Here is a 72,089-nt window from a genome sequence, read left to right on the forward strand (position 1 = left end):
TTATTCCCTCGCTTAAGTTGATCACACAGTTCCCGAAACAACGAACTCGAATTGTAACCTAGAAGGATTAGTATTTCCCGAAAGCTTGCACTAGAATGTGATTCATCCAAGGATACTACTTTTAAACTATCTTTACGATTTTACTAGTTTGGGGCAAAATACAAAAATATTGACGGATAGTTTGATTTTTTTAACGATATTTTTAAACTCTTATTGGACCGAAAATCAACCCTTTAGAAAAAAAACCCATTTAATTTTGTACATTTTTATTGAACAGTATGTTTTACCATTGTCAAAAAGGAGATGGCGTCGTACACAATTGCAGTTCGAGTGGATGGAATGTACAATATTGGAGAACTCTACTAAACAGATACCACAGATACCACACTAGTGTAAATCACACAGTGATCGAGATAACATACACACGTATGGGGTCTAGAACTCTAGACTAGACTGTAGGCTACATGGTACAGTACCAAATATATCTTTGACAGTACTAAGCGTGCGTACAGATGCATGGCAACTTTCTTGAATTATCAAGTGTAACGCGCATACCTCACCGTATTCATCCTGGCGTTTTCGTCCGCTTGGATTCGATTTTATAGACTAAATGCATACTCGTTGGTTTGAACGGCTCGATCTTTGCGGAATATTGGAAATAATTGATATATTATCAATATTGAAGTTGATGAGTTCATTCGTGAATCGTGTGGCCTAACCTTTGTAACTTAGGTCTGCAATAGCCTATGTGTTCAATCCGGCCGGTGTTTTGTTGACTAACATACAACTGAGTGTAAGCTCGAACCAATAACGTCAATCTAAGTTAGGCTAAGCCAAACCTCAACGACAAATGCTTCCAAGTAGGCTACCTTTAAACTGTGCTCGACAAGACGACGTTTGTGCCGTTGTGAAGAAATTCTGTTTGAGTGACGACACAGTTAACCAGTTTTTTAGTATTTCTGCGAACATTACTTTCTGCATGCAAAAGCCGATGTGCTGAGCAGTTGGTGAATGCTGACGTTGAGAAGTGTTAACCTACATTTCTTGAAAACTTTGACTGCCTCACAATGCCTGCAAAAGCAGAAGATATTTTGAAAGGCTTCAAGCTGTATCCTTTTGTACATTTGCCTGTATAGTGTTGTAGGCCTAGCCTAGGCCTATGTGTTTTGCCTGTCAAACGTTAGGCTTTTCATATAGCATGGTGGGCTCATAATTGATGCACTTAAGGATTTGATTGACGATGTCTGTCAACTAAAAATCCAAATCACTCAACTGCATGCATTTTTCATATGTGTAGTTCCTCAGTAATGTAATGATCTCAAAAATGTTATTGGTCTGTGCCTATGCAACGTACAATTGAGAAGCATTTGACCACAAAATGTTTGCTGTGCCAAGTTCTTTCATACCTCTAAATTGACACATTTGTCGATAAGCTAACTGTAGTGTAGGCCTAATTATACATCCATTGACTTTGGATTCTGTTTGCTATGCTCTGAACCTCTAAGCTCAGACAGGTCAGGTCCCAGAGAGTAGTGGTATTATATTGAGGTAATTTTGATTATTTACAGGGAGTAAGATTTCCAAATGTCAAAAAAAAAACGTGCAAAACTGAGAGGAGGGTATTAAAAGCTTATAAAAACCACAATTCGATCAGCATATACCTGAAATGTATTCAAACCCATGAAATATGTAACTCTGCTGGACAGCTAAAAGGTTAGGTTGCCTGCTGTATCAGTGCTAGTAATATTTGAAGGTGCGTCAATTACGAAGGTGCGTCAATTATGAAGCCTTTGCTATACTATAGACATAACTCAACGTAGACTAGGCTAGACTAGATCAAAGCCACAGATGCTCTCAGCATTTTCCACACTTCAATTATAAAATACCCTGCTTTTCAGAAGGTTTCATTTTCCAGTGGAGGCACTGGCAAGTTGTTTTACTTTGCCGCTGTGACTCATTATCCAGTAAAAACTAATTCTTTTCCTATTAATAGTGATAAAAGTTGTTTAACTTCTCCACTGTGACTCCTTCTTCAACTTTAGCAAAAAATATATTGTTAGGAAAATGTGTCAAAGCATTTATGAAGTACTATCTTGAAATGTCTTCTTCCCAATTGGTAAAGCAGGTTTGGCAGTTATTACATGTATATACATTATTAACCAACATTGATTGCTAATGATGTATTATCAAACGAGAATTCTAGGACACCATGAAAGCGTTGTGAAGGGAACTAATCACCTTCTAAAATCTCACGTTGCCCTATCACATATTGGAAAGCTCTAATTGACCACAATGCTAATAACGTCACACTTTTTAATTAAAATAATGCTGAACTTAAAGCTCTAAATATCTGCACATGGGTTAGCTTAATATAGCTTAGGGCCTGCCATAATGCCAATTACTAATGATTGTCTGAGATGACCAAACGTCTGTTTGGACAACCACATTCAGCGTGACAGGTCGTCCTGCGGACATCTAGTTCTTTAGGTCATATTTATTGGGACAACCAAATTTGCTGTTGTGACAACCGAAGAGTAAGACATGGTTGCTTAGGGCCAACTAAGAAATCGTAAAAAAATTGTCTTTCATCACCAAAAGAATTTTGTAATTCCATGCCATTTGGAAATACTGGATTATCAGGATTCAAAACCGGCCATTCTGTTTATATTTTGTATCTACTTTATAGTATTGTGCGTGGTTTGTCGCTACAACTCAGTACTTCAAATTCCATATATAAAAAAGTGTACATTAATATAACATGTTTTGTTGTCACAACTGTAAAGCACCCTTTAGACAGTGTGTTAACATTGTTAGAGGGAGCTTCTACTCCTCAAGTATTCCCAGACATTGAGGAAGATCTGGTAAATGATTACAGTTAAGTGTTTCATTAACCTTTGAGGAGGAAGTCAAATAAGAGCTTGACCAGATATCTGTAGCTGACCATGTCATATCAATAGCTGGAGTGCAGCATTCATTTCAAAGATATATGTCAATGGTTGCACTAACTGGCATGTTATTTGAACTATTTAGATTTTGCACAATTGCGAACCTTGAATTAACATTGGGAACAAGTTTGACATACAGTATGTTGGATTTGCAATAAATTCTTCACAATGTACCAGGTCAATAAACATCTTGACTGATCAAAGTAAATACATGTTAAAAGTGACCATTGAATGCTTTTCCATAATTCTCTATGCTCAACATCAGTAACTGGATGAACCTGAGAGATGCAGAGACTGGCAGAATTCTATGGCAAGCTACAGAAGATTTGTAAGTATTAACAACTCATTAGCATTAACCAAATGTGTTACTGAATCAGTATCAGTGTCTTCATGTCCCTATGGACACATTATTTTAAGGTTCCACCGTACAGTATATATATACTTCAACCATAGAGTGTGTGACTATTACTGTAGAAGCACAAGAATTGTTGGTGTTTTATAGATAGTCTTGCCTCACAACCATCTGTATTGAGATAACACAAATCCCAAGTTTGATGAAAATGAAATGGTACAACATTTTCCAAGAGTAGTATACAGTAGTAGGAATGTAGTTACAGCAGATGGAGACTGTATACAGCCATTTACAATTTCAAGCTTTCCTGACAGGGGGCACAAAACCTAAATAAGAGCAAGTTGAACCAACAATTTATGCTACCTTATATCTCAGTATACAAAACTCTTCTTTTCAACTTATATCAAATATTTTACAAATACTTGTCCGGACATTTGATTTTGCTGTTTTGGTTAGCCTGCCATATTAATGATTGGAAATGAACATTAAATAGTTGTGACTGAGTCAATTTTGGTAACTTTTCTTTTTTTACAGTTAGCATTTCAAATTCATCAAGTTTGTAGCCATCGTATCAAGTACTGGTTTCTTTGGGTTGTGCATCAATTGGCCTGATGCTTGACTTGCTATTTGCCAGAATTATACAATCAATCATGTTTTATGTACAGTACAGTCTGTAGTACAGATAACCTTAACTCAAAAATAGTTTGGATGAGCAGTGAACACTCACAACAGTGCTGCATAGTATTGTGCATCACTAGCTCTGTAGACTATTCATTACAGTAAATATCTGTATAATCCTCTCTGTACACAAAGATACCTGCATGCTGCTTGTTGGCATGGAGCATGTTTGACTAAACCTATATAGGACTCAAAAGTTTGCTCTTTATATATTGACTTTGTAAAGGAGAGTAACATCTGTACCACAACCTTGGTTCTATAGATTTACCTGGTCAGCAAGCCATGTACTGTACTGTAGAACACACGATCCAGAAGGAAATAAAGTTCAGGAGAATTCTGTATATAGATTCTTTGTGTAGTGTTTTCTTGAATCATTACCTGAAAGTGCCTTGTAGGATCATGCCGAGTGTAGTAGCAGACCTGTACAGTACAGTCTACTCACTCTCTACTGTACAGAAAACATATGCAGTACACATATGCAGTACACATATGTAGCCAGTAGGGTTGTTTTCTGAAAGTGTCTGATAATATTAAGGGTAGCAGCAGGATTATGTACCTGTTCTGTGTACTTTGCAGCAGTGGGGATCATTTAAGATCTTGTTTGAATATGGTTTACTGTAGCATAAGTTGAGGTTGAAGGATAAGTTGAGGTTGAAGGATGAGGTTGAAGCATAAATCTTCAGGAAGAAGTTGCATGTTTACTGACAAGTGAAAGAAAGGTTTCTTAGTGTAGGCAGTACTCCGATGTAGCTTACTTTTACCATTAGCCCTGCATCGGGTCTAGTCCATGAATATGAAAATGTTTGCAAGTAACGTGGATGTTTATGTTTAACTTATAAAGCGCACAATATCTACAAAGAGAAAGTGCATTCAGCGGATGATGAAACTTGCAAAACTTTAACAAATATAAGCAACTTACAAGTTGTAGCCAATACTGATGATATGTAAGTTTTTGTGCTTAGGCAATATCTTAAAGAAGACACAAACCTACCTATCATCTTTGGTTTAAATGGCGCAGATCTTATGAAGAACAACTCTCCCCAAAAAGCTAAGAAAATTCTCACTCTGTTTGGGAGATACCGCAGCTTATAAGGTGTATGCTGCCACACACAAGGCTGAAGACTTGATCAATTGGAAATATTGCATGATCCAGCCACTGGTCATATATACAGTACAGGTATGCTTCAATTCCCTATGTATTTCTGCATTAAAATGTATATTTCTGTCATGGAGATGGGTTTTGCACATGCTGATTCTAAAATGTCGAACCTTTTAAACATGTCCAAAGCGATGGCACTGGTTTCAGTCTCAACACAGTCAACATTCTACTTAGAAAATAAGAAAAGTGTAGCGAGTAACATGTTTGGGATCCTAGTGGCACTATAACATCAATTATTTATAAAATGACAGCTCCCAGACACAAGTTTCACAGTCTGAAAACAGACCAACACTTTTCTAAGCTGTTTGGGGGAGGGGGGGGCGAAGAATCTTCATAAAGCTCTTTGTCATTTAAACCAAAGATTATGGTTGAGATTATGTTTCCTTTAATGTACGTTAATTGATCCTACAGTATTTACTGTACATACTACAGTATGCAATGGTTGTAACCTTGTTTACGCAATGCTAATAAATCCCTATAGGACAGCATGAAGAAGGTTAGTACAGAATGCCTGTTCTATTGGTGAATCTTACTTAATATTCAACCAATTTATGCTTGACCTTTGACCAGGAAAGTTTATAAGTAGTGATTGATCTAAGATTGTAAATGAACTTTCACATGCTTATTCCACATGGCACCACTCTGACATGTGCAGAGTAGTAGTTCAAGCTACCATTGTTCCCAGCAGGTATCGCTGACAGATATCAACAGGTACTGTATGTACCATATTAGCTCATGTGGAACATCATGGGCATGGTAACAGTACAGAAAATGCTAAATCCCAATAATTTATTTGTGGGAATTTTCATTTTATTACAGGGCTTGAAATGTACAGTTTAACATACCTTTTCGATGGTAAAGGGGCCCTATGACATTTTACTAGGAAACAACAGAACTAGAGCCAATTGGCAGATCAAGTAAATTTGACAAAAAGGAATATATAGTCTACTAGCATTTAGCCTTCCAAATTTTTGTTTTTTGTATTTAAAAATCATGAAAGAAAATATTCCTGTTAGAATACATGTTTAGGAGAGTTTGCAATGGACCATTCATACAGACACATGTTAATGGAAGTAGAACATTTGAGCAGATTGATATGGATTTTGTCACTATGCCACCAACAGAAGATGTGACCTAGTTATCCTCAGTCTGTAGGTAAAATCAGTGGTGGAGCGTCCATACATCCGCCCCCCCCCCCCCCCTGACGGACTCAAATGGACTGCTGGCGCCCTTTTAAGCTTTTTACCGCTTTTTACTTATTCGCGATTATTGAATTTTGTAATGCGCTCTCATCTATCTTTTGACATTTGTCACATTTGTTGGTGTAATTTTCTGACAAAATGCTCTAAAAGCTATTTATTCTTTGTTTATCAATTAGCAAGGCCCAGAAAGGGTCATTTCCAGCGATCTAGGGAGTATCTTTACTCAAAAAATTTCTGTACGCTCCGCACCAACCTGTGGTGGCGCTCTACTTAGACAGTGTCGAAAGCGCCCCTACAGACCATTCTCGCCCCCCTGACCAATACCCCTAGCTCCGCGACTGGGTAAAATACTGTAGGTAAAACAGTAGTAGAAGTTTCTTTCTAAACAATGAAACCTCAACACAGTTTACTTATTTTGAAAATGTTTCATACCAGCTGGAGTCTAGAAGACACAATGTACTATACTAAAGGTGTTCATACTGCTGGTTAAGAATTAATTATTAAATCAGATTGTCAGAAAGGAGGCGTGTTACTGGAGTATCATATACTTAAAAAATGGGGGTTCACAAAACAATAGTACTACTGTAACTGTAAGTGAATGAAGTAAATATTCCTACTACATACATACCCATTGCAGCTGTTCTAGGAGCATTATTAAAGTCTCAATACGTGTTTGCTGATGAATTTCGGAAAACAAACTTCCGAAGCAGATTCAATGTTTCTTATTCTAAATGCACTCTGACCAGGTGGGTTTAATGGAGAAAAGCTGTCGCAATCGAAAGAAAGAAATTTCTTTTCTGTTGCCCTCTGGCGCGAATGATTTTCCATAAAATCACTGCGACTGCCCATATCAGCATGTTCATTACACAAATGTAACCTATCTATACTCGTATCGTCCACTTTTTTACCCAATTTCACGGAGGAAACTTCTGAAAACACCTGTTATTCCATGCAATGGAAAGAAATGACACAATTTCGCAAGCTACATCGGTAAGGCTGAAAGAAAGATACTATTCAAGAGAATTGACCTAACATAGGCTAACCACGAAAGTGAAGGTAAGCCTAGCCTAACAGTCGTGAACAAAACAGAGAGATTTGATTGGCGCATGATCTGTTGGGCAGGGCTTGCAAATTTTGATTGAAGTTTGTAGAATCTACAGACTCGTAAGAAAATCTGGCAACTTTTATTCAGCTCAAAATGTTTAATGATAGATAACTCAATAAAAATATTGATTATTAATATGAAAATTGCATAGAATGGTGTTATTTTCACTGAGCTGTTAGGGCAGTAAGTTGGAAAGTCATTGAGACTTTAAAGACCACCTTCAGCGAAAGTGAGTATTTTGATGTATCAAAGTTTTTGAAAAGTTTTGAAGTTTTGTTTGGAGTATATATTGGAAAGAAATCAGTGTATAACCAGGCGCGTATCCAGGGGGAGCATTGGCAGCGCGCGCCTCGGGTAAGCAAAAGAGGAGAGAAAAGAACAGAGAGAAGAAAAAAGGGAAAAAAGAGGTGGGAAAAAAGGAAGAAGGAAGGGAAAAGAAAAAGAAGCAGAGAGAAAATGGAGAAAGGGAGGGAGTAGAAGATAAACGCAAAGACACCGGGAAGAGACAGAGGAACAGTGACATAATTACAGCACTGATCCCTTTTATATACACAGGGTAGCCAGTCACTGATCGAGGATTTCGGAAGGGGCGTGCATATCATGGGCGGGTGGGGGGGCGGGGGCGGATGCACCCATCACTTCTTGAGATTGTTCCCATCTGCATGAAAACGTGCGCCCCACAACCCTAAGTCCCACCCCTCTAATCGCTTACCAATGAGTATCGAAACTTAATGACTTAATGCAATACACCACTTCATCGATAACAAGTGATCAGGTTGTGTGTTAGTGACATCTAGAGGTCGCGTACTGACCTACATGGAGTGTGACCACTCCCGATTTCCCAAGATCAGGCACCGAAAAATCCCAAGGACACTGTACTGTATGGATATCTAGCAATATCTAGCGATATCTAGGGATGAAAATCTCAAGATCTTCCCTAAACTGAAGGCAGATAGAAAATCGAAGCCTTCAGTTGAAAGTGTAATGAACTTGAAACTGCGTTTTTAGAAATAAAAAGAAATGTGGGGCATTGCACAATAAACAGATAAAAGTGATTTATTTCAGTCTCATTTCAATTATTCAAATTTGTAAAGCAAACAGCAGATATCACATCATATCAGTGAGCATGAAAATGGCGCACCAGGATGAACAGCCTCCAAACTGTCTATGTGTGTAGTCATAGGAGCCCAATTTGATTTGGGGGGGGGCGGGGGCTGTAACGACTTGCGCACGTTCAACATGTTAATATAAGTATCATATAGGCATGCAACGGTTATTATGTCGCATGCCATCGTGTACCGTACAGTCCGTGAAAGTTGTGGAGTATACCGCCGGATGCTAATGTAAACAACGAAATGTTTTATGTAGATGGAGAAAAAGCATGGAGGTCCAATTATGTCAAAACTCTCTTTTACAATCCGTAATGGCGAATAAGTCGGGCATGCTTAGAACTTTTTTTAATTACCGAGGAGATTTTGATTTCCTTTAGCTACATCATTGCAATTTATTTTTCTTTCAGTAGGTGCCCGAAAAAGTCTCAGCATATTGACCAAATTTTCACAAACAAATTAGGTTGGGGGGGGGGCTGCAGCCCCCTCGCCTCCTACCCCTATGTGTGTAGTGTTCGGTTTCGGAATTATCTGGTATTTTTTCACTTCCTTCAACAAAGTTTCATAGTAGCCGTTAAAAGAGGTTTTAATATTTGTACACTACACCAATAAATTAACTGTGTCTGAATTTTCGAAAATTCCCTCACCAACATTCTTCATCATACTTCCCTCTACTTGTGCAATTTTGACCGGTCTGTTAGGGGTTAAAGGAGGTTTTTCTATATTGGTTGTCCATAGATGAAATTTTGTGCAACATTATGGGTATGTTTGGAAGTGAATTTATTCACTAGAAATGTGAATTTTTATATTCTGAACAAATAATGGGCTTAAAAACCTTGAAATGTGGGCCTGACGGGTGTCATGGGCGGCGACGTAGAATCACCTACAAAAGCAATGATCCAGAGGAGATGCGACGAGGTCGAACATGATGTGTGACTGGTGACAATCTTCAAAAAGGTTATGGATGAAAAAACAACTATTGGGAAATACTTGGTTCTCAGGCAAAAGTGTACATATGGTTGGTCATTATCAAGCCCGAGAAGTGCCATTTCCGGTGATCTGGGGGGGGGGTCAAAAACAGATTTTTTTTTTTTTACTGTGCCAACCAATGGTGGCGCTCCACTTGATAGTCATTCGTGCGCCCCCCCCGGGTAGAAATTCCCGGATCAGCGCCTGATAACATAAATTTAAATTCCGTGATTGTAAGAGTTGGTGCTGTGTTGATGTTAGTGGCCTAAAAAACCTACAGTAGACAGTAATGGAAATTGTAGAGAGTTTTTGCAAGCATTGTATCAGGGAATATCCACAGTGCAGTACATACAGTAGGCCTATACTGTACGGTAGGATTTATCTTGATGCATACTGGTCACCTATTGTACTCTTCACAGTATATGTGAAGTATTTATATTGCCTTTGATAGAGAGCTAAAAAATACTGTAATCATCCATCATAGTTGTAAGGAAATATAGGCATATGTAGAGAATTTAGCAGAGATTTACAAAGAATAGAAGAAAGTGCATTAATAAGGCACATTACCTACAGTATATTTTAACCAGCTATGCAGTTTTTTAACAGTCAATTTTGGACCAACTTTTCTTCTCCTGTGGTAGCAACCTGTGGTTCTAACTCTGTCTCTAAACCCAATCTCCCAAAGCCAGGAACTCCACAAGGAGTGCTTAACTCCTTTGTTTGAACCCTCTTTGTAAACAATCACACTGGTTTAAATCAATTGATGTTTTAAAATAACAGATTCAATAAAATAAATAAATACATTCACAAAGAAACAATGCAAACCTTGCTAAATTGAAAGCATTCTATGTAGACAACAATACTGCTAATTCATGCAACAATAGTTGTTTTGATGATTAGTAGGTCAAAATTAAGTTTTGTTGACAGTGAAAGATGTTTATTTTCATTAATCCAGTACTGGGTATCATGTAGGTACGTATTGCAAAAATATATTAGTAATTTGTATACATAATAAACATAACATGGGATAAAAAAAATAAAAGCATCAATTGACTTATCATTCATCTTATTTAAAAAAAACTTCATTCAAAAAGCCCATTTTTTTCACTATTAAAGAAAATGAATTGGCAATCCTGACTGTCAATGTCCTTGTGTGGAATAGATGATGATATAGCTACAGTACAATGCACAGCCTCTGTAATTATGGTTTTCATCTGAACTGCTCTAAATAAAACCTTTAAGCTGTACAGACTGTATGTCTGCAAGGCTTTGTTACCTCACTGAAGATTTATCTGATCCACTGCAGCAACCAATTACAACGGTCAATAGAAATACTTAAGGAAAAAAGAATACTTAGTTGGCATGGTGATCAGTGTATAATGAAGGCAAATTAGTAAAAGATACATCGATATAAAATATATTAACAGAATGGTTAATAAAGTGAACGTCTGTTTCCAGGAAAATAAGAAGATGGTTTATAAATGTATTAATGGTGTAGAGCACACCTCTTTGCTTAACATACAGTATATCAAAACAGCCAAATTCAAATGGTTTTAATGCAAGTTATGAACAATAAATAGGATGTTATTTAGACTCTGCTCAGCGATGCAAATGAGTCTCCCTACATAAAATTGGGAAAATGCTACGTCTGTAATATTTTCCTCCCCTTTCTACATTCCCTTCACAGGCTCTGGACAGAAGATCTCATTAGTCACACACGTCTTATCTTAAACCTATATATTTCTACTACCTATCTGGTAGTAATTTTAATAGCCAATCAGACCTCTCCTTAATAGACATGGCATGAATATTCAGATGGACCATTTGTTTGAAACAAACTTCACTCAGTTCCCAGTGACATCGATATTACTGAGAGTTCTGTTCAGTTGGAATAGTCCACTCAGCTACAACCTTCATCTTCAAGACGAAAAGTTTCTAATCCGACCTCTCACATCCCTTGTACAGAGCTGTATCTCTGCCCTGGCATACATATTGCATAATTATACGTGGACATTTTGTACATTATACTTACACAGAACATAATGTACAGCACGAATGAAACTTTTGAAATATGACTTTGTTTCCGTTTCTGCAATGGAACTTACCATTCGTAGGTGAGCACAAGATATCTATGTGAACTATTTTGATTTAAACACAGTTACTGGCACCTTAATGTTTAATAACATTTTTTTTTTAATTTTTAATTTTGTAACAACATTATAGCAGATAACCCTTAAAATTGAAAGTATTGGTTCGACCGATTATATGATAATTGGTTTTACCGATTACCGATCAGTTCCTGTGACAATCAGCCGATTATTTCATCATTTTCGTGGAACTGGCCTTAAGTATGATTTAGTGTTATGCATGATTACCAATTTCTAGCCCAATACAATCAAAGACATATACGACAACTTAACGTTTCACAGTAAAGGTTAATGGAGTAAGTTAACACTGTGATACATACATGGGGGCGCTGTACGTTTATAACGAGGTATTGCAATCTCGCCACAACACAATGACAGTGCTGTACAGAATACAGAATGGGAAAAATAGTAGCCATTGGCTACGAAATGAAAAAAGAAGAATTTAGGAACAGCTTAAACAACTGGTATTATAACCATTATCAGTGTTCGAACTCCAACTTAAATAAAGTGAAAAGTATATTGCATGGAAATAAAATATTTGTTATTTCGTAAGGTGATATCGAAATATATAATCTGATATGAAAAAAAAAGTGTAAAAAGTTAGTTGGCCAGACGTTTCGATCCTAGCAGGATCGAAACGTCAGGCCAACTTACTTTTACACATATTCTTACACAGACTCTTTAGTGGATAAGCAGTTTGCTAACAGTTTTATTTTATTAAGAAAAATAAAACAATCCCAAACGTTTGCTTCAAGTTTTCAATGATTACCATCTGCAAGTTAAACTTTCGATCGAACGTTGTTTCAAACGATCATACACAGTAAGTCAATGGCGCTTCTCCATTGACTTAAAGCAGCTTATTGCGTCCTTTTCTATGGTTTTTCTCAACCTCACTAATTCTACAATACCATAATGACATACATAACTAGCTTTTCTATTCAAATCTTACTTCAAATGGTGGCATAAAAGTCGAAAAATTTACACATTTCAACTTTGTGTTTCTTGAAGATATTTTCCGTTGGGATCCAAATAAACATATAACATAATAAAATAATAAACATAATATGCTACGAACGTCATTGGCCAATACGTAATACAACACCATGCTTGATTGTGTAGATTGTGATTGTGTCTATGGGAGTTGTACCAGGAAGCTGTTAGAGTCCAAGTTGTACCAAGTTACCAACTCGACATTTTGAATCTATTTTTAGCAAAGGATCATAACTTAACCTACAACTCTGATTGGTTGAATTCAAACTATTGGGTTGGGGGAACTATATGCGATTATTATTAAATGTGTAATTTTGTCCGTGGACACTTTTCTCATTATCTGCAAATATCCTTAATTATTTGCCAATTAACGCTTTTGGCAGGGAAAAAACTTGGCTTATATCTTAGTTTGCTGTTTTGTGATTGATATGTAAAAAATTGATGGACTTGTCAAAAAAGTGGAAAACTACATGTGGGAGAAATCACACACTAAAGTCCCATTGACTTTGTCGCTGGAAATCAGACTTGCTTTTAGTAGGTTGTGGTAAGGAGTTAAGTTACTGTAAGGAGTTGTTTTAGCACGTATGGTACATGCGATCAGGGAAAAAAGTTGCTTCGGGTTTTTCGCAAAAATATGCGTAAGAATGTTTGCCTAATCACAAAATACTGTAATGCAGTAGAACAAGGACAATCGCCAAACATGTTTAGGGATTTTTAGGAGTATTTGGCGACTTGATTCCTCATTTTATGCCATTTGTAAAATGTTGGGCGCATTGTCAAACCGAACAGTTATGAAGCTCAACCGTTCTTCAGCCAGACTAGCCTAATGTACGTAAAACTCACAATGAACAAACCCTAATGTTATTGTTTCACTTACCAGTTTTCACCTACGGTAAAACGCCCAAATTGGTTCAAATGTATATTGATTTGGCTTTTATATTTAGTCGAGACAATTAATCTTTCTTATCATTCGTTACACATGATACCAGGAGGTTTTGTTAGATGCAAGAAGCAAAGTGAAAAAAAAAAATTACGTCGTCCTCCTAAGCTTATCGCTGGTATACTGTATGATGTTAACTGCCAAAACTGGATAGTATATCGAGAGCATTAGTACAATCTCGCGTGAAGAACTTGCGATACAATTACACAGTAGATTAGCGCACCTTAAATAGCGTTGAATCGAATGATCTACATTCTTTTCCCGCTGTGGTTGTGGTGAATCAAAAGCGCGGAAAAATACAATCCTTTATGTGGAACGTAATAATCGGTTCCAAATAATCGGTAGCACGATGGATTTTGCTGATGTCGATTATTTACCGATTGTCTGATAATCGGCCCAACGCCGATTGTGTAACCGATAATTGGTCAAACACTAATATTCACCTTCCATATGTTTTTGAATAATCGGTATGACATAACTGGTATTCCACGTAATTTTATCGATTCCGATTATGCAATAATCAGCCTGATTCCGATTATCGTTTGAACACTTATTTACAAGGTCTGTGTCATCGGAATGGAGACTTTCATAATGTATGCTTTTATTAGTTTTGTAGTGCTGTGTACCCTTCAACTTGGGTAGAATGATTGAATGAACAAATGAATGAAATAATTGAGTTGAGAAGCAGAATGAAAACCTGATTGCTGCTTTAAATTATGAAGTTTTACAGTACAAATTGGTTTATTTATTTGAATAACAGGTATGGTCACAATTATATATCAAAGTATGTTAATATAATCAAGATTTGAGAACACACCTTGCCTAATGCATAGTATTGAAGGGTGCATTGGAGCCTTTGTGCCATCCTCTTCTTTCAAGCAGCTCATTGTGTTTGTACAATCATTTTACCAAATCCACCAAGTATTACTCAAACTTGACACCCTTGCTTGTTTTTCTAAATAATAAAACAAATAGTTTATGCATTTGACTTATTCATTCTTTCAGTTGCCTAGACATTTTCTTTTTACTAGTAAACATATTCAAAAGCAATGTTTCAAAAGTTTCTTTGTTATTTGAATTGAAATTTTACTAGTCATGCTTATGTTTAACATGCAGTCATTATGGAAGTTTAGGATTTACTTAGACAAATAGCATACATGTTATATAACATATATGATAACCAGCTGAAAGAGCTGCTAATTGGTGAGCTATAAATTTGCCTTTCTACAGATCAGTTCCAGGGAAGGAACACGAAGCAAGAGTACCAAAGCGTTTACTGAAGTGCAAGTCTGTTTCGAGAGAAATCAATTTTTCATCGTTGGAACAAATGAACCAGTTCAGATTGGAACAAAAGGTGCTTCTCAAAGGAAGATGTCTAGAAGGTACTTCTAAGTTATCATTTTAAGGCTGCAGTTTACATTTGGGTGTAACTTTTGTCCAACCCATTTAGTAATAAAATATCATTGGATAGTCTTTGCAATTAATAAAAAGACCAGTACAGTCACAGACACTTGACTGTTCCCTACTATTAAGTAACCATTTGCAGTAATACAGTGTAGAAGATTTTGTGTCTCACAAATGTAATTTAATGCTTGCATTCTCGTTTTCATTCGCAAGCTCTTCAGATTGATACCAGGCCTCGACAATAATGAATTTTAAAGCACTCGCCATTAGGCGGCGTGAATAAATATTGACTCTCCAAAAACGCAAAATTGACTCTCCACTGTTACTGTTTTAAGGCTCCATACTTGTAGCAAAATACCAAACTAGTCTATACCATCAATACTTTAAAACTAAAGTAATAGTACTGTACCTCACTGCAACCGTGAGCCACTACTCCTTTAGCAACTTTGTATATTTTTGCAAGTTTGTATTCTTGTCGTTTTCACTGCAAAATGGTGTGCCAAAAACTTCAATGTTACTCCACGACACTGCCTAAATTAAAGCGATCTTTAACACAGTGAAAATCTAAGGTTGACAAAGCATTTAACTTCCACTTGCAACCTGTTTCAAATCAAAATCTGAATGCTCTTTGTAAAACTCACAGCAGGGAAGGACAGCAAACTTGTCTTAAAAACTCCTTATAATATTTGGTGAAGCTTAGCTGATGGCATATAGAAAATGCCTCAAAAGGTAATCATTTATTCAAGAGGTGTTTAGCCACCTCAAATGTATTGGTATTCTGACATGAAACAATGTTTTCCTCATGGTTTTGTGTAAACGAACTTACTATCCTACAGTTGTTAGGTTATGGCACAGTGAACCCTAACCAACTCAGAAGCTTGATGCTTTGTGCAGCGAAAATGTTTTGAAAATGATAAATAATCGTGTATTGTGGATTTCATTTTCTGCATATCAGCTGTAAATTGGTCTTGTGTCATAAGCTTGGTTATAATAGTGCTCCAAATACTTAATACTCCAAATACTAATACTTATACTCCAAATACTTAATAGTGCTCCAAAAACTCCAAATACAGTGGTTGCAACTGGTAAAATGTTTCATGCATTGCAGTAATTTATTGCTCTAGTTATTTTAAGTTCAGAGGGGAATTTCCACTTGTTTATTGTTTAAGTCTACTCCGAGGGCCACTAGTACCATACTGACTGTTTAGGGCTTGCCTGAGCATAACCAAGAGTGTCATGATATTGATGTTCAATAAACTTTTTGTAATTGTTTAGAAAGGAACAAATGAACATAGCATGTTAAAGAATGCTTTTAAAGCACACTACACACTTCATAAGTTAGTAAGTCAACCCATTCCCCATAAATACCAATGGTAGAATTAAAATGTTTTCCCTGCATGTTCACAAATGGAGAGAATGCTCCACTAAGTCTGTGAGCCACCACCGTACTAGAAAACTTGCTGTCTACTGCATATTGTACATACAGATAGCGAACCATTTTACACAGTTAATTCCCATTGAGATTTGCCTTTGACAAAAATCAGCTCACAACTCAAACATGCTTGAAGTTTTCCAAAGGTACTGCTTTTATGATATTGTGAAATGTTTATAAAGATAGTCATGGTATCATTTGGGATTGACTAGCCCATGAGTCAATTTGAACTAGCCAATGGCGAATTGGTGAGAGTATTTGTCGAGGCGTGATTGATACCCATTTCATTACTTTGGTGGACTTAAGAATGCTGCTTGTCCCTTAAACTACAAGGCCCTTTTAGGTTTTGGTTTTTTGGAAAACTATGGAGTCACTCTTACTGACCTTGCGGAAATTGTGAGGAGGACCACGGATTGCAAAGTCGGCAATGACGATAACGCGGATCACAAAGTTGGTAATTGACAAGTCCTTTGGCCAGAAGGAACATTAAAATTGTATTTGGTCTATTAATTTGGTACTATAAACGTTGATAATATTATGTCATTAACATGTCTTTAAATGTTAAAAATATGTTGTGTTTAATACAGAAATTGTTATACCCCTACACAATAGTCCAAGTAAATGACTCTTCAAATGTAGGTTAGTCCATTATGTTAATAGGGATAACGTAAATTGGCTATATAGATAAAACAAAAAGGAAAATATATCTGTAGCATAAATAAACTGCTGGTACTGCAGATGACGTACTGTATAAGGAACACATTTATTTATTTATTTATTCTGAAATAAAGTTCTCATTTGACTACTCAAAAATGTATATTACATGACAACCTTAGGCATAACGAGAGTAACACATGTGACAAATCTTAGGCGGTACAGGTAGTACCCTTGCAACGTCATCTGCGAATGAATCAGGTCACATATCTGGAGTCTATGCATGCTTTAGTTCTTCAATACCACCTTAATTACAACTTCAGGAAACATGTCATACTTGTAGTTTTGAGTAAGCTTTCATTCGCAACTTTCATGTTAAAGACAAGTTTGTCAATCAATATATGTTATATCAAAGGGAGTGCTTTTACATTAACCTGGTTTAACCTGGTTGTTTCTAACAATGTACAAATAACTTTCAAAGGACGTCTGAAGAGAAATGTTTCCAGAGTATGGGGAAGGTAACTGTGTTTCTGACACATTTGACTATCAATCACTAATAGTTGTGTGATTGATTTAAGTGATCATATAAGAGACAGTAAAGAGATGAACATCTGGACATAAATGCAGATGATGCAATCATCCAACATTAACACATCAATCATAAATATTCTGGTATATTGAACAACTGTTACTGCTCTGATGTATTTTATAATTAATGTAAATATCTGTGGTTAAGATGCTGCTGTCATGATTTTTGATACAGGACAAAAATGTTATAAACTTTTGTATCACAAGTTTGTATAAAACATGTGATAAAAAAAACCTGGAATAGAACAGCAATATATATCAAACTTAAACTAGGTTAATCTGATAAACATACAGCCTGTATGACTTTGAATTTGTAGGTAGACCGCATTCTAGTTAAATTAATTTAAATAAATAGTGCAAGTAAAAAGGGATTTTTTGCTGTAATTGCAAAGGAAGAAATATTGAATTGACTTACAACCTTCACATGTACAATGGGTATTTCAAGTACTATCAAAATATGTGGATGCCATGGTAACTGAGGTCTAAGGTAAACGAAAGGTAAAATTAAGTCAGTTGTTTTTTGGATATAACCATTGAATGGACTTGCAACTTTAACAAGTATAATGGGTAATAAAGTACTATTTAAACTATGTGGTTACAATGGTAACAGACTAACAGAAGTAACCAAGTGGTTACCATGGTAATAATGGTTAAAGGTCAAAGTTCAGTGGTAACATTATGCAAAAGCACTTGTTGCTGTAATTCTAAGGGGAGGCATTTAACGGACTGGCATGCTTCAAAGGTGTAATGGGCATGTCAAGTTCTATCAAAATGTAACTGAGGTCAAAGGGCATCTCCAAGGGAAAGAAACATTGAATTGACTTTCAACCTCAGAACAAAGTTATAATCCAAGAAAGTGTCTTATTAGTGCGTAATACTCTAGATTAATATCAATATATACATAACATGTTTAATACAGCAGGTCAGCTTCACTTTCGACCAGAAATCAAATAATTTAGTGCTAAGGAGCCACATAGCAAATCTGTGGCAATACTAAAAGAGAAGTACTGTGTACAGTAGCTCTTATGACACTAGATTTCTGAACTCTTTACCTCTTTAATACACTCAACCCATGCATTGTCTTCACAACATGATTTCTTACATTACATTTAGTATATACTTCAGGTCAGAGCTCAATGGTTGAAGCGAAAGTGACTTTGGGGAGTTTTGTCTATGAACTGGTGCGACAAAAATCCACTGTTTCTCTGTTACTGCTATGCTTAGATCAATAGGACCAATCAGCATACCTGTAGATAAACATTTATTGCTTCTAAACCGCTTGTAACTTTATATTATGGTAACTGAAAATATAATTTTTATAAAATATAATCATGTTTTGTTTGTCGTTGAAAAGGTTCAAAGGTTGAAGGTTTAAACTACTTCCATACAGAGTTAAAAAATATAGCAACACATTACATCTATAAAGCTTACACTATTCAAAAAGAATCTCAAAAGGAGGTACTGTAGATACCATTGCCATAATCCCCCTAAAACCATGGAGGGCACAAAGTTGATCTTGCTGGCCACAGTGAAAATGTTGGTTCCCAACACCTAAGCATGAACCTGCTTCTGTGACAAAAATGTAAATATTACATTATATGGAAATTATAAAAAATTAGAATGTGAACTACATATTGTCCAATTGTTGGAATATTGTTGGTAAAATCTTTAACGTTCACTTTGTATTCTTTTTTGTATCTTCATGGTGGAAGTAAACAGTATTGTTACTTTCATCATTTGCAGTATTATGTAATGTTGCAAATGTCATCATTATAGCTCAACATCATATAACAAATACTACCTCTATGACAGGAAAAAGCAAACGTCTTCTTCAGTCTAGCATTTGATTTCTACAGTATATATATTCATACATGATATAGTGCAATCATTCTGAGCTGATCATCCCTGCGTTATGAGTGAATGATGATAGTTGGGGTTTCTCCTCCTTTAATGAATGTTCAGCAGGAGTCATGATGTAAACATTACCATTTTATCATCTCTCTGGACTCCTTTTTCTTTCTTTGACAGAATGGTACTTTGACTTTGGATTTGTGATTCCCAACTCTACCAACACCTGGCAGTCTCTAATAGAAGCTGCACCGGAGGGACAAATGATGCCTGCAAGTCTTTTAAGGTTGGTCACTAACAGCTGCTTTCTAATAAGTCAAACATGATATCAGTTTGTGCATACCTTTTCTCTAGTTTTAGTGACATTTTTAATATGGTAGATTGTGCCTGTGAGAGCTAGTTATGTTTGGTGGTGAATATTCAGATCAAATTCTCCAATACCTCTCCCAAGATCCATCCCAGTCCATCCCCTGATCTCTTTCTTACATTGTTACATTGATTAAATATAGTAATTCAATATTATACGGACGGGTTTTATATATTTTTTTTCAATTTAATAAGGAAACGTTCGGGAATTGTTAGTCAGTAGGATGGATCAGTGTTTTAGGGGTTAGGTTTGATAGGTTTTTATGAAGACCGATTCCCCTGTGTTTGTATAATAATATAACTTCCATTGTATGCGTAAACGCCTAAAGTAGTGTAATCCTCCCATTATACCCGAAGTAACTGCTCAGACGATATTGAGCGGACCTCACTTTTTTATTTACCTATTACGAAGTAACCTAACCCAAAATAAATCAAATTGAACTAGTGGAATAGAAAAAGTAATATTATTCTGACTGAATATTAGTGAAAATACGGTTGGGCGAAATGACCAACACGGTTGGGCGAAATGACCATGCTGGTTGGGCGAAATGACTATGATGGTTAGGCGAAATGACCATGCTGGTTGGGCGAAATGACCAGGCTGGTTGGGCGAAATGACCAGGCTGGTTGGGCGAAATGGCAGTTGGGCGAAATGGTTGTTGGGCGAAGTGACTAGAAAGCGCCTGAACAACTGTACTACCCATACAGTATATTACAGTACCTTCTGTCTGCAATCATGAGGGTAACTCGGGGACATTAATATCATCTGGACATTCCCAAGGGAAGTACCTTTTGGACACTTTCTAAACCAATGAATGTTATATTTCACTATGCAAGATCTATACCTTTGATTCACTACTGCATTTGTTCTAGAACTATCCGAAAAGTGAACTTGTCACGCGAGTCACGTTTTCTTGTCATGCGAGTCACAATACATCTTCATCATTATTTTCATGCATTACAACATTTTTTCAAAGTTGCATAGCAATTGAGGTAGAGGTGTTTTTCAACTTCGGTATGATTATAAAAAGTGATTGGAAAAATTTTAATAGGACATAAGAAATCGAACATTTGTGTGTGCATTCTGATTTTTGCTAATAGTAACTGTCACGCGAGTCACGTTTAGTTTTTTGCCAATTTCACCCCCAATAATAAATAAATGTTTTTCATCTACTGTTGTAAACATTAAGGCGTACCTTCACTGACTACATGAATGCTTTCCTCCCAGGTAATTTCTTTATTTGTTTTATAATGATATCAAATAGAGAGGAATTTTAGTAAAAATGTCACGCGAGTCACCATGGAATTGACCTACTAAGAAGAGAAAAGAATTTGATTTGTGTTAAGAGATGTTAAGAACATTGCTAAATAACAAGTAAACACAAACACTGCCTTTAAATTGCATATGTACAGTAGCTTGACAATACGAAACACTTTGTTTAATTTCACACATAACCATTGGACGGACACAGAATTATGTGTGAATTTCAAAAATAACTTATGGAGTCATTGGTTTAAATGTGTATACTAGCAGTCTCCAGGTTGCTAGGTCATTATACGGCCGTTACTAACCGTGAGTTAATTGGGTTATGTAATAGTGCGCAACGGCAAGATAGGCTTGCATAGCCCCAGTGAAATTTGATACGAATTACAACCCATTTTGTTCGGTGGATTGTGGATTAGTTAGTTAATAATATTGCAAGTTACGATAAAGACGACTTAAAAACACATTCAACTTTCACTCACGTAAATATCACGAGAATTGGCAACTCGTAGTAGGTGAAATCTCTGTAAGAAACTCACGTGTGATGTCCAAATGAAAATCGACACAAACTTATTAAAACGGTACTTAAAATCGTTCCCAAAAGTATCTTTTCCAACCTTTCTAAAATTTTTCCATTCTGCACAAGTTGAACATATGTATCAACTACAAAATACGTAAGTCTCGGAAAGAAAGTATAACGCAAACGAACACGATACAGTTTCTTCTATCACTAAGGGTAAATGAACTGTGAAAAAATGCACCGGGCTATATCGGTTCCGCGAAATGACGTAATCTCGTACGGGGTTGATGTATTATACTAATCATGGGAATCAAAACCTACCAAAATGGAATTTGTGTAACGATTGTGATTAAATTTAATTATTAAAAATATTGTTTGGGAAGATTTATGGTTCGTTTTTACATGTTTACATTTTTCTTAGCACAAATGCTGACTGAATAAAATCTGCAACGTATAAATGACTACCGGACTTTGACATTTTGTACTAAAGTGATCCCTAAACAAGTAAACAACACTGACACAGTTGAAGTGAATACATGATTATTGTAACATTCTAGCGAAATATTTACCCATTCTGTCTGGGTGGTGCCAAGTACTCAGGAAGGTGTAGCCCCAATAATTTGGATTTTTATCTTTACATATATGGAACTTTTTGGGAAAATCGATCTCGGCCTACCCCCAATCATCATCCTACGCTGATACAAGAACTCGGAGACAAGGGTGGTGCCAGCATGGGGTTAGGCCCTCACCCCCTGCTCCGTTGGAGAGTTCTAGCCCCCGTTGGAGATATTTTTTGAAATATTTAAGGGGAAAGGTATAAAAAAAATGTTAATACTAATACAAATTTTGTGCAATTTAGCCCCCTGTCTGAGAGTCAAACCCCCATGGGGAAATCATGGCACCACCCCTGCTTTAAAATAAGGTTGTTGTGGGCCGCAGTAGGTGATACTGGTCCATGTCGCATCTTATTCATACTTGGGTGGTTTTTATGGCAGAGCTTGGATTTTGTTGATAGGGGATCATGAAGCAGGCTTGTCTCATGGGGGGGGGGGATAATATCATAATAAATGGAAACAAACATTTTCGGGGGTAGCAGGGTGGTTGTACAGCACGGTAAAAATTCTTGTGATAGGGTGGGACCAATTCCATTCACTTTCCAGCTGGCATGTTCGGAAAAATACTGTTCCCCTTATTTGTGGAGAAAATTTATGATCCCCAACCCCCTCTCCACTTCATTAAGGCTGCCCACTTTGTGAAGAGGATAACAGCCCTGGTGTAGAGAGGCATTTGTTAATAACTTCTAGTCTTATAGATGGATATTTGTGCACATGGTGACCAGTGCCACATTGGGGGGGGGGGGCACATGCCATCCAAATCCTAACAATTCCAAAATGCTTACCAGGGAAAAACTTTGTCTGCAGTTTCACCATAGACGACACAATTCTATAAACTATTTCATTGACGCACCCCCCCCCCCACCAGATTTTCAAAAAAAAATCCTAATTTTTGGAAACCAATATTCTAAAGGGGAAGAAAGGTCACTACATTAAAATGGTTAACAAGGGGCCAGTCCACCTCCTTATCGACGACGGCCCAGGGTGCATGCCACATGATGATTTCACAAAATTTGGCTTAAAATAAAACAATTTCACAAGCTGCAAGGGGGTGGTCGCCCCTCCACCTCCTTCTGGATTCACCATTGATTTTTTATCCTAATATAAATAGATTTAATATAAAAAGAGATAAGACTAAAATGTAAAATAACCTCTTTTCTTTCATATATTGTATGCTTCTTTCATAAATCTTTCCTTTCAACTGTTGTGCTCTTTCTTTGTACCTGTGCTGTATACTTAACAATTAACGACAAAGATAAATATTTCTTTTATGAATAAAAATACTTGCACGTAATAAAACCCATAAAGTTGTATACACATGCATTGTCAAAACAAAGGAAAACGCTAGTTGCAAGTTACTGTACTCAAAACGACCTATCCATCAAGTTTCCTGGGCCCTCCCCAAAATTCACAAAATATTAATGAAATAACAGACAACAAAGCAGTTCAATCAATAATGGTCATCAAAATGTTTGTGTGAAGATAAGAGACTACAGCCTAGTTAAAAACCCTGAAACATCTTAATATTTGATTCTGCACTGCATTTTAGGGAAAATAAATCACTTTTATTCTTAATTGTATTTCGTGACGAATATTACAACATCCAGTCTCCGTTTAGGTGTTGAGCAACTTGCAACTAGAAATAATGTTCTTGTAGATTCAATCCTGCTGAATTTCCATAAAGTTTGAAGAGTCCAGTGCTTATCCTCACGACTCGCAGTTTCCTTGAAGAAAGCAGATCAGAATACAGGATGGGATGCAAGTCCACCACAGACTAACAACACGGCACGCTGGTATTAATTTGCAGCAAAGTCATCTGGAGCAATCAGAAATGTGGTGTCTCGCTTACCCAATACATGCTACATACAAACTTGCACTTTTACATTCTTGTGAAAGTCATATTTGTTCAAGGTTTTGTTGCTCCTTTGTAATTCTGTCTGGAATGCTGCATGATACAGTTTGCTGTGGGGAGAAAAGAAATTCTTCTATAACAACTGTCTTTTTCTAATAACTGGAAAGCGAACACAATTCAACACATGACATAAATACAGCTATCCGTGATTCCTGCTATTCCACAAAATACAGTACTCAAATAGTGATTTTTTATTCCTGGCCAATTTATATAATTTTGGTATGCCATTTACACAAAATTATACAGTATTTCACTTTTTTGAGTTAGAAGTAATGATTTTAGCAGGGGGAATTTTTGCTAACAGCATTTGAAAAAAACTTTCAAAAGATAGCCTGAAGAAGATTAAGAATTAACAAAGGTTTATCACTAATAATTAACCAAATTCACAAAAAAAAACAAAAATCAGCAAATTGATATGAACGCATTACATGCATGCCATGAAATTTTGAGTGTTTGACACATACTTCCAGAGCTAAATTGAAACTTGAATAATAATTACATGAATTAAGAATAATTTGTTAATATAAAAAACTAAGAAAACTCTAAACAGGAAAAAAACTTCTATGCTATACCTTAAAATTACATCTTTAGTGGAAAAATTGTGATTCTTAAATTTCTTTTGTTACAGGATTATAATGCAATCGATCGAAGCAGCACTCATCCTCTTATTTAGGGAATTAATGCTTGATTTGTGAAGGAACAGTGATTTTTTAAACATCGCTGTAACCGGCTTGTTTAGCTAAAAACTGCATTTTTAGATATGGGGCCACTTTTTTGTCAAAAAGAAAAAAAAAATTAATGTAATCAGTTCTTTGATTTACTGTGACTCTGTTTCCATACATCTGACCATCACGAGAGTTGCAACACATTGAAACAGTGAGGATACTTAAAAAACTTCATTTAAAAAAACAATTGAACAGGGCTTCGCCGTATGCAGGACTTTAAAGTAAAGTGCCCGCTGAAACTTTCAAAAGGTAACATAATTTTCACTAAATCTGGCCTAAATATTAGCATGTTGGTGTAAATATCATAAGGTGTGTGTCGGAATAGGAAGATTATTTCCCTGGAATGAGCTTCCCAGACAACAACATAAACTTCCATAGCCTATACTAGGTCTAGGTTCGAATTTATTCATTAAAGTTCATAATAAAGCTTTAAAACAATTTGTCATCGTTTGTATTTTGTATTTTAGTAGGAAGAATATGGATGCTGAATGACTGATATTTATAGTGTAAGAGAGAAAAAGTAATGGGGCTTTCAGAAAATCTGAATTAGGCATTGATTGGGTTTAACCAGTTATAACTTAGTCCCATCTCATAAGTAAATGCCTAATGGGCCTTAGGCCTATAATATTCATGAAGATTGAACAGTAAACAGTTAAGTTCCTACTGAAATATATTGAGATATGTTTCTCCGAAGACGCCCAGCCTGAAGAGAAAGTTAAACCACACCTGACCCAAATTCAATCACACCCTAGCGAATCCAATCAAACCCTACCAAAAATAAGACTGAATATATTTCCCTTCAATAAACAATACGATAAATGTTCAATTTTTATCACTCAGTAGACTTCGTAAAGTTCAATGGTGTAGGCGTACTATGGACTAGGGTAACGCTACTTTCACTGACATTATCATTGCGTAGCCTATACTGCAGTGCAACACATAATTTTCGCGCAACTGCCAGCTCAGTTTCCGAGTCTTTTGTTGCTGAATTCGGCAACAAAATCATAATATTGTACGTCAAAATTACCTCCGACATTGTAGTTAATGCATTTAGATGTCACTTACCTTCAATTAAGCGAAGATATTGCGGAGTAAACGCTTCATTTTCAACATTTTCGGTCCATGAACAGACTTGCGGTGGGAAGTTTATTTGTTGTCCCAGATTCGCAAATGAGGCTGTGTCACATATTTACATATGGGGTCAAAATTTACATATGACGTCATGTCGTTTTTCTAGTTCCAGATGCCAGCACCAATCCGAAACGGAGCAAGATTTCAAATATGAATAATATTCAAACTAAATAGGGAAAGGGGCTGAACTTTCTGAAGAAGATTGAATAGACCTTCATTTACATATACAAGCCAGAAAAATGATTGACAGAAGTACCCAACATATCGGGATACAGCTTTTTTTGAGCAAGGTTTTTTGGGGTAACGATTTTTAGTCTCTTAATATCTCAAAAACTACTGAACCGATTATGAAAATCTTTCGGAATCTGCATTATGGTTATGTTTTAAGATATCACCGAAAGTTTCAGTCAAATCGAATAATATTTCGCCGAGTTACGGCAGTTTAAAAATTTGGTCACCACGTGTAAAATTTTGAGTAATGGAAATCGGGGATGTGTATCGTTCAAAATGAATCCCGGAAAGCGTCGGAGTTAATTGCGTAGCAACCTGGAGACTGCTAGTATACCCATTCACAGGGAAATTCGTTAGAAAGCCTTACATTAACAAGAGATTTAATTGCCAGGCCATGCCCCTCATAAATGTGCATGACATTAATTGCATCACACATCAGCATGTGTAGCTAGGCTACCTACCAATATCACCATATCAAGTTTTTTTGGAGAAATTCAACCTTTTGATTGCCAAGTTATTGCAGTATAAAGATTGTTACCCTTTGACCTCATTAAATTACTATGATGTAGGTATTAAAATTAATATTGTTCATCTATAGGCCACCAAACCACTATGTATGGTAATAACAATACTGTAGCTCTCTTGTCAAGTTATGGTGCATGCAAACTTGTTACATAAATTAAGCCCTCCTCCTCATCAATATGCATGAGGTGAAATTCACATCAGCAAGATGGGCTACCTACCAATCTAACCATACCAAGTTTGAAAAAATCTAACATGTGCTTGAGAAGTCATTATAATTTGATGTTTGACCCTCTGACCTCATTAATATTCATGAATGAGCACCAAATTCAATCGGGTTCAACTTCTTATATTATGGGCCACCCACTCACCAACTTGACCAAGTATGCTATTGATCAATCAGTCCCTTGTCGAGTTATCGTTCATACAAACCAAAAAACTCAGTCCCGCCTCTCCATTAATATGCATGAAATCAATTACAACATGCATCAGCATGTATAAATGGTCTACCAATATCACAACACCAAATTTGAAGGAATTCACACTTGTAGTTGCCAAGTTATTGCAATTTGAAGATTTTGACATTCGACCCTGTGACCTCATTAATATTCATGAATGAGCACGAATTCATCACTGCCAACTTCTCCTTCACGGCTTCCACTACCTTCTTTCTCATCCCTCACATTATGTTTCTTTACAATGCAATGGGACTACTAATTTACTACCCCAAACTTGCAAACTGAGTAGGCCTAGGAATACAACTACAAAAAATCGCAAAACTGGTACTACAAGTGCAAATGCATGTAGGGCAGCCATTTGCAAAAACTATATTTTAGTCATAAACCTCGCTCACAATGTGTAATTAAACATAGGAGACGCGTTAATTTTTCATCTGAATACTAGACATGGTCCAACGATCTAATTTGATGCAGTGGTTTCAAGTTTACATTTGTTACTCGCACTGCCCGATATTGCGCAATGTCTGTCCCCTCGCACGTTATCCTAGCGTTATCTGTCCCCTAACATAACGTGCGCTAGGCCGATTACGATGTAATGGCCTACATCTAACCTTTGACACTATTATGTGTGGTATGTCAACGACGATAAGTAAGATGCTAAACAAATATAAAAATAAGCTGATTCGTACTAGTTTCTTGTTTTGAGCTTAAGATTTGTAAGATATAGTATTTCGCACGTAACACTTTTGCACACGTAACACATGGGACAGAATTTCTTCACCGTATCATATAGTAACGAAAGTGTTGGTTTAGAAAGTTACCGCTGGTGTTTACCAACAGCGCGAAATCTGAGGCAGATTGTGGAGGGTGCACTGAACAAAATAATTTCCATACAATGTTTATATCTGTGACGATGTATTATGTCGCACGTAACGGAAGTTTGGACGGACATAACGTGTGATTTGTAAAACACTACACAATTACGGGAGATTAGGTTTGATCGGGGATATTTTATTGTTATTATGTAAGATACACTTGAGCAATGTTTACACAACAAAACCGTAATTTTTTTTAATCGTGTTGACAAGAAATAAGGCATACATTATTTGGCATATTAAAATTGTCACTTATTGAAATACATCCACAAAGTACAAAATACCAATAAAGACAAAGAGACACCACTTATTTTATACATAATTCTTATCTTCATTGAATGAGCAAAAATTTATTTCAGTTGCTCTTCATTCTCACATGGTACATACCAATTATTTAAGCAACACCTATTTGTGGGAGTTGAGTCCGTCCATTTTTGTACACAAAAAAAACTTTCATCATTATTTTTCAAAAGAAAAATTGAACAAAATAAAAAATATTATCTTTTTTATTTTAAATGCATGTGTTGTTCAAATTAATGACAAAGACTTGTAGTTATTTAGAACACACAGCAGTACAGTGTACTTCAAACTGACTATGCTGGTTTGGACCATCAAACTATGAAATTTGCCCTAATGTAGAGTTTCAAACAATTCCAAAGAACATCGGCAAAAATACCTAAGAAGATAGCTTGGCTTCTGTAGCATCAGGGCTCTACTATTATGCATATACAGTAGCTAGAGTCAGTACCTCACTGCAACTTTGGGCCGCTACTCGATTACCTGTAGCCCAATTTCATACATTTTCTAGATTTTTATTTTGCCTTTTGGCTGCAGATTGACAAAGCATCTATCTTCCACTCACTTCTTGTTGAGTAAAACTATACAACAACAACAACAAAAGTGATAATAGCAAACTTGTCTCAAAACTCCTTAAATTGTTGTATAGTTGCAAATTATCACACATGGCATGTTGAAAATGCCTCAAGAAATAATTCAATTGTCTATTCGCCAAAGCTAAAATTCTACTCGCCAATGGCAAGTTGGCGACCATATTTGTTGAGGCCTGATTGGAACCTAAATCAACTAAAGCAAGTCAAGTTTCAGGCAACAAAGTCAATGGGATTTTAATGTGTGATTTCCCTTGCATACAGTTAGCTTAGTTGAGAAGTCCCATTGACTTACTGTGTTTAAGTAAAAACAACAATCTCAACGACATTTATGTCTGTACTGTATGTAATATATGATAGATACCTGTGTCCGCCAAAAATGAGAAAGTGCCAAAAAATGATGAATCAAGCTATTGCAATGCGAATTATGAATCAACAAAATCTCCTCGAGATCTTGGGTAACTCAAGATAGTGTTACTTTAAGTGTACTACTCGCAATGTACAGGGCACCGATGGCAAAACATGGAGGGCATGACCGCAAACTTTTGCCTTCAGCAAGGAGTATTTTTTAGGGGCACCTCAGCAAACAGCAAAGGCACAACCGGTATTTGCCACCGGTGCTGTCGGTTATGTTGAGCACTGCTTGTAGTTTCTCTTCTTTGCTCTCATAGCCAGGATTTGTTATTCCTTGTATTTTAAATCTGCATCACTGTATGCTTCATATCTTTGTTTTTATTGATCTGTTTATGTATCTTTGTTTGATCTTTTCATGTATTGATCTACACACATTGACAAAGTTGATCATTTAAAGTGCACCAGCCTTGTTGCTAGAAGGAATGAAGAATTATCAGCAAAATGTCACTTTTCCCCGCGAGAATGCTTTTCTCTGTTTTATAGTACTTGTTTTTGCTGGTTAAGTTGAAACTCGCAATTAGTGTACATTAGAAGTCTGGATTTTGTCATGATTGCATTCCTCCTTTGTGGGTTTGTTTTTCAGTGCCAAGGGATTGGTTGGTGTTGAAGACCAAGTAGTATTCAGCTATTAGAGCATAATTGGTGGAAGGATTGTAAAGGCAGGTCTTATCTTTGCTGCCAGATTAAAAGATCTGCTTGCAGGGTCTTAATATTACAACATTTCAAAATATAATATCAATAGTTCATATTGAAATGTCAACTTAGATGTCAATTCTAAGAAATTATCTGCACATATCTTGAAGCTCTTTAATTGAGGATATGAGGCTGTGTTAGTTTATGGTTCATGTGAACTTTAATTATGAATTCAAATGTGCAGGATTTTTTCTTTGTGTTGGGTTTGTAACAATCCATACTGATTTACAGTAACATTTTTATAACTATATATAGCCAACACTGAAACTTGTTTTCTACGGTAATACTGTAACAAATTGATAGCATCACTTCAATAATTTGCAATGGTTTTTCCCTTTGATGTTAAATTGAAGATGATATGACATTAGTTTAAGACTGACTATTACAGCTATTTTTAGTTAAGAGTTCATTTCGCTTGCCTGTTGTTCAAGTGCACTGGCATTTGATGTTGTTCTTTTGAGGGTTGCTGTGCAACAATATCTCTAAACTGGTCATTTCTATGCTAAATGCATAAAAATGTAGACATTTTGAATGTAACAATAGTGCAATAAAAAAAATTTAAAAAATTCAATAATATCAACAACAATGCTTTCTAGGTTTTGAAAGCTTTAAACTAAAACAGAAGTCCAACTTTGCAAGCTGATTTAAGTGCCACTTGTAGATTTACACTTCTTTTTAAGGAGTAATTTGAACAGCATTGATTTTTATCTGCATTGCATATCTATTTATCCTTATATTTGAATGTTTCACGAAAGACTTTAGGTATGTAGGTCAATCTATAATGTAATGTATAGATGAGACCATTCTTTCATAGCCAAACAAGTATGTCATAGTATCATACATATTAAGTATGTCTTAGTTACCACAAATTATCGTGTAATTGCTTTAGAACTGAAACTTTTGGCATTTTGCAGAATTTGTTAATATCGCCTATGGGAGTTCACAACAGTAGAATAAAACATACGGTAGAATAAATTGCAGAGTGCTTGATACAGAGTATTGGGAATAAGAGGACATCCTCAATCACCTAAGGTCACATGTTAAAATCTCATGAACACATATCTCAAAAACTATTTTGAAATGAATGTTTCAAGTATCTCATTCAAGTATGTAGATGTTCTACTATGATAAGTTTTAAGCAAGGTACTGACCTTGTGTCAAATCTACTGTTACTGCCAATTTTTGTTTCTCTCCACCACTCACTGTCCAGCCATTTGGTGACTTCTTTCCAAGCAGTTTCCCTTCCTTTTTGTTCTTTTTCAGCGGCCATGTGGTCGTAGAAACCAAGTTCTTTGATGACAACCTGCTGGTGAGTACATCTCGGGTCAGACTCTTCTACGTCTAGCGAATCCATTGTTCTGAACTCAATTTGCCTTCAGAGATTTGTACTCTCGAGCGAGACTCTCTTCGTCACATTGCTCAACTCTTCGTGGTACCATGTGATTTGGTCGTCCTGACACTCCGAGGAACTTAATTTTTTTCTGGAGTTTTTCCTCTCATTTTTTTAAATATTTTCCTTTTGATATTAGTATTCAATTAACACCTTGAACTTACATGTATTGGACATTTTGTTAAGTAATTAATTAAAATAAATAATTTGTATATTAATAATGTTTAGGGGATTCCCTGTAGAGGGAACCAGAGTTGTCAGAAGTAGTAGTGAGTTGGGTTTAGGTTTGCATCAAGTTTAGAAACTCTTGAGTGAAATACCCCATGCATTGCCATGCTACAGTATATCTGCATATAAATAGAAGAGTTATTAACACCAGGGTTTATACAATACAGCTGGCTATAAAATCAAATGCATTCGGTGAAATCATATGGTAAGTTGCTAACATGAAGTTATGTCTTTGAAGATATCGCTAAAGATGGGTCTTGTAACAATAATGTCCTTATGGTATATCTATGAAAAGTTGTTCATGGCTCATGATATACCACAGATTGCACTTAGTTTATACAAGTCTTGATATAAGTATTGTTTCTCTTTGTTAGATCTTTTCCAACTTGAGAGAGGGGGAGGGGGTGGGGAGCTTGGGGGTGGCAGCTTGGTGAATGATTTTGCTATTTTCCTCGTACCATAAGACTTAACATTCTCTGCTTCGTTTAGTCATTCCTCATAACTCTCGTTCTGTTATGAGCAATATTTTGTATCTTAACTTCAGCATATAACTTTATCAGTTATGATTGATTTTTTTTTTCTAATTGGACAGATGAGCTTTGAAAATGAAAATATAGCTTCTCCACTCTATTACTGAGATCACTATGTATGTGAAATCATCAACCTGTTATTTCATAATGTTCCATAATGTTTATATCTGGCAGTTAGTTCTTACAACTCTCCGACAAAATGGATGTTGTGTTTATAAAGTCTAAGAAGACTATTCCTAATAGCATGTTATGTGTTGGTACTTCATGTAATACTTCTCCGCAGCATTCTACTTTGTTTAACAGAAACAGTAAATACCACCCTGTTCATATTGTTGGCTGTTATATGTAGAAACAATTAACACCACCCTATCCAAACTGTCGGTTGTTATATGTAGACACAATTAACACCACCTTATTCATACTGTTGGCTGTTATATATAGAAACAATTAGCACCATCCTATTCATACAGTTGGCTGTTATATGTAGAAACAATTAACACCATCATATTCATACTGTTCGCTGTTATATACATGTAGACACAATTAACAGCATCCTATTGGCTGTTATATACATGTAGAAACAATTAGCACGATACTATTCATACTGTTGGCTGTTATATACATGTAGAAACAATTAGCACCACCCTATTCATACTGTTAGCTATTATATGTAGAAACAATTAATACCATACTATTCATACTGTTGGCTGTTATCTGTAGAAACAATTAACACCACCCTATTCATACTGTTGGCTGTTATATACATGTAGAAACAATTAACACCACCCTATTCATACTGTTGGCTGTTTTTGGTAGAAACAATTAATACCATCCTATTCATACTGTTGGCTGTTATCTGTAGAAACAATTAACACCATCCTATTCATACTGTTGGCTGTTAGATGTACTCCTGCCAGTGGACATATTGTACTGATTACTCCATCAGTTAACAAGCACTGTTTTATGTTCAACACTGCTTAGCCTCAACCCAACTTCAATAGAGAGTGTAAGGATCATAGTTGTATGAGATTGGCTATCATCAAGTAATGTACCTTTGGGAATCTATTTGTTATCCAGTATTATAAGTTGATGTAAGGAGATTGATGAAGCCTTCTCATGTGTTGTCCTCTTCATCCTCATTTCTTAAGAGATGAAAATTGTTATCCTGATCTAAGCTATTAGTGTCAAGTGTTCTAGATACCACTTTATGAATTGCCAAAGGGGGTGGGGGGGGTGGGGGCGGGGAACAGTTGTTGATGAATTCACCTGTTTTTGTCATATCCTGTTTGCAATGGATGGATTATCTTTTCAGTATTCATTTTTCAACCTATATTTTTGATAAATGAAAGAAACAAGCATTTATTTTGTAAGTGCATTAGGTGATAATTTCCTTGAAAGTTTGTAGGACGATTTCAAAGTTTAGTACTTCTATCACCCTCACTCCTCACACCTTCTATCATCCTCAGCTCAGTGGTTAACACCGGTGCCTTTCAATCATAAGGTCCCCGGTTCGAGCCACTCCCAGATTAATGTATGTCGTCCAGTACAGAGTTGTTGAAAATTAACAATTCATAATCATGGACGTTAAATATGAATGTAAGAGACTGACTTCGGTCAGCTTGCGGCTTTGATAAGCCAATGAGGCTTCTTCGCGAGTTCCTGCTTGCAGGAGGATCTGGAATACATACATACATTACACTCAGTGATAATCATAGATCATATCTACGAACAAGATATCAGATGTATAACCTCCTGACTTGCTAAGGCTTTTAAACTCTAATAAAATTCAAACTTTCGTTAAAGAGTAGAAGAAGTCAGCAGTTTTTACCTGTCTGGTATCGAAAGTGACTGTCAATAGTAACCTAATATTAAAGGCTTAGTCCACACCTATGGTGGCATTAATACTGTATCTGAGCTTTAGAAAATATACCTGTACCTAAAAACATGCATTATATTTCAAATGTTAAAAATGTGTTGTCAAGTGCCGTGGGTATTATTGTGTACATTGAAATAATTTGATGTGCGGTATATTATTGTGCTGTACTTTAGATGTACTATTTGAATTGAAATATTATCTTAAAATGTTATAATGTGCAGGTTTTATTGTGCAGCACAATAGTTTGAGCTATTGGTTGCTGCTCACATTGAAATGTTTTAATGTGCAGCACAATAGTTTGTGCTATTGGTTGCTTGGCTCACATTGAAATGTTTTAATGTGCAGCACAATAGTTTGTGCTATTGGTTGCTTGGCTCATATTGAAATTTTTTAATGTGCAGCACAATTGTTTGTGCGATTAGCTGCTTGGCTCACATTGAAATGTTTTAATGTGCAGCACAATGGTTTGTGCTATTAGTTGCTTGGCTCACATTGAAATGTTTTATTGTGCAGCACAATAGTTTGTGCTATTGGTTGCTTGGCTCACATTGAAATGTTTTAATGTGCAGCACAATAGTTTGTGCTATTGGTTGCTTGGCTCACATTGAAAAGATTTAATGTGCAGCACAATAGTTTGTGCTATTAGTTGCTTCACTCACATTGAAATGTTGTAATCTGCATTTTGTTGCTGTTGGCTAAATTTTACACCTTGAAATAATCTCCTGTGCATTACAGTATATAGTGTTTGTAGTTTACTATTTGCATTCATATCCTACCAACAAATTGATATCTTCACCTTCTGACTGGGATACACTCTTCCTTCATTTTGCCCTTCTGCAATTTCATAAAATAAGTTTTCATCAGGTACAAGAAGAAAAAAAGTTCATAAAGTGTGACTGTATTAAGAAAGCACTTAGCTTATTGTATTTCTGTACTCCCTTGAATCTAACATAGTGAACAGATTCATTTGCTCAAATGAATTGACCTAGCAGTGTGTCGTCATACAGACACTCCATTGATATCCATGGGAAATGCGTCTGCACAGAGTACTGCCTTTGATGCTGCTGTGTTTAGTCTTAGAGAAAGAATCATGGTCTGCTCCAAAGATCAAATAATGAAAAAATGAAACAAAAACTCATGTAATTCCTCCTGTTCTAATCATCATTGAATTGAACAATGAAGACAGGAACACATTAAATAGAAATGAAAAGAACAGGATGGGTTTAATTGAAAGCAAGAGAAACCTACTGAATTATGACCACTGAATGTCAAGGATGTTTATAATTATCACATTGTTTATCTATAAGTGACTATGCTTTGAAGTTCTGGAGTACTTATGACATTTCCCAAGGCTTTTCATATCAAATTTACATGAAATAAATGTTTATTTGTATTGCAATGCTGATTTGATGAATAAATGAATAGAATTATATCCAATGTACATGCTTTGTGACAGGGTGTATTCCCTCTGAAATGTTAGTAAAAAAAGAGAGATGATTATAGTTGTTGATGAGATGTTAGCAACAGATGAATGCTGGAGGCTGGACTAGACCACCTCAGTCTGAATGATGCAGCATAATTTAAAGATGCCAAGTCATTCTAATGTTTTAAGACCAGGTGCCCTCGATAATGAATCTTACACTTTAAGAACTTTGCTAATTTGCTGATTCTCATGACAATTATCAGAAGTTGTTCAGACTGAGTGGACGATTGCAGCAGATTATTTACATCATATAATGTTACTTTTATTCTGATTGTTATTAGTGTTTGGTTGAGTAAGAGATGGCAAACATTCAATATCTTGAAAGCTACGTATATCTGCGTCTTTATTGGCTGACAATTTAATTGTCGTGTTTACGTGTTCCAATCATTGTTAGACTGTTTAGAATTGCTTCAGTCTACTTTCAGACAATTAAATATTAAGGACATTGTAACATGCCTGTTGACTTAACAAAATAGAACAGCCACACTAAGTCAAGTTATAATAATTTATTAGTGTTGAAAGGCTTGTTATGATTAGATTGATGATGGTATTCTCATAACATACATACAGGCTCCTTGAAAGTCATCTAGTAACTTACTTTGTTTATCCTCAAAATATATTATTTACCAGTCTGCTGATTTGTTTATTTTTAAAAATTCCAAAAGAATATAAACAACTGAAACTGGGTGAAGAGTTAAGTAGGGCATGTGTTTGCTACTGAATATGATTAGCTTGTCTAACATAAGCAGTTAATACTCAAGTCATCAAACTATAATGTACAATACAGTATATGGGTATGGATGTCTCATAGGCAGTTGTCAGTTTATACTGTACTGTTCAAGTCATCAAACTATTATGTACAATATATGGATAAGGATGTCTCATAGGCAGTTGTCAGTTAATACTGAAGTAATACTGAAAATACATATCAGTCATTGTCTTTAGTAGTGATTGTTTCATTATCAAAGATGTACAGTGCAGCAGGGTTGTTTTTGCTTCCAAATCCGGGTAGAGAATACGGTGAAGAAGTATTATATAAATTAAAACAAAAATTGCTTTGAAGAAAAAATGTGTAGTGGTTATTCTCTTTTATTTATCTTAATTCCTCTTTGGATAATTTATTTAATGGCATATTTATAAGATTCATTTTGGCTACTACCTACCTTGCAATCATTTTGTCATGTATTCAGATTAGCATAAGCTTCTGTTGGTACTTTGTGATGGTTTAAACCTTGATAAATATCCCGCCCATTTTCATCCTGTTTAATATCCTTTATAGTTTGTATGTATTATTTTTTTTAATTCATTCAATTGTAATGTATTGTAGTTCAGTTTCTTCAAACCATTTATTCTTCCTATCATCTACAAGATGGTGATGAATCCTCTCTATCAGTTGGTTAATTTTGCTGGAATTGCCCCTTTAATTTTAACCTTCATTTAGTATGGAGCATTTTCCTCCTATATTTCTGTTTGATATCTTTTAATAATTACAATTTAAGATAATTGTTTGTTCAATCCATCACATTTGCTCCACTTACACAGAGAGGTTTGTCTTCTGTGAGTGAATTGTGTATCAATGCTGAATACTCAATCAATTGAACAATGTTATGTTACATTATCAACAATTTTTCATATTTTAATGACGATACCAAGTTACTAGTTTTGAGTCAGTTTGAGGGTAAGAATTAAAATTAGGAACCTACTCAAGTATAGTATGTATCAGGAGTTCCTATGCAGATAGTTTGAAAATTAAGCCCCAGACAGTTTTCTAAAAGGCACTGTGTTTCTGTTCAGGCTTATGGTAGAGTATTAATTGAGACTTGGCCAAGGTAAAAATCTTCACCAAAGAGACTGTTACTGTATGCAATGAAAACAAGTATGACCAAGAGTTTTTTTTTTCTATTAATAGCTAAGCTCATTGCGCAGGTGTGACTGTTTACATTGCATACATATCTATTTGACAATCCAAAACTGTATTCATATCTCAGGTTTTATTAAGCCTAATAATGAGGTTACTCTAAGAGAAGGTGCATACCTTTGAAGGGGAGATTATTTCCTTTGAAAGAATATTGTATATCATCTCTTCATAACTTGTTGTAAATAGTTATCAGAAGGGACTTAGAAATCTAGTTAGAAGGGATAAATACATATCTAGTTAGAGAGTAGATAAATACATATCTGTTAGAAGGGATAAATACGTATCTTGTTAGAGAGTAGATAAATACATATCTAGTTAGAGAGTAGATAAATACATATCTGTTAGAAGGGATAAATACATATCTAGTTAGAGAGTAGATAAATACATATCTAGTTAGAGAGTAGATAAATACATATGTAGTTAAAAGGGATAAATACATATCTAGTTAGAGAGGGGCATAAATACATATCTAGTTAGAGAGGGGGATAAACACATATCAAGTTAGAAGGGATAAATACATATCTAGAGAGGGGATAAAATACCTATCGATGGTTCAAATATATTCATGGAATGTGATGTAACATTGATAAATGTATGACTAACTTCATTATAATACTAGGAGAGAAGCAACTTCAATATGCTTACATTATCTACTCTTGATGTCAAGCAGCTGTTACGGTACAACAGTTTACCACTGTAGTCACATCTTAACAATATAATTACTGTTACATAGCAAAGAACTGTCCATTGTGGCATGAATTGATGAATTGGAACTGTTTCTATAATGAACATGTCAGATATTGAAATTACTAAAGGGTCAACACACTAGAAAATTGCACAACATGGTAGGTGAGGTCATGTTTGGGATTCATCAGGTGAATGTAGGAACCAAACCAATGGATGTTTGTGTCAAAGACCTTACTTACAGTAGGTATATACTGCAAGTACAGTATGTATATTAACATAAGAGTATACTATCTGGATGATGACCATGCTCAATACTGTTCAGTCAAGAGTATGATGTATTGTCTAGATCTTACCTTGGTTTGAGACTTTCACACATCTGACAATACATCATACATATGACTCTGATGAAGAGATAGAGTGTATGGTTGCTATACTTACCATCTAGGTACCATGCTCAATACTGTTCAGTCAAGAGTCATATATATGATGTATTGTCTAGATCTTACCTTGGTTTGAGACTTTCACACATCTGACAATACATCATACATATGACTCTGATGAAGATATAGAGTGTATGGTTGCTATACTTACCATCTAGGTACCATGCTCAATACTGTTCAGTCAAGAGTATGATGTATTGTCTAGATCTTACCTTGGTTTGAGACTTTCACACATCTGACAATACATCATACATATGACTCTGATGAAGAGATAGAGTGTATGGTTGCTATACTTACCATCTAGGTACCATGCTCAATACTGTTCAGTCAAGAGTATGATGTATTGTCTAGATCTTACCTTGGTTTGAGACTTTCACACATCTGACAATACATCATACATATGACTCTGATGAAGAGATAGAGTGTATGGTTGCTATACTTACCATCTAGGTACCATGCTCAATACTGTTCAGTCAAGAGTATGATGTATTGTCTAGATCTTACCTTGGTTTGAGACTTTCACACATCTGACAATACATCATACATATGACTCTGATGAAGAGATAGAGTGTATGGTTGCTATACTTACCATCTAGGTACCATGCTCAATACTGTTCAGTCAAGAGTATGATGTATTGTCTAGATCTTACCTTGGTTTGAGACTTTCACACATCTGACAATACATCATATATATGACTCTGATGAAGAGATGGAGTGTATGGGTGCTATACTTACCATCTAGCTCTGCCATAATTCAACATGCATGTGTAATAGATCTCTCAATGTATCACCTAGAGGTCCAATCACCATCTAAATATTTATTTCATCTTTCAGAGGTCTAAGATACTCAGGTTATGAATTTGTAAAGATGTATTTGTTGTTTTTTCTTGAGTAACATACCATGGGGGAGCTGATCAAGAGTAAACTCAGGGTATGATTCAGCCTTGTGCCTGATATATCTTAATGCTAACGAAAGACCATATCTGCTAATGTTCAATATTCATGAGGTTACTACTATGTAGTTGATAAATCTAATCCTTGACCCCCCCCCCACCCTCAGGATGATGCGATTATGCTTTTATACAAGTTTTGGTTTCTGAGACGTATCAGCATTGACACTCAATTTGAGTGGAAATACAATTCTTCTCTTGGAACCGGTGTTTACCACTTTAAAAAGCAAATGACAGGTAAAACAATGTCACTTCCATCATGTGATCTACTCTACATGTAAATGTAAGGCCCTGCATCTGTTTGGTACATAGACCTTAATGCCACTTTGCAAAAATAATAAGAATTTTTTTTTCTCTTGTAAATTTGTTTACTTTTTTAAGTTTAAAGGCTACATATATTTTAATAGCTTTGTAATATATTCAGCATTAACTCAGTCAAACGTATTCAACATGGATGAGTGGGGATATGATCGATTTTAGCTCTTCATACAAACTGACATCTCGATTGAAGTAGCTCTTTACAAGTTTTTCGTTTGAGTCAGGGAAACAAGACATATAAGAGACAGAGATGCTGCAGCAATAGCCAGGAGATAAAAGCAGACTGTATTTTTATTTTATGGAATTACAAAGGGAATTTTGAGGCACTTTCCAGGGTAGAATGGAAGCCTGATTAAAATTTTAATCAACCAGAAATATAATTTTGTCCTTTTTTTTCTTTCGAGCATCTTCATGGCTGTAAAAAGTTTGGTTGGTGAATAGGAAGGGTCAAATAGGCTGCCTCCATAGCTCCAGCAGCAGTTTGAAGAAATTAGTGAACTTGACAAAATATGTGATCGTTCATATAATTAATCAAGGCTGGTGCACTTAGCAGGCTTAACTTGATGTATTCAGTGAAGTGTTATTACAACCTAACAATATTCTTCATGTTGATGATTTGTTTGGCCTTGTTAGTGTTTGGTAACAACCATTTTGAGATGATGAGTATTAAGCTGGAAGTCAAAATATATTTTGGGGAAAGTAGTAGATAAATAACAAGGAATGAATAACAGGTACAATTGTAACACTCGGCTAAATTGAACAGGTTTAGCTTTGATCTTTTGATGGTCTGAGGTATGTAGTTGTGTTTTTCAGAGAATGTGATTCAGAGTGGTCAGTCTCTGAAGGATATAAGGCTTTGTAATTGTGTCATCCATTATCAGGAGTCCATCTTTTTTATCTGTTAGAATACACCACTGAATGTATTGTTATGTGGTTGTCTTGAATTTACATGGAAACATTCTCTGAAGCATTACTTGATAAGTTATTGGTATTATTCATACCATGTTTGTAACATCCACACCAAGAGTTGAACAGAGTTAGTTATACTGTTATCCATATATTGGCATTGGTGTAATGTACCATTGGTTTCTCATGCAGTTTTTCGAGTTATCTCACACTGTGAATGGGGTTGCCTATCTCCAATCTATGAATGATGAGAAACAAAACCATTCTTATTGAGTAAAATGAATACAGTCAAATTATCAAGGCACCTTTGTATTGTCACCAGTTAAAACTGCTGTTGGCTTTGGTGGTTCCTACTGTAAAGTTCTCTGAAGACTCATTCAATGTAGGGTGCATACAAGTCCTTAAAACATGAATTCATTAATATTAAACCACTCAAGGTGTATTGTATCAATAATACTGATGATGGTGAGTTTGATCTGATGTTAGCAATATTTATTTGGACAAGCCTGTCCTGTAAGGTGATTCCTTCATTTCTTTTAATATTTATGCTGAAGGAATTGAAAACATAATATCTATCAAGTCTTTCATAGAGAAACAAAGAACAGTTGATCTAAGTATAATATCTGTGTTTCTGATTGTAACAAATGTCTAGTGAAAAGTTTGGTATGTTTAAGAATAGGTCATTGTAAAGCATTTGATGTAAGAATAAGTTAGTTATCAGTCCCTTGTATGTTAAACACTGTCAGTCAATACTGAGAATTGATCTTATGGGGTTTGTTAATGGTTTCTGCTGCGGGGGTATAATGTGATCTTTGTATTAATGTTTTGTTGGTAAACATCATGCACAACATAACTGATAACCTTGTAGGTTCATTCATGTTGCATGTGTCCTCACAGTGATTATGCAAACTAAGCTCCTCAATTTATTCTGCCTAAAGTTACTTTCTTGAATATTCTTTATTATACATCAATAAATGTGGCTATTGGCTTCTTGTCATTCCTTTTCTGTTGAAGTGTTTTTGTTGTTTGTTTATGTTTATTTGTTGTGTTTACCGGGCTCCTTTGCCTGTAATGTGATGTGTTTATTTGTTGTGTTTACCGGGCTCCTTTGCCTGTAATGTGATGTGATGCTAGAATGAGTGAAGCAAATAAAGAAAAGAAGCAATGTGAAGCCTTGAAGCACTATCATTAAATCTGGCTTTTAATTTTAATTTTTCATCCAAGACATTAGAAAAAGATAAATCTTTGTCCTGATTAATAATTTGCTTTTATTTCTGTGATACACAGTATGTAGTTTTGACCTTACATATATGCCTATGAGGGCTCAGACTTAGTTTGATAAAACTGAGGATAATGTAAGCATGAAACCTATTGTATATTACAGCAATTCATGATTGTACATAGATATCCTATTATACCTACAAAACAAACCATTTACTACAATGACTACTATAGTTATTACATAAATGACTACTATAGTTATTACATAAATGATTAATGTTCATTAAAGATAGTTTTGTTACTTCTGCATTAAAAACTTTTCTGTTGAGTCTTCAATGTCTCATTTCTTAATTGGATGAAGTTTGATGACATGTCAGATGCTCATTGTAAACTAATGTAATTATTACTGTAAGAATGTAAATTGTTTTTACATGTTGGAAATTATTTTGAAATGATTCAGTGGAAAATAAAATGAAAGATCAAATTTTGTGACAAACATTAGCATGGTTTTCTCTTGTTTGTATTCTTTTAAGTTTAAAGTGTGTGTTTGTATTATAGAAGAGAGAGGAGAGGGAGGGGCTTATGTACCGTAACACAAGCTGGTGTACTCATTAACAGAAGAACGTGTCATTCATTACTTAGGTACAAAGTAACAGTCTCGTTGAAGTGTTATATTTAACATACGTTAATATCCAACTGCAACTCATATTGTCACTATTAAATAATCAATGTAATATTGGTGATTGCAATAATCTCAACTGTTATACTGGCAGAACTTATGAATGCCAGACCCGATAGGAACTAAAATTGTCAGGGGAAGATCCAGGGTTTTGTAATGGTCCTGAGGTTGTTGAGCCCTCATCCTAAATGTAGGATGTCTGGGAGCATTCATCGAGCCTAAACGATTGGTTGGGCTTTCTCAATTTATCTGAATTGCCTTCTGTAGGATCAAATGTAGTACGCATCCACACCGTTCTACCTCTAGTTCAGATATTGTCCTATTTAAAAAAAAGTATATATATATATATATATATATATATATATATATATATATATTCCCATTGGGTTGCTCATGAGAAATTAAGAGATCAAGATGCCGTGAAAGAGCCAGGTTAAGGTACATGCCTATGAACTCTATAAAGCAAATATAACAAAATTGGAAGTTTAAATGAGATGTTCCTGACAAAAGTGTTGTTAATATTCACAGAACGTTTACACCGGTAATATCGTTTTCGCAGCAATCTTATGCAGTGAGAATTAATGCTTTACTCTAATTCGGGAAGAGGAAAAACGGAAAGGAAAGAAAGGTCAAATTCTACGACTTCCATAACTCAAAAGTAGGGACGATCTATCATAAACAGAATTGATTATTCTATTTCAAATAGACCATTACAAAGCAGATGTGATAATGCATCTTAACACAACATTGTTATTCAGAATTATCTGGCAAATGGTTAATACGACGTATCAGAAACCTCTCGGGAGAAGTAAACTAATTTAGAAAATGTTACTTTGAGTGAGCTAAATCTCCATGACACCTGTCACGGTTGTGTCCATCCTTGAACATATGCAATGGGTGTAATCTCATTATGAAATGGAATTCGAAATTTGTTACTACGAGTTCACCATAAAAATCCCAGATTTAATGCGATATTTCTTTCAGGTTTGTTCAATACTTCTTTTCATGGCTGAATTTCATGAAGAAATCATGCAACTGCGACTTGTAACACTAACTCCGAAATCCAACCATCCACATTGACATTGTAACCTTAACCTATGTTGTTGTAATTCTTTGCAGGGGGAAATGCAAGCTATGTGATTGTGATGCCGTGAGTAATTACGTGTGCGTGGTGTACGACACATTCGCTTGTAAACACTTAAACTCAAAACTATATGGTTAGTGAACTTCATATTTGATATTTGGATGCATCACAATAAGTACAAGAACCGTATTGTTTTGGGTCAAACGTCATTCGACCATATAGGTGATCGTCTGAAAAGTTGTAAAACTTCAAAAGTGAAGCTCGGGTGACCTATATATTTAGTATGTGGCTTCTCCATTCTATAAGCAAGATCTCTATTGTTTCTGCGGAGGTTTTAAGTCAACAGAGATGAAAGTTTTTTAGTGTAACAGAAGTTGAAGTCTGAAATCTCGTCAACACAATAATTTAAACTTGGATGAACTACGTACATGGTATGTGGAAACATCGTATTGAATATAAAAACTCTTGTTTTCTGTGGAAATTAAAGGTAATTTTGGGTTAATGGAGGTCAAAGTCTGAAAAAAATGAAAATGAAATGAACTTCACACTTGTGATCCAACTTATTACGTATGGTAAAAACACTCTGTTTTCATAATTAGTGTTCTTATGTACTGTTAAAAGTGTCAAAGTTCAGTGCTTAGGTTGAAATAGCTACAAGAGAACAGGAAGCACTGCAGCTTCTGGGCCATGAATGTTCCACATGGGAAACATCCTTACTGATATGTGCTGAGTGCTTTGAAGCCGCTACGAGAGAACAATCAATTTATCAAATCCAATAATTCCATAGAAATTGAATTTCTCTCTACTCCCTACGAAACTCGCTAAGAGAGAACACGGAATATCTCAAGAAGCTTGAGCTTCCAGGACTTTTCCCTATGGAGCCCACTAGAGGCATGAGATATGTCAGTCTGCCTCTCTCTGTCATGTACTTTTGGCGCTCCAAAATCACTGCAAAGGCGATAACATTGTTAATTTATTTTTCGAAAATTTGCTCATCTGGTCACCTCAGTCGGTCGCAAAGAACCAAGTCTGTCTCGAAATCGATCAACGCTTAAGAATGGTTGATGAACGACCCTGGTTATGTGACATTAAAGTTTTGTCACAATTTTTAATTTCATGCAAAAGAAAATTCATCAATAAATTTGGTTCAACTATAAAGCAGGGGGAGGGGTTCGGACGTGTACTCTATTCCCCTAAATTTTTCCGTGATGTGCACTTTGTACGGGTTAGTTTTTGCCCCTCAAAAGAAAAAACATTGGAATATCTGGTGCGCCAATACAGTTTACGTATTGTCTGCCTCATATGGCATAGATGTTGGTTTTAAACTTTAACCCGTCAGAAGAGGAATTTAAAGGAGAATTAATTGTTTAATAGTATTGTCTCACGTTAAAAAGTTATTCATCTGAGGTAGATAGTTGAGTTATGGTTCGTTGATTTCATCATTTAACTGTAATCTTTGAAACGCACCAGTCAATGTGTTGCATGATAACATGGGATACTTCCATCGTTTCTGTCTTTTGTAATTGTCAATATAGCTTCATTTGTAACGTATAAGAGACGGAAGATCGATTGAAATCAATGACGGCTGCTGCAGTAATAGCCTCTCTACGGGTAACTTTCAGTCATTGTCTACGTACAAAGAATGATAAATTAACCCAGAAATGAAAACTTACTCGCCATGCATTGATGGTCGCCATGCATAGATGACAGGCGATCTGTCAAACGATTGTCTTTTCTTGCATCATGTGACCAAAACCCTTTCAATAGCAGTTAAAAAATAGTGTCAAGAAGTCGCCTGTTGTTATATGAATTCAATGTGTGACTTTGTTATGAATTCCAAATGGCATCGTACGGAAGCGTAGAAGGGATATTGCATTGACGAGTTACCAACTTGACAAAACGACAATTATCTGCAAATTGACGAGATGGTAACGTGACAAAATTCAGAAAATTGACGTTTTGACGAGATAACGGATCTCGTCAATGCATCAATTTTCTGCAAATTGACGAGTTGCACCAGGCGAGGTGGAACGGAAAAATTATTGGGGGGGGGGGCTAATGTGTGGAGACTATCTAAGCGGAGCGCCACCATCGGTTGGCGCGGAACGTACAAGAAAATTTTGGGTTTTTTTCAAACCCCCAGATGGCCGGAAACGGCACTTCCCGAGTGTTTTATGCTGCGAATACCTGGCCCTAAAATATGGGTCTCTAGCCTGCAATTTCTCAGATTGCACGTAAAGTCTGTAAAAACATTGTAATTTGTATATTCGATGGTGTTTGAAGAGAGTAGCTATTACTCGTAGTGTACTCGCAAAGACGTTTTTGAGTGTAGTAACGGCAGTGGCGGAGCTAGCTAGGGTATTGGCCGGGGGGGTAGCAAGAATGGTCTGTAGGGGCGCTTTCGACACTATCTAAGCGGAGCGCCACCACAGGTTGGCGCGGAGCGTACAGAAAATTTTTGTAAAAAGATACTCCCGAGATTGCAGGGAATGACCCTTTCCGAGGCCTTGCTAATTTGCAGATAAACGGAGAATAAATAGGTGTCGTCGCCATTTTGTCGGAAAATTACACCGACAGAATATGACAAATGTCAATAGGTATATGAGAGCCCAATAAAATAGTCAAAAATCGCGAATAAGTAAAAAGTAGTGAAAAGCTGAAAAGGGCGCCAGCAGTCCATTTGAGTCCGTCAGGGGGGGGGCATCCGCCCCTGACTGTATATATGGACGCTCGATCCACCACTAAGGGGATGTTGGAGAACTGGCTGAAATGAGGCAAGTCATTGGCCTAAGACGAAGTTGTGTTACGCTACCGGTACTCACACTCACTGCTTCCACTTTTCACGGGGCGTGAAGACGCGGTTGGGGTGACAATGTGGTCTATAGCCAAGGGACGGGCCGAGGGTCCCCAGCAATTACTAAAATGATTACACCTATAGAGTATACGTGTGCATCGGACAGATCGACAAGTATGCATTGAAAAATGGGCAGATGCACGTTTCGGAGCCTTGGTAAATATTGGGGGGGCTTATCATGCATTTGCCCCCTCAACTTTTTTATTGGGGGGGCTGAGCCCCCCCCCCCAAGCCCCCCCGGTTCCGCCGCCACTGAGTTGCACACTTACTACCATTTCGACAAAATGACAAAATTCAGAAAATTGACGTTTTGACGAGATAACGGATCTCGTCAATGCAACAATTTTCTGCAAATTGACGAGTTGCACACTTACTACCATCTCGACAAGATGACAAAATTCAGAAAATTGACGAGTTGACGAGATAACGGATCTCGTCAATGCATCAACTTTCTGCAAATTGACGAGTTGCACACTTACTACCATCTCGACAAGATGACAAAATTCAGAAAATTGACGTTTTGACGAGATAACCGATCTCGTCAATGCAACAATTTTCTGCAAATTGACGAGTTGCACACTTACTACCATCTCGACAAGATGACAAAATTCAGAAAATTGACGAGTTGCAGAAAATTGTTGCATTGACGAGATCCGTTATCTCGTCAAAACGTCAATTTTCTGAATTTTGTCATTTTGTCGAAATGGTAGTAAGTGTGCAACTCGTCAATTTGCAGAAAATTGTTGCATTGACGAGATCCGTTATCTCGTCAAAACGTCAATTTTCTGAATTTTGTCATCTTGTCGAGATGGTAGTAAGTGTGCAACTCGTCAATTTGCAGAAAATTGTTGCATTGACGAGATCGGTTATCTCGTCAAAACGTCAATTTTCTGAATTTTGTCACGTTATCATCTCGTCAACTCGTCAATTTGCAGATAATTGTCGTTTTGTCAAGTTGGTAACTCGTCAATGCAATGTCCCTTCTACGCTTCCGTAGCATCGCTTAATTTTGTTTCAGTTGTGGGTTTAATTGTTAACGGGCTTACAATTGTATTAAGTGTTGGGTTTCTTTCTTCTTTGGGGGGGGGGGGGGGGTAATAGGGGAAGTTCCTATTTTACGTGCTACTGCTGTATGGGTCACGTGTTCATGTTATATCATTGACAGCGTGATGGACGATTGGCTAAGGCGTCGGACTCGTGATCCAAGGATTGTTGGTTCGACTCATGCCTAGTTCATTACGTTGTATCCTTGGGCAAGATGCTTTATCTCACTTGCCTCTCTCTACCCAGGGATTAAATGGGTCCCTGTGAGGTAACTTGTCATTGGGCGCAGTATATAACTACAGCCACCTTTAGGGATTGTCTCTGGGACAGGTTATCATTGACCAGGGGTAACATATCATCTGGAAAGTGCTTTGAGACCTATTGCTGGTAAAGCGCTATATAAAAGTGGAATATTATTATTATTATTATTATTATTATTACTTGTTCATATGCAGGCGACATGCCTTTTGTAATTTATTCTAATATCACACGCAACTATTTGTAGCTATACTCTACTATTAAAGTGTCTCGGTTGGATTTCTAAAATTATTTAAAATTTTGAATACCATTTTCAAAAGTGATTTTTTATCATATTGAATATCACAAGTAACATTGGGCTTACTGGGCACTATTATTTTGTATTCAATTACATAGAAATAGTGTCTATTGTGACATGGGTACTTGAAAATTATTTGAAATTTTGAATTCTATTTTCCAAAGTGATTTTTTTTAGCATATTGAATATCACAAGTAACATTGGGCTTACTGGGCACTATTATTTTGTATTCAATTACATAGAAATATTGTCTATTGTGACATGGGTACTTGAAAATTATTTGAAATTTTGAATTCTATTTTCCAAAGTGATTTTTTTTAGCATATTGAATATCACAAGTAACATTGGGCTTACTGGGCACTATTATTTTGTATTCAATTACATAGAAATATTGTCTATTGTGACATGGGTACTTGAAAATTATTTGAAATTTTGAATTCTATTTTCAAAAGTGATTTTTTTTAGCATATTGAATATCACAAGTAACATTGGGCTTACTGGGCACTATTATTTTGTATTCAATTACATAGAAATATTGTCTATGTGACATGGGTACTTGAAAATTATTTGAAATTTTGAATTCTATTTTCCAAAGTGATTTTTTTTAGCATATTGAATATCACAAGTAACATTGGGCTTACTGGGCACTATTATTTTGTATTCAATTACATAGAAATATTGTCTATTGTGACATGGGTACTTGAAAATTATTTGAAATTTTGAATTCTATTTTCAAAAGTGATTTTTTTAGCATATTGAATATCACAAGTAACATTGGGCTTACTGGGCACTATTATTTTGTATTCAATTACATAGAAATATTGTCTATTGTGACATGGGTAACTGAAAATTATTTGAAATTTTGAATTCTATTTTCAAAAGTGATTTTTTTTTAGCATATTGAATATCACAAGTTACATTGGGCTTACTGGGCATTATTATTTTGTATTCACATACATAGAAATACTCTCTATTGTGACATTTGTACTTGTTTGTGCTCTTATCTCCCAGCGGTTTCATAATCATCATCATCCTCTCAATTTACCTTTCTTTGAAAGGTGAGGGACGACACGTTTCCCAGTGATTCCGTAAACACAACCTTTCCATACTCCCTTGACATCACGTATCTCTAATTTACCCAATTTACATAGATAAGTGCATACATTCTGACAAATTATTGCCCACAAATTCATCTCGTTAGTTGTGTTAACAGTCTCACAGGGTCGAGTTGTCACTTATACCACGCAATTACGGGAGCGAGAAGAAATTTTGCTACTTAAATCAAATAAGAAAAGAAAGAAAAAAAGACGAAAAAGGAGCAAAGTGCATGCAAAGAAAGTAGGACTAATGGAATCATTGTATATAATGATCAATAAGAACACAATTTAGACAAATGACTACTTGTTATTCAGTCGTTTCTATGATCACTGCGATCATAGCTGAGGACAATCAACAACAAATACAAAGACATACGACTCTTAATACTGTTTGTTACTCAGCCTTTGTAGCATGATTATCTGGATCATGGATAAGAAGATCAAAATTATAACAGCCAAGAAACAAATCAAATTCAAGAACGAAGTATCGTAGTTTCCATGCATTCGTTTGTAGCGTGATAGGATCATGGTTAGGATGAACAAGTTACTCTAAAGACCAACATGAAACCATTACAGTTGTTCGGCAGGTTTGTGGTATGATGGATTATAAGCTAGCCTGAAGGTACGGAACTAGAGGAACGTAGTATAACATATTAGGATTTGGCTATGTATTTTACATGTAAGTTACGTCTCCCTGAACCTGGTGTTACTGTATAAGATGGTACCATACTCAATGCACAAAACAGCTTTAATGTATTCCAGTATTTTATTCTATTCATTTGAACCTTTAAAGGAGTAACCGAACCACCATCATCGAGTCTTAATTTCTACAGATACTGCATTGGTGAAGAAACAGTTTAAGAAGACTCTTGTTTTATCTAAATAACACAGTTGTAATCATCCTCATGAAGGCTTCGGCAAGTCTAAATATAACATCGTGATGCCACTTCTACTTTAAGTGGTTTTATTGATAAATCTATTATAATGTTTTTTTCCTGACACAAATTATCTGCGGATTCTAAAATATGAAAGCTCTTTACATGACTTTACACTGGCATTGCTTTCGGTATCAACAACACTTACATACAACTTTAGAATATGAAGAGGACAAAGCGAAAGTAAAAGGTTCTCCGCTTTGTGGTAATATGACGTCACAGACTGACCAAACAGCAGCCCCTGATGACACAAATGCTGAACCAAGATTTCTCCCAAAACGAAGCAAGAATTTCTTCACATATTCAGGTTCATTATACAATCGTCTCTATATGGCGATAATGGGATGAATATGATAGTTAGGCAAGTTACTCCTTTACGGTTATACCTATTATCCATCATTCCTTAGGCGTGTAACACGTAGATAAATGTGCAACTTATTCACCCAATCAACAATGAACAGAGAAGCGTTACAAATACAAACCATAGTGCAGCTTTAATCCGTTAAAGTTATGGAGCTCATCATGTCTTCAACACGTTTACACCGACTGTCATTTCATGTAGAAACAATTCGCTCTGAAGCGTGGAAATGTTGATATCTTGCAGATAAGCAAAGGGTAAAACATTTGTCTTTCAGAGGCTGAGGTTGAATCATGCATGGATGATTGGTTTCCACACGACTATAATTATGGTCTCTAAAATTGGCGTGATTTTAAAAATGTATTTCTTCACACAATCTCATGATTGATGTTTGAAGATAATTGACCGGGGCCATTGTTTTGGGGTAATTGGTTTAGTGCCGCATATACCACAGTTAGAGTTATGTACAGGAGTGAGTTAAAAGAATCAACGAAACAAAAACTAAAGAGAACGGAGACGTACGTACATCCATAACAACCATTAAGTACTGTAATCTGATGATATTATAGTCGATAGTTGTGTCATACTAAGATCATGTTTGAGTTGATACATGGGGCTATTCGAACGTCTTGTAGTTGCTATCAGTTGTGTGAGGCCGATACTGTCTAGACACAAAAAGGAGCACCCTACCACAGTAGTCCACTATTCAGGGTGACCAGTATAGCTGATAAATAACTCGACTGGACATGGAACACAAGATCCTCAGTATTACCATACAAGTTTAGGGAGATAGATGTCTGTATTTACCAGAGGCGTAGCAATAGGCGGATCATTGAACCAAGGCCCCTAAAGTCTAGAGCCCCTGCAAGGATCCATTCACATTTCGAGCTATCGTATCACAACTGCCTGTCAAGTAAGATAACCTTTCGGAAGGGACCCGAGTCTCACTCTCGTGATCCAGGCCCAAAGGAACTGGCTCTCATTCTCGTGTTCCTGGATCCCTGAAGGTGTAACTACCTTATTATAATATTCAAAAGATCATCCCTTAAACAAGTCAAGCAAGGTTCGGAGTTACGTGTGTAAGTTTGAGCAGCGGTCAATCTTGTAAGGAATGGAGGTAGTAGGAGTTTTAGAAGCTTGCGTCCACCCCCCCCCCCCCCCCCGCAACCACGCTGGCTTCTGCGATAGACAAATCCGGTTAACAAATATGAAATCAAACACCTCGCTGAATACAGTTTAACAAGTACACAAAACAACATTACGAGTATCGATTGATTTATGGCTTGTTTTGTATGTCTTCTTTCTTAACTTCTCGAGTATGCTGATAGTATGCTATTCTTGCAATTCTAGGCTCAAAGTTCTCGCCGTCAATACTCAGCTATGACATTCATTTCAAAAGTTCTTTCTGGCTTTCCTTTCTTCCCTTCTTCTCAATATGATATACTGTTGGCATTTTCTGGCATTTGGGGAAATTAACTGACGAGAATACAATTAACGGATGAAGTCACGTCTAAGTGACGCAAGGTTTAATTACATTGACACAGTCATGCACTTTTCAGTCTTCTTGTTGTATACTCATTAGCAATCAGTGGATGTGCGTCAGTGATAGGCAAGAGGTAAGGCGGAGAGTGCCGGGTGAGTATTTTTTTTCTCAGGACGAACGTAAGCATTGGCCAATCAAATCCCTGGATCCAGACATGTGACGCTTTTTCAAAAACATGTTCTGAATCTTTTTCCTAGTTTTGACCCCAGATTATGAACGACGATCCTTCAATCTGGATCCCTAACCCACTTTCTTAACCCTAACACTGATTTCAAACGAATTTGTAAATTCCTGAAAATCCTGAAACCCACGTTCGTCCTGGGGGCAAAAACGCGTGCCGGGGTGGGTTGGGGAGTAGTTTACGGCCTAACATATTCTTTATCAACCTGCCACTACGTGCAAGAAATCCACGTCGATTGAGGTATGTACATTGCCAGATCAAGAGTACTAGTTTGACTGTAGAATTTACAGTATACCAGATAATTCATGGAAGTAATATCGTGGATCGAAACCAGATTTTAATTTACTTTGATATAAGTAAGAAACAGATAAAACCCTTGAAGAATTTATTGCCATTTATTTAAATTAAGGCAAAGATATTTTCAGAATCCAATGCGAAACTTTATCTGTGTACATCTAAGCTTTCTTTGAACTCTCAGCACTTGCGACTTATTATATGACCCTCTTACTTCTAATTTTCTGTCTCTGGCATCCATTTTGACAGAAATTACCCTCTTGATGAGGAAGGAAGAAACCAAATTATCTTAATGGAGGCAATTGAAATGAAAATAACGTCTGGTATGGAAGAAGACAAATGAGGAAAGATGTGAACCTGACAAACAAAATACACGTAAACCGAGAGGCGACAGGAAGGCTTCATCGATATAAAATCGACGTAAATCGCAGCGGAAAGAGATCAAGAAAGGTTTCTATAGAGTTGGAACTATACAACAGAGGGTGACCTAAAACAAGTTTGTGAATAATAAAAGTCATTGTTGGAAGTGCAAATGATGTTCAAGAATGTTATTTTCGATGGTTAAAACGTTTGGAATTTATATGTTGCCGCCATCGATACAGGTTTAGAACATGTTATGAGCTGTTACAGATGCGAAACAATGTTCTCTGCATATCACATGATACGTACTGAGGAGTTTGTTAAAACATTTTGATATTCGAATAGTGGGCGTAAACAATAGAGCCCGTCCTACGGCGTGTACCATGGGGGTCTGCCCGATATTCATATGGTCCGCTATTCATAAGGGTCATTGTTCATAAGGTTCGTTATTCATAACGTGCATTTTTTCGATAAAAAGGTTCGCTATTCATAATGGAAATTAAGGTTCGTTATTCATAATAAAAAGGGATCATAAATTAATTCATAAGGTCCGGTATTCATAATGGAAACAAAGGTTCCATATTCATAATGGGCAAAACGGTTCGATATCCATAATGGAAAAAAAAGTTTCGTTATTCATAATAAGAGAAAGGGTCCGACATTCATAATCGATCAAAGGGTTCGTAATCCATAATGTGAAAAAAGTGCAAAAGACGTTCTCCATTTTCGCGAACGCCTCTAAGTGTTCAACCAGTGGCCTCAACGGACTTTTTATTCGGGGCAAGGGGGGGGGGGGCAAAACAGTCCTATACGGGGGCACCACCAGATGGTGGCGTATCAGGCGCGTATCCAGGGGGCGTTGGGGGCGCGCGCCTCCCGGGTAAGAAAAAGAGGAGGATAAAAAAGAGAAGAAAAAAGGAAAAAAGAGGGGAAAAAAGAGGGGAAAAAGAGGGGACAAAGAGGAGGAGGAGAGGAAGGAAGGGAAAAGAAAAAGAAGAAAGAGAGAAAAAGGAGAAAAGGAGGGAGTAAAAGAAAAACGCCAAGACACCGGGAAGAGAAAGAGGAACAGTGACATCATTACAGCGCTGAACCCTATTATATACACATGGTCGGGTAGCCAGTGACGGATCGAGGATTTCGGAAGAGGCTTGCGCCTCGCCCTACCCCTTACACCGACAACTCCATTTTTGACGTTTCCATTTTTCCTCTCTCACTAATGTATCTATATATATATACTATATATGGTCTATCATAACGCGTGTGTGTGTATGGACGCCTTAAACAATTGTGCTATGAAACCAACTGTCACGGCTGGTCTCGAACTCGACCGAGTCGTCGGGGAACATGACGCATTTCGGGAATGGGGCGACCGCCGCCCCCCCCCCCCCCGAGCATATTTTTTTTTATGATATCGCTAGTAAATTCGAAATAGAAAATGCTTAGATGCAACTTACAAGGCATGGGAAGTGTCATTTCCAGCGATCTGGGAGGCATTTTCGGCCAATTTTTTTTTGTACGCTTCGCGCCAACCCGTGGTGGCGCTACGCTTAGATAGTTTGCCTACAGGCTTCGCCCCTCCCTTGGCAAATTATTCGCTACGCGCCTGTTCGAATTTGTAAAGCAAACAACAGATATCACATCATATCAGTGAGCATGAAAATGGCGTTCCAGGATGAACAGCCTCAAAACTGCCTATGTGTGTAGTCAAAGGCGAAGGAGACCAATTTGATTTGGGGAGCTGTAACGACTTGCCCGAAAAATATAACCAACATTTTCGCGCGCGTTCAACATGTTAATGTCAAAATCATATGAGCAAGCATCGGTTATTACATCGCATGCCATCATGTACCGTACGGTCACTGAAAGTTGCGCAGTATACCGCGGGATGCTCATATAAACAACGAATTGTCCTATGTAGATGGAGAAAAAGCATGGAGGTCCAATTATGTCAAAACTCTCTTTTACATTAGTGATGGCCAAGCTTAGAACTTTATTTTAATTACCAAGGAGATAATTTTTAAACTATTCATTTCATTTAGCTACATCATTGCAATGTATATTTCTTTCAGTATAGGTGCCCGAAAAATTCTCAGCATATTGCCCGAATTTTCAGAAAGAAATATTTCGTTAGCCCCCCCCCCCCCCGCCTCCTTGATCTATGTGTGTAGTGTTCGGTTTCGGAAATATCTGGTATTTTTTTCATTTCCTTCAACGAAGTTTTATAATGGCCGTTATAGGAGGTTTCAATATTTGTGCACCAATAAATTAACTGTGTCTGAATTTTCGAAAATTTCCTGACCAACATTCTTCATCATACTTCCCTCTACTCGTGCAAATTTGACCAGTCTGTTAGGGGTTCAAGGAGGTTTTTCTTTATTGGTTGTCCATAGATGAATTTTTTGGCAACATTATGGGTATGTTTTGAAGTGAGTTTAATCACGAGAAATGTGAATTTTGAAATTCTGAACAAAAAATGGGCTTAAAACCTTCAAAAGTAGGGCTGCGGGTATTGTGGGCCGCGACGTAGAATCACCTACAAAAAGCAATGATCCACAGGAGATGCGATGAGGTCGAACATGATGTGTGACTGGTGACAATCTTCAAAAAGGTTATGGATGGGGAAAAAAAACACAATTGAGAAATACTTGGTTCTCAGGCAAAAGTGTACATCTGGTTGGTCATTTTCAAGCCCGAGAAGTGTCATTTCCGGTGATCTGGGGGGTATCAAAACCAGAAATTTTCTTGTACGCTGCGCGCCAACCGATGGTGGCGCTCCGCTTTGATAGTAATTCGCGCCCCCCGGATTAGAAATTCCTGGATCCGCCCCTGCGTATGCATAATTTTGCAGAGAATATGAGCCACACACTATCAAGACCATTCTTCACCCTACCCCCTGCAGCAAAAACTTCATTTTCGACATATTAACGGCATAAACTTGTACGTTTCCTAAAGGGGGTCCTTTTCCTCAATGTGAAAGATACCGAAACTTTTTGGCTAGGCCTATTATGAATAACGAACCCTTTGTTCCATTATGAATATCAAACCTTTCCTCCTATTATGAATAACGAACCTTTTTGTCTATTATGGATTACGAACCCTTTGCTTTATTATGAATATCGATCCCTTTGTCCTATTATGAATAACGAGCCTTTTTCACCATTATGAATATCGAACCCTCAATTATGAACAACGAACCTTTTTCACCATTATGAATATCGAAGCCTTTTACCAATTATGAACAACGAACCTTTTTTTCATTATGAATAACGAACCTTATGAACAATGAACCTATTTGCTCATTATGAATAGCGAACCTTATGAACAATGAACCTTATGGATAATGACCCTTATGAACAATGAACCTTATGAATATCGGGCTGTCACCGATTAGACTATGCTCTTTTCATTGATACCAAATTCGCGATCGGAAATGCACTACTAGACTTGTCAATAATCAACGTACTATTAACTTACGGCAAAACACAGCGTTATGTAATACAGATGTTAGGACTGTATTTGCTCTGCTTGTACATATAATGATGTACATTGCTTTCGTTCGTGGAAAAAGCCCATGTCAAGCAATAGTGTACACACCTCATATTTCATATTCTTTATATTACTATAGCCCTGAAATATAGGAGCAGAAAATGCTCATCAAGCAAGCTCTAAAGATGAAGTGTAGCCTAGGAAAAAATTACCACAAACTAACCGTGGCAAAATACCACCCTTTTTCCATGGTAAACTGTGGTACAATACCACAATTTGACTGGGTATTTTTGACATATGGATGCAGTTTACCACAGTTTTACCATAGTACCATACCACAATTTAACCATGGTTTTTATCACTTTCTATTTCATCTTCACCATTGTTTTATCTCAAATTTACCCTATGTGTTCTATGGCATTACCATGACGCATTTCGGGAATGGGGCGACCGCCGCCCCCCCCCCCCCCCGAGCATATTTTTTTTATGATATCGCTAGTAAATTCGAAATAGAAAATGCTTAGATGCAACTTACAAGGCATGGGAAGTGTCATTTCCAGCGATCTGGGAGGCATTTTCGGCCAAATTTTTTTTGTACGCTTCGCGCCAACCCGTGGTGGTAATATACCACTATTTTAACCTATGTAGCTGTATCAAAGTTTTACTCTAATGGTTTTACCCTAATTGTACAACAGTTTTATCCTAAATTTACCACAGTTGTATCCCAATTGCACAACAGTTTCCCCCACTTGTCTTAATTATAATCAGTACACCACAAATAACCTTAACTTTAACCCATTGGTGGACTGTATCATAATTTTATTCTATAGGGCTACTGTGGCAAATTTACCATGTTTTACCCCAAATTAATCATAGTTTAATGCTGTAAGACTAGGGTACATTTTTTTTGCTGGGAGCATATATAAATTTTTCTTGTATTTTATATAGGGTGATATATTATTGTATTCATGTATTTTTTAACTGTTTGACCAAACTTTCTTGCCATTCCTGGACTTTCATTTAAATATTACGTCCTACTGCTTTACCTCAAGTCTTTTCATAGTGTTTAAAAGCTATGTTTTTTTTTGTCTGGTTACTATTTTCTAATAGTTTTACATCTCAAAGTTTTATGTAATATGAACGAGAAATAAAGAGACCAAAAAAAATGTGTTGTAATTCCTGAAAAGGACAGTCTTCTGACCAAAAGTCCCTCAAATTGACCTCATCGTGATGTCAGATTGGCAACCACTGTCTTTTAAGTGGGTGAACTAGAGCTTTTTCTGGCTATTTTTAAGCCAACATGCCATCTCATGTGTCATATTTAATTGCCTGTTGTATAATCTGCATGTTTCCACAAAACTAGTTATGCTTGAAAATATACCCAGTAAAAAAGGCCCCTGTCTCGATACCATCAAGGCTCCATAGGCTGAATACTAGTGACACCATGTACAATTTCAGGAGGGTGAAATTGAAGGGGCACTGGCAGGGCTTGAACTCTTTGCAGTGGCAGGGCTTGTACTTGAAAGAGCACCAGCATGGGTTCATCTTCGTGAGAATCAAGGGCGGCGGAAGCACTTTTAATCTGGGGGGGGGGGGGCACCGACATCAAAGGGCACTTTACAGAAATTCGATTGGACTGATGCAGCCTTATATTTAGTACCCTTTATAACTCTTATTGTATTATCTTATTTGCGTATACACATCACTCCATCAAGCCCCCCCCCCCCCCCTTCAAGGAAAATATGCATATAGCACTGCAATATCCAATGAGCAAATTGGGAAACAAGGAACAAGTTTTCTTGCTAGTTGCTAATGTAGGAATCTTCCGAATTAGAGTTTATTTCTTGTTAATATCTTAACAATTTTTTTCCATTCGAAATAGCTTTGAGTATGACCGACAGAAATTCATTAAAAGTCAGGGGCGTAGCCAGGATTTGTAAAGTTGTATGCACGACTATCTGAGCGGAGCGCCACCATCGGTTGGCGCGGAGCGTACAAAAAATTTATGGTTTTACAAACCCCTCAGATGGCCGGAAACGGCCCTTCCCGAGTGTTCATTCTGGTTCCCTGGCCTCTAATTGCTAACTTGAGACACCTCAATTTTTATGTAGAAAAAGGGCACATTTTTAACCTGAGGAAACGTGGGGGGGGGGGGGGGGGCACGTGCACCCTGTGCCCCCCGGTTCCGCCGCCCTTGGTGAGAATCTCTTATAATAAAATTATTACTGGTGATACATGCAAACCAGTGTTGAGTGTCTGATTTCAACGAGCAGAACAAAAAGTAGCGATTGTTACGATATGGCATTGCTTGCATGTATTGTTAATTGTTATGTGTGGATACCGGATGTACCAATCGATTTATTGGCGGTGAGCATTGAGTCCAGGGGCGTCGTGCGAAAATAAATTTGGGGGGGGGGGGGGGGCCGTGAGCAGGTGATGACTAACTAAGCGGAGCTCCACCACAGGTTGGCGCGCAGCGTACAATACAATTTTTCGTCTGGCAGACCCCTCAGATTGCAGGAAACGGCACTTCCCGTGCCTTATGGCAGTAAGCAACACCCCTAAAATTGATAAAAATTTCCAGCAATTTTTTATTTTGGGAAATATTCTCGAAGGAAGTGATCGCCATTTATTCCTCAGTTTACCAATTCCTCGTCTCCCAGAAGCGCCCAAAATTTAAGAGATCGAAACATTTTTGTGTTGGCTGATCCATGATCGCCGCCCATGCCCGTGAGAAGTGGTGACTGGGTGAAGAAAAAGCTATGCCGTTTGAAAACATGGGCAGAAAAAACGAAAGTAGCGAAACCTAAGGTAAAACGTGCGATAACGAAGTGATTATTTTCCAGGTTAATTGTGACTGTATTTGATATGATTATTATTATTCATTTTTTTCGAAACTACCTATCAGATCATGATGAAAATTTATCCTGGTGGACATTTTAGCGAACTGATTGCATTACTTAAGAAGAAGTTCACATGGAGTCCCATAATCTCTGTTCACTACATTTATCTTAACTTTCCGAACTTTGTTACAGGCTTAGAAAACAATTAAAAAAATTGCCACTTTGTCATGGAAAATTGACTGACTTTGGCAAGGGTAACGGATTGCACTTACTCTGGGACTACGTATATATAATATTGTTCAACGATGGCAGCGTTGATGGCACATTTGGTTCATTAGTTATCAACCAGTAATTATTTAACTGTTTCGATTGACTGAATATCAACAATTAACAACCATTGACCAAGCAGTCAACAGAAGCCCCATTTCTCGTAGGCCCTAGAAGAAATTCAGTTGCTGACACTGTTCTCATTCAACGTCGCTGAGTTAGGTTCCAAAATGAGTCAATGGCAGTCTGCTTGCACGCTCAGTCCGCGCGTCTTTGAGGTGTGTCGAAAACCCGCAACGACCATCAAAGAGCAATTGACTATTTAGTCTACTTTTCGATTTCGAAAACACTTTTTTTTTTTTTAATTATGACAAAATTTTATGACACCTTTGACAAAAAAAAATTGGGGGGGCCTGTGCCCCCCCCCCCGGGCCCCAATGGGCACGACGCCACTGATTGAGTTCTTATGTAGCACTGTCTTCTGCTACTTTCCAGTACGTAAAATATGTAGAGAAACAGATACTCAATGATCTCCAGGCGTCCTTATGATCCTATCCACACAGAAAAGTCATTTCACTGCAATGAATAGTTCCTTTTATCATTCGATATAAGCATGGATCGAGTTCCATGATATAAGCAATTCCATTCCATTAGTTTTATCACGCTTAGTTATAGCATTTCGCGCAATACGTACCAACGTGGAACCGGACAGTCACCACTTCACTCGTAACCTGTATTCGTAACCTGTATTCGTGCGCGTATTTATTTGCCGTGAACTTGACTTCGTTACAGGATGATTTGAAGAGAAATGGATATCAATTTGTGGTAAAGTAATTTTTCAGCGAATATATACATATATAGTAACATTTAAGAACTATTATCATGTTGCTGTGAATAGTCGTTGCTGATTTTCAGTTTAGCCCACACTTCGTAGTGAGATCATTTGTTGCTTACACGTAAGATAACATCTCTCCAAGCATCCAACAACTCCTAAGATAATCTCAAGATATCCCTCTATACCTGTCAACAAAACATATAGGTTCTAATAAGTGCAAGAGCATTTAAATGCCATTTTCATGTTGCTGTGACAATGAACTGCTTTGTTGTTATTGTCGTACACCATATAAGAATGACGTCAATTTGTTTGTTGTTTCCTCGAAAATAACACCTCTCCAAACATCCAACATCGCGAAAAATGTTCCCAGGACATCCCTCTACAACTTCCAACCAACAAACCTTGGTACCAAATATGTGCAACGAAACTCGTTTACTTTTGCCTGCTCCGATGAACTTTATTACGGAAGCTTAAAAGTGCCATCAACATAAGAAAAACTTTGCCACATAAGTTGACATTTTTCAGTAAATTGTTTAGATAACAAGATAATAGCCTATCTTATCAAAAATCAGAAAAATGTTGGATTGCTCAGTTGCTTTAACTGAGCAATTGAACAATTTTCTGCAAAATTTTTAATTATCGTATCTCGTCAACTCTGTAATGTGGCATGCTGTACTTTAGCATGCTGTATTGCGGCATGCTGTACTGTGGCATGCTGTACTGTAGCATGCTTTACTGTGGCATGTTGTGCTGTGGCATTCTGCACTGTAGCATGTTGTTCTGTGGCATGCTGTACTATAACATGCTGTACTGTAGCATGTTGTACTGTGGCATTCTGTACTATAACATGCTGTACTGTGACATGCTGTACTGTGGAATTCTGTACTGTGGCATGTTGTGCTGTGGCATTCTGTACTGTGGTATGCTGTACTGTAGCATGTTGTACTGTAGCATTCTGTACTATAACATGCTGTACTGTGGAATTCTGTACTGTGGCATGTTGTGCTGTGGCATTCTGTACTGTAGCATGCTGTACTGTGACATGCTCTGTAGCATTCTGTACTGTAGCATAGGCCTACTGTACTGTGACATGCTGTACTGTGGCATTCTGTACTGTGGCATGTTGTGCTGTGGCATTCTGTACTGTGGCATGCTGTACTGTGGTATGCTGTACTGTAGCATGTTGTACTGTAGCATTCTGTACTATAACATGCTGTACTGTGACATGCTGTACTGTGGCATGTTGTGCTGTGGCATTCTGTACTGTAACATGCTGTACTGTGGTATGCTGTACTGTAGCATGTTGTACTGTAGCATTCTGTACTATAACATGCTGTACTGTGACATGCTGTACTGTGGCATGTTGTGCTGTGGCATTCTGTACTGTAACATGCTGTACTGTGGTATGCTGTACTGTAGCATGTTGTACTGTAGCATTCTGTACTATAACATGCTGTACTGTGACATGCTGTACTGTGGCATGTTGTGCTGTGGCATTCTGTACTGTAACATGCTGTGCTGTGACATGCTGTACTGTAGCATTTTGTACTATAGCATACTGTACTGTGACATGCTGTACTGTGGTGTACTGTGGCATTCTGTACTGTAGCACAGTGCTGTACTGAGGCATGTTGTACTGTGGCTTGCTGTACTGTGGCATTCTGTACTGTAGTGTACGGTACTCAAAACTTATTTCTGCTGGGAGTTAACATAATATAGACCTATCGCTGTTTATGTCACCCTTACAGTGGCGTCACCAGACTTTTCAGTCTGGGGGGGGGGCACAGGGGGGCACCAGCATTTGATGGGGGGCACTTAGGTGGATACGGATCAACGTCCTGGGGAGGGGTCTAAGGGGAGGGGGTGCCCCTTCAGGCGCGGCGGAACGGGAAAATTATTGGGGGGGGACTAATGTGTAGAGACAATCTAAGCGGAGCGCCACCATCGGTTGGCGCGGAGCGTACAAGAAAATTTTGGGTTTTTCAAACCTCCAGATGGCCGGAAACGGCACTTCCCGAGTGTTTTATGCTGCGAATACCTAGCCCTAAGATATGGGTCTCAAGCCTGCAATTTCTCAGATTGCAAGCCCCCAAGCCCCCCCCCCCCCGTTCCGCCGCCACTGCCCCCCCTCCCCTTTGGAAAATTTTCGCATGCGGAGGATGGGCTAGATGCAAAATGCTGCCACATTTGATGCTAAATTCGATCTGAAGATATCTCCAGAAATTGCTCTTTTTGAGGTAATGATTTTAACAAGGCGCAGAATTTTGCGGAGGATATGAACCACATGCTGCCGATATTATGCCTAACCCTATCAATAGAAGCTACATTTGTTGAATTAATGTGTGCATGACCCCGACTCCTTTCTTGTCCTTCTCGTTTTCGCCCATTATCTATTAAGATGTAACAGGTTCCAGCATCGTTATTGGCTCCATATCAGGGATCTCACCATGCAATCCAAAGTTTGATCACACATCGAGCATGGCTCAGTATGCAGGTGTGAACATTCGCCATTTGTTCCTACAAGCATCTGACCTCAAATGACCTCTGCACCCCTTACACAACAGGGTTAATATATGGGTCCACAAATATAGGCAAGTATGGTGCCTGCGGACCCTCACATTCTCACATTTCGTCAGCTCCTAACCTGTCAACCTCAGACCAAGGCAACATATTGCAGTACCCTCCCTTCTCACAGTCATGTAGCTCGCGAAGCGGACTTGTATATCCGCTGGTATGGCGTGAGCACTGACACATTCAATGTAAATATCGACACCTGTTGTGATGGCGCGGGTTACGACTTCGATACCCGACGTTCAAGGATAAACTTGTTCATGTTTTCGCAGCTCATTTGAAGAAAATACGAATTACTGTGCTTCTTTGTCCTTATGAAAAACCAACTCAGATGATGGGAGTTGAATATAACAAAATATATATATATTTTTTTACCAACCCAAATCTCAGATGGGGGGGCACCCGGGGGGGGCACTAGGTTTTCCAGGGGGCACGTGCCCCCCCTGGCCCTCCCCTTGGCGACGCCACTGCACCCTTACTGTATTATATTGTACGTGTGTGCTGATTTGAAGAAAGGGTTATACCTTTATTTAAAGTTTGACATTTTAGATTATAAGAACAATCTAAAGTAATAGTTTTAAAAAAAAAGCTGGTGACTGTTACATTTCTCTGGGAAAGAGGATATGGAATAGTGAGATGCTACTCACTGACTTGATGAAAGCTTCTCTGATAAAGAGAGGATATGGAATAGTGAGATGCTACCAGGGGCGGACTAAGTCTTAAAACCGGCCCGGGCATTTTCACCTATAGACCGGCCCAATATTCATTGATATGCTACTTACATAGTGATCGCCGTCCTGGGGTCTAAGGGAAGGGGTGTCCCCCTCGCCATTGATATATTTTTGAAGTTAAGGAATGCCTAGATGCAAACTGGTGCTATACTTTTTCAATTTTTTAGGTTACAATAATCCTTTAAAAATGACCCAAAAATAATTTTCCAGAAGCAACACTTGATTAAACTGAGGAAAGTTAAAAACGTAAACAAAAATATATGTTTTAGACTGGATTTTATTTAGTTTATCAAGCATTTTGTAACAACATGCTTGAAAAAAATGGAAAAAAAACCTAAACAAAATCCATCAGCACGGACGGGTTGCCAATAGCACGTTCTTTTATTACGAACTAACCGACTAACTAACATTGTGATTTCATGAGCTGATTCCCACAGTTAAAAATATATTTCTACACAGCCCGTCTGTATTTCTATTAACTACTGTGAAAATGGGCTGTAATTTTTACCAGGCTCCCCAGCCCAACCGGCCCACCGGGCATTGCCCAAATGCCCGTGTGGCCAGTCCGCCACTGGATGCTACTCACTGACTTAATGAAAGCGTTGGGTGTTACTTGTTTCATTTTTAAACCTTTTTTTCAATTTTATGTTAATGTGTAATCAGTAAGCCCACCTATCAGTATTGATTGGGAGGAAGGTTGATTTTTTTATTCCAGTTGTTAAAGTTTACATTGAAGAACATTCTAATGCAAACAAATATTGATAAGGTTTTTATTTTGATTTAATCCCGTTATTTCCCAATGTTCTCCCAATGCATGCGCAGTTCGACTATTAAAGAAGATATAGAAAGCCTTGCACATAGTAAAACACCCCGCCTTGACACAGTGTTTAGGATCATGTACGGATTGTATAGAAGCACTATTGAATCTCGAGGCGACGTCATTGATCCACGTAGTAACGAGAAACGACATGAACAAGCGACAGAGAATGATTTCAGAATATGGAGATGCATTACGCATGATAACAGTTGATGAAGAAATGATTAAAAACGAGAAACAGAGGAAGCTGAACTTGTGTAAAGCTACGGTCGATGTAATGTGTTGTCTATGATATGAACGATCTTTCCGAACCAGGTTATAAGAGAACATCACTATAAATTCTTATATACGTGGATCCTTTAGATAACTTTACTACTTTATTCAAATGATCAGTTAGAATCCATAGACGTAATTGCGAATATTGCTTGTATCCTCTAGCGTTTGTGTTGATGATAAATTAATTGGCCGCATGTATGCAATACGTCAGGGGCAACCATGACAAAATGTCCTTTCTAAATCAGGTTCTTAACTAATTGAAGTCTTGACGTCATCACGTGATAACATTATTGGTGTTGTCTTGAAAGTGCATAAGCTATAAATCGGACCAATCATGATACCACTTATTCACTATTCCCAAATAATTGATCCTGTAATGGTGAAAATTCAGTTCGATAACTATAGGCGCCACCCTCGTATATAATTCATGTTTATAACCATCTTACGTGAAACAGAATAATCTTAAGTCACCTTATACAACAGCGAACAGCGTATCCATTAAACATAAATGTAAGTTGTTGCCTTGTGTCATCTTTACCAAGTACCTTCCATATAGTTGATTGATATTATCTTTCATGAAGACCACAAACAAACTCACTTGGGACTTTTTAATTTCTGTCAATTCTGCAATTTCGCGTGGATACTTTGAGTGGTTATTATTTGCATTAGTATAGGCCTACATACTCTCATTAGTATAGGCCTACATACTTTCATTAGTATAGGCCTACATACTTTCATTAGTATAGACCTATATACTTGCATTGATTGGTATAGGCCTATAAACTTGTCTGACAAAACATACGCGAACGTTAACAGATTGTGGGTGAACTATCTCTCGCCTTCTCATTGACACTTTTAAGATTAATGTTTGTATAAAGTGTGTAGTATAAGTTTAATCAAGTTCAAGTTTAACTTAACTTTCTTTATATAATTCCATAAAGAGCGATAAAGCAAATGAAGATCGTGTTTACCTGTAGATTGTACATTGTTATTATTATTGTTTTTGTAAATGGTTTATGTTATGATTTCGTTCCTGAAGATTGTACATTGTTATTATTATTGTTTTTGTAATGGTTTCTGTTATGATTTCGTTCATGTAGATTGTACATTGTTATTATTATTGTTTTTGTAAATGGTTTATGTTATGATTTCGTTCATGTAGATTGTACATTGTTATTATTATTGTTTTTGTAATGGTTTCTGTTATGATTTCGTTCATGTAGATTGTACATTGTTATTATTATTGTTTTTGTAAATGGTTTATGTTATGATTTCGTTCCTGAAGATTGTACATTGTTATTATTATTGTTTTTGTAAATGGTTTCTGTTATGATTTCGTTCATGTAGATTGTACATTGTTATTATTATTGTTTTTGTAAATGGTTTCTGTTATGATGTCGTTCATGTAGATTGTATATTGTAATTATTATTGTTTTTGTAAATGGTTTCTGTTATGATTTCGTTCATGTAGATTGTACATTGTTATTATTATTGTTTTTGTAAATGGTTTCTGTTATGATTTCGTTCATGTAGATTGTACATTGTTATTATTATTGTTTTTGTAATGGTTTCTGTTATGATTTCGTTCATGTAGATTGTACATTGTTATTATTATTGTTTTTGTAAATGGTTTCTGTTATGATTTCGTTCATGTAGATTGTACATTGTTATTATTATTGTTTTTGTAATGGCTTCTGTTATGATTTCGTTCATGTAGATTGTACATTGTTATTATTATTGTTTTTGTAAATGGTTTCTGTTATGATTTCGTTCATGTAGATTGTATATTGTTATTATTATTGTTTTTGTAAATGGTTTCTGTTATGATGTCGTTCCTGTAGATTGTACATTGTTATTGTTTTTGTAAATGGTTTCTGTTATGATTTCGTTCCTGTAGATTGTAGATTGTTTTTATTGTTTTTGTAAATTGTTTCTGTTATGAATTCGTTCCTGTAGATTGTACATTGTTATTATTATTATTGTTTTTGTAAATGGTGTTTGTTATGATGTCGTTTCCTTAGTATCATTCGTTCAATTCCTCATTTTCCTCTCTTCTTTTATAACAAAAGAGTTTTCAAAAAGGAGCCACTGGTGTATAGCTTAACATAAATGACAATCGGACAAATTAGAAGGAAAAATGCTGCCGGGAAATTGTAGAAACCGTAACTGGTGCCATTATTAAGTGTTTTGCTTGATTGATTACATAATTATTACGATATATTAAAATATATTACGATCGCGTCATTGATAAACGACGCTTTCTAATATGTAAGCTTCTAAATCCTCGATACATCACGAAAATCCTCGAAACATCACGAAATTCAAGAAATTAACTCGCAATACTACTTAAAAGCAGATGAAAATGGCTCTGATTTTCGATAAAAAGTACTATGCAAGCAACATGCATAATTGAGCTTTCAAGATTTTATTGAAGATGTCTAGCGAAACGAGCACGTCTTACAGCTGTTTGCTTTTTTACCAAGGAAGTCAGATGGAAGCTGAATAATGTTATACTCTGAACTCAAAACATTGCAAGGTGTGTCAAATATGGGTAATATACGGTTTCATGTAAATTTTTCCTAATTAGCTTGCTAGCGTATAGGAAATTATTTTATCAAACAGACCAACTTCAATACAGCTTTCAATGCGATGAGTTTGGAAAGGTTTCGATTCCATTCGCTACTAATACCCCATTGCCTGCAGTTAATCAGAAGATATATTCGATGATTAAATTTTGCTCCTTTCTTTTCTAGTAAGAGCACGTCATATCGTCTAGTGAGTATTTTCAGAATTCAATGAAAAAGCATTAACTCGCTATTAACGTTTAATTAGTGAAAAATGCCTGAACTTGGTTTGTCTTAGTTTGAACTATAGTTACGGTATATAATAAGAACAGCCTACCGTTACCCTAAGTTGGCAAATTCTCTCAAAAAGAGCACGATTTCTATGAATAAATGAAGGTACGATGATTTTAGGGTGAAAGACAAGAACTTGTAATTGATCAGCAGTGTATATATTTAATGTGTTATTATACAAGCCTCGCATCCCCGGCTGCATTCGCTGATGGGCCTGCATATAATACACCGATAACCGATACGTACATGTCATGTAATTATATATATATATATATATATATATATATATATATATATATATATATATATATATATATATATATATATATATATATATATATATATATATATATATATATATATATATGTATCATATTTGAGTTGCTTATAAGCCATATAGGCCACACGGGTCCAACAGTTTATCCATGTAAGGAGATACCTATGTAATTGAAATTGTCGGAACACACAGTTCTGCACGGACTGATAAAAAATAGTGGAAAAAGGATACAAAACTAAATATGATCACCAAACCTATGAATAATAGTATTACAACTCTGCATAGGTACATTAAAAGTCATTAGGTCTATAAAAAAAAAGTAAATTAAACTGGTGCATTTATTTTGACCAAGTTCGTTTTTCTAGAGCTTGATCACGTGGGATAATGCATCAAACGAGCTTTCGGAGGGTGGGGGAGGGTCCTGTTATCGCTATGCAGCAGATTTGAAAACTTCCCATATTTATCTTTTTACCTTCTAAATGTACGAGGCACACACGAGTTTTTCAAGTTCAAACTCACTGACACGCCTTACGTGTGTGACGGCCTGCACAAATGAAAAGTTTTGTTAATGTGAAGGGGAAGGGGAAAATTCCCCAAAATATTCAATTCTATGCATGAAATAAAAATTATTTTTCACATATCTTAAACATGCAAATAATTACATTGTCAAACATGATGGACATGTCAACATCCCTTCAGACGGGTGATACAGCTCTTTGAATTAAAAGATGCTTTCGTAGGCCTATGTAAATTGAAATTAAATGCAGAGATTTGAACGGTTTCTTTTTGCACTTAGATGGCCTTTCATGATGTAAGAAGGGAATGGCGCTTTAAAATCACATGGATCTGTATTTGTATATCACAATTTAAAAGACCCTTAGGCAAACATTCGGTTTTATTATTATTTTCATTCTGCAATGAATTCTCTCTGAATTATTTTACATGACAAATATCTATATCTTTTGGAAAGAACTGGGCGAAAACAAAAACGAAACAAAGACGCATGGGATTTCTGTTCTTACTGACTTACAAGCTTACCATCTGTATCATTCAAAACAAGAGAAATGATAAAGCACATTCAATGATTCTGAATAAGGATAAGTTTTCCTTATTTGAGAATTTGTGGTGTTACATTGGCCAGTCTTTGCTACGTGAACATTTACTTATTTATGTTGTTTACACATGACTGTATGCCTAAGCATTACATGGTAAAGTCGTTCAAAACTAATATTGTCTGCGTGGTGAGGATATTGCAATTGATTGTTTGTTATTATCCAAATTCACTTCTGACTACTGAATTTATGACCTACAACAGAACTAGCTATAGCTGAACAAACACCGCCAGAATATCTTGAATGAAGAGAAAACCGTTTTCTTACTAAGCTGCTAAGAAGATTAGAGCCGTTTTATGTCTGGTATAACGAATGGTACCTAGCGCCCTCTTTATTGACAGTTGACTCCAAAATGGCAGCTCACCTCAGCAGCCAATTTCGCAGGGCATGTATAGTCAAATTTTCAGCCTTTGCAAAGCCAGATGCAGTTTTACGGAAATGCAATAAATGGAAAATAAACGGTAAGGTCCCATTTGCAACCAGAAACCATGAGCTTAACGTTACAGCTTCTGTGAGAAATGCTTATTCGGATCACCCAACATAGGCTAGCCTTATCCTTATCGCCTAACTTACACACAGTAACATTAAAGAAGACTTAGGCTAGGCCTAAGGCTGGCGAAGGGTACATCTTGGTTAGGCATATTGATACTGCATTGCTACTTGCTAGCCTAATACTTGTAATAGGTCTATAGTATTTCAGTGTTAGAACTAATCCAACGTTATATCTACAATTGGGGGAGGGATACTACCCTTTTCAGGAGTAGTTACTGTATTTCCAACCTCGGTTTCTTTCAAAAGGGGACGAATTCTATCCCTCCTTGAAATGCTACAACAAATACTGATAGTTTGCTAGTGATACACGGGCCTAACCTGAATCTAAAGCTATATTGAGTTTTAGGGATGCAAATCTAAAAACTTAGTTTCAATGTCATGAGTATACCAAGGAGTAAGGACTGGGTTCTGGCCTAACTAGTAACTGACTAATTCAATTTCTTTTTAACATTCTATTCACCCAACTTTTCATGTGGGCTTGTGTTATAAGAGAAAAATAAAGTACAGATTTGAAGTAATCAAACTGCAGTTTCTTTAAAAAATTTGCAATATTGTAGCAAGGGTTTTCCACATGCTTAATTTTTTTATTCTTATTGAAACCTGGAGAGGACCTGTAAGTGTTTGTTAATAATAGGCTGAATTGTTTTCATCAAATGTTTTTAAACATCTCAATGTAATTGATAAATTACAGCATAAATGTAAGGTATTGAACCCATATTAAGTCTTTGTCTTATGAATGTTAACAACATACTGTGTATTCGAGTTCTTATTGGCTACTGGTAGAAAATTCACAGCACCCTCTTATTTATTATGGCAAACGACCATATCCACTGGCATTGAGCCAGTACACGGCCCTCTAATATCGAGGCCTAAATATGGCCATGGCATGTTTCCTAGTTATACCTCTGCTTTTGATGTGTTCATTAGTTTGCCCTCTACATGCTTTATCATGTACAAGTCCACACTCTACAGAGTGCATAATTCTGTCTTTTCTCAGAAATCTTTGTGAGGAATGCAGGTGATCATGGCCCAGAGAGGATGTTCATCAAGCCAGGTAGTTTCCAAGATTGGAGAACAATGCGGGCCGTTGTAAGTAATCAGACTCGATCATTGTTATTTCTAAAGCTGTAGAGATGTAGAGCTGAATTTCTCAGTTTGATTGCCTTTTATTGCACTTCCTGTAAGCCATGTGACTAATTTTCTATTTTAATTAATCCATGTCATATTGTTATCATATCCTTTCAGGGATTCTATGCTTTGCTGACAGCAGTACCAGCAGCTATCATCATCACCTATGTAAATGTTTTCATTGGTAAGTAGTCTACCAATTACCTCATGTATAACTGTTGTTGTTGTTGTTCATAAGACCTGTTTCGATGTATATGTTGGTCTCATATATTTGTCTTTGATTCAGATGATTAGGTCTTTGCCTGGTTGTGCAAGGACTTGGTCTCATCTCAGACTCAGGTACAGTAGTAGTTCTTCCAGGTTGACAACGACCAATGGATGCGACATTTTGAGACGAAACCTGCAGCTTTCTGACGTTTCCGACAGTTTTTAATATGTTGACTTCTGAAAAAGTATGGCTTTATATATTAACCCACTATGCATTGCAACCAGAAAGCCAGTTGGCTTTGTGAATCCTTGCCAAACAATGTGCTCAAAATTCCAAATTACTATCTGACCAATGCGGAGGAAGTGAGTAAAATTTGTCCAAGAAATAGTGAGAACCAGAAGAGATAAGAGATCATCAGCTCTTACAAAATAACCTGCCTCTCCTACCTCAAAATAGTTTGAGAGTGACAAAAAAATGCCTGCTTTAGATTCTACAGAAATACAAAAACACCCTACTTAATAGTGGAATATACCGACCGGTGATGTATGGGACAAGATCTGACAAAATGAGAAAAATGAACAAATGAATGTAGAAAACATTTTCACAAAATCAAATATTAAAATGGTTAAAGTTTTCATAGGATGATGAGAGATTTTCGACCATTCATTCCCCAAGGCATCATCTGCTTGCTACCAAGGTTTTACCCTTTTAAAGTTACTGTTTGTCTATTGCAACTCGCTGCAATAGTGACTGCATTTATTGTTCACGCAGACTGCAAGGAGTTTAATCCTGATGGTTTCGTTGATTACCAGATACTCTGTTTTGCTTTCTTCAGACTATTGAAACCAACATTTTGCATTTGAGCCCAACATTTTGGGCACTTTCAGACAATTTCTGACACTTTCCACTCAGATGGTTTTCTCAACTTTGAGGAACTACTACTGTACAGTGGACAATACTATTTAACCAATCAAAAGTTTTCAAGGAAGAAAGGTTAAAATAGGGTCAACCTTTTAATACCATGGTTGTATTTCATAGTAAAATTTCCATGTAACAGAGGATACA

At 36.7% G+C, this 72,089-nt stretch overlaps 2 protein-coding genes and 1 long non-coding RNA gene across 3 annotated transcripts in view; 2 read left to right on the forward strand and 1 right to left on the reverse strand.

Annotated features, from left to right (window-relative positions):
- Positions 1-391: 391 nt before the first annotated feature.
- Positions 392-42,582, forward strand: LOC139975663 (retinal rod rhodopsin-sensitive cGMP 3',5'-cyclic phosphodiesterase subunit delta-like). Its single transcript, XM_071983756.1, has 5 exons — positions 392-1,108; positions 3,211-3,273; positions 14,827-14,978; positions 19,703-19,808; positions 31,398-42,582. Exons 1-5 carry the CDS (start codon positions 1,068-1,070, stop codon positions 31,477-31,479), a joined length of 444 nt encoding a protein of 147 aa, XP_071839857.1. The 5' UTR covers positions 392-1,067; the 3' UTR covers positions 31,480-42,582.
- On the reverse strand, positions 23,434-31,391 carry LOC139975664 (uncharacterized). The gene is made up of 2 exons (XR_011795826.1): positions 25,989-31,391; positions 23,434-24,248 (listed from the first exon to the last, which is right to left on the reverse strand). It is a non-coding gene; the product is annotated as an uncharacterized lncRNA (long non-coding RNA).
- Positions 42,583-69,439: 26,857 nt separating the features above from the next.
- Positions 69,440-72,089, forward strand: part of LOC139976042 (NADH dehydrogenase [ubiquinone] 1 beta subcomplex subunit 5, mitochondrial-like) — a 10,066-nt gene continuing 7,416 nt past the window's right edge. The window contains exons 1-3 of the mRNA XM_071984438.1: positions 69,440-69,597; positions 70,686-70,777; positions 70,934-71,000. Coding sequence (XP_071840539.1) covers positions 69,489-69,597; positions 70,686-70,777; positions 70,934-71,000 — 268 coding nt within the window. The 5' untranslated portion in view covers positions 69,440-69,488. The remainder of the gene's footprint in view (positions 69,598-70,685; positions 70,778-70,933; positions 71,001-72,089) is intronic.

The sequence above is a fragment of the Apostichopus japonicus genome, chromosome 11, assembly GCF_037975245.1.
Source record: "Apostichopus japonicus isolate 1M-3 chromosome 11, ASM3797524v1, whole genome shotgun sequence".
Classification (NCBI taxonomy): domain Eukaryota; kingdom Metazoa; phylum Echinodermata; class Holothuroidea; order Aspidochirotida; family Stichopodidae; genus Apostichopus; species Apostichopus japonicus.

What these genes read in the sequence shown, in the direction of transcription:
- LOC139975663 (XM_071983756.1), top strand. Translation starts at nt 1,068, where the DNA reads ATGCCTGCAAAAGCAGAAGATATTTTGAAAGGCTTCAAGCT. An exon ending in ATTTTGAAAGGCTTCAAGCT is followed by an intron (nt 1,109 to 3,210) that starts GTATCCTTTTGT and finishes GCTCAACATCAG; the next exon opens with TAACTGGATGAACCTGAGAG. An exon ending in CAAAGGAAGATGTCTAGAAG is followed by an intron (nt 14,979 to 19,702) that starts GTACTTCTAAGT and finishes TTTCTTTGACAG; the next exon opens with AATGGTACTTTGACTTTGGA.